Here is a 72,089-nt window from a genome sequence, read left to right as displayed (position 1 = left end):
TCCAGACTTTAAGATCGCCAGTTCCATCTCCTGTGAAGAAGAGACCACTAGGACCAATCTGTATGGCTCTCACTTCTTCCTTGGAGAAAATCCTGCCTCTGTCCTTAAAACTGAAAATCACACGAAATATTTGTCAAGCTGACAAAAATAATTATTATTCTCATATACAATGGAAAGATACTTACGATGGTAGGTCATAAGCATGGATGCTATTATCGTTGCATGAGCATAGTAAGACTGGTCTGCCTTGGTTATCGTACACCCCACGTAATGCAAGCACTCCCTACAACAATGTAGTATACAAAAATAATCAGTTGAAATACATCTACCATAAAATTCTACTAGCACTTAAAAGAGCATTACAGAAATGCTAACAAGTGAGTAGCACATCTTATAGTTGCATAGAATAAGGTTACATCAATACGGAGGCACAAGTCACATTTAAACACAGCTTATAGTGATAATGCAAGGATAAGCAACAAGTACATTTTCCTCTTTTGCAATTTTTAATTATACTCCTAGAGCTCTTAAATTTGTTAGGGCAAAGCAAATACAAAGCATTTTTTCTAACTAAAATTATAGTTGAACTTGTCTAAGAAACAAAACTAATCTAATATAGATCATGAAAATTACAAAGTGATCGGGGATATGAGATACAAGAAAAAATATATATAATGTGAATATTTTCATAAAGGCACCTGGGCAAGGTTTGAAGACCCAATAAATATTACATGCAATGAGCAATCTATATATCAAGCCGGATGTAGTGCTAAACATTAATGTGGATTTGTGAGCTCCTGTTCTCATATCCAAAATTCAGTTACTATTATTAAATCAAAATGAGGTCAACTAGGTACTCAGTTCAAAAATATGACCGGTAGTTGAGGAATCTAAGAATATGATGAAACAACTGGAATGCATCCATTTAATCTAATTAGATAGAAAGTAAATTAAAGGTTTATACAGCGGGATTCCTATGGGTCCTGCCACCTGCCTCCTATCTAAAGATATCGTCTTTTCTTTACAAGTTGCAGGAAATTTTGAACAATTCAATGTTACAACTAGCACGAGCGATGCAGTTTGGATTAATTAAAGGTATGTTTACCGGCTATTAGAATCAAATAATAGTGCACTGATGTAAAATTGAACTTTCAACTTTTGAGTGCCCATAGTTTCCTAAATCTTCTAATTTTAGCTTGTCACTAGTACGCAGCAATAAATGCTTGACCACACACCCAAGGAACTGTTGAATTCTCCACTCCTCACCCAAAATAGTTTCATGTCTATATTCTACAAAAACAGTAGACATAAACAGATTGAAAAAGGAAGCATATAGTTTTAAACAACACACTGAAATGCAAGAAGTGCAAGCTATTCAAAAAATATATGATATAGAAATATGCAGGACTTACATGTTCTTCTGTATGAGTATGTGTTACTTCTAGGACCTCAGTTTCTGTAGCACGCCAAGCCTGTAATCAAACAAGCATTCAAAATGAAAAACCAAAGTATGTGTAAAATTTACTTTGCCATGGAGATCTCTAACCTTTACTGTTTGGTCCAATGAACAAGAAAGCAGAAAATCTTCCCAACATAATAGTGATGTAACAACTGATTGGTGGCCTGTAAAGGTGTTCGTACACTGCAAAGTTGCAACGTCCCAAACCTGAAAGGAATCCGAGAAAATAAACCAGCGCACTCAGATGGAATAAAATTTGAAACAATGGAAACTAAATGTGTATTCAAATCCACGTTTGATCTCAAAGAATCTCTTCAATAGAAAATAAAACCATAGCAACAAAAGAGGAAAAAATAACTCCTGTTTCGATTAGATGTGCAATGTTTCATTTGGAGGACAGGAGATCAATATGAAATCTGTAAGTGCATTGAGCAGACAAGACTTACAGAGAATACTGACTATACTTACTCAACACAAGTTGATAAAGAAAGAAAGCAACCGCACACTGTCACCAAATTTCGAGAAGATCACGCTAAACCTCAAGATGCATGAACCAACAAGTACATAAATGATCCTCTTGTTGTGCACATCACGAGAAAGATTCACATGGAGAAAACTTCATACCAGAATCTGGCAAAGGCATAAACATTAGTCAAACTTCAAAGTTGTTCAGCAAATAGCATATTTGCTTTTGCTCACTTTATACAGTTTTAATAAACCTGATAGTTCCCACAATTCATAAAAGTAAAAGCAATCCAATTTCCTTCATAACAATAGCGTATCAGAACAATCCATATAATAGCACCAAGAATTGCATTCAAACTACCAAGAGAAAATACAAAAGACTGTGAAATGACTCCTTTCAATTTTTACACATCTTCTGCATATAGGAATCAACTTAAATTTTATGCTTATAAATTTAATGACCATATACTTGTCAAAACCTTGACTTTAGCAAAGAAAAAAGCTAGATAAATCATCATAAACTTCATTCTACTAAAGTCAATCATCCCCTGCCATTAAGCTATCCAAATCTCAGAACAGAAGGATGCAATCTGGAATTTGTTTTCCTCTTCAAATATTAAGTTTGTTCTTTCTTCTAGCTTATCCCCTGTTTATATACTTCCTCCTGTCTTTTCATAGTGCTCCTAAGCCCTAAATAATTTCTGTTCGAAGATATGATTCACAAAAAGTTGCAAGAGTTTGTGGCTAGGCAGCTAGCTACTCTCTAGCTTTCGGCTATTCATACTCTATTGGAAATGACGATCGAAGATGACTCGATAAATTGCCATTTAATGGAGATAGATGCACATCTCCAATTCCCCTTAATTGCATGGACTTTGTCCCACTTGTTGGAAAGAATATGTAATATAGGATTTTAGATATTAGAATCGGCCGTCTCAAAAAAATGATACGTATTACGATATTGACCGTCCGTATCAACATATATTTTAAAATATAAAAAAATAAATTTTTTTGAAACTAATAATAATAAAAAATATATATATTATTTATATATAAAATCTAAAAAATAAAAATATTATTTTCTATCACTTATGAACTCTTATATAAATATTTTTCTCTCTAACTCCTCATTAGCTCCCTCTCCTACTAACTCTTCCACTAACTCTCCCTCTAACTCTCTCTCCCACTCTCTATCCCATCTTCTCCCTATCTCTATTCTCACTCTCCCTCTCTGAAAAAACAAACTTAGATCCCAACGCCTTCTCTCTCCTACTCTCCTAAGTGATAATTCTCCGGCATAATTTCAGCTTCCATCAACATACGACGAACTTCTCCAACATTACGACGAACTTCTCCAACATAGATCCGGCTCGGTCAACCTCTTCTCTCTCTTCTCTCTCTTACTCTCTTTCTCCCTTTCTTTTTTGCTATCTTCCCTCTCTTTGTTTCTTTCTCTTAGCTAATCTAGACCAGGATCGGCCGGCAGGAACTGAAAACCCTTACTTTAAAATGTTTATGAGTTATAAATCATAATAACTTTCGTAATATCTGAAAGGTGCTCATAGACGCACTTTATACGACGTGTCAATGAGTTAGAACAAGAAAAGAAAAACCATACATTTAATAAATTTATAAGCATTCACAAAAAATTATATTTAACATATTCTTACTAGAGGAATTAAACAGACAAAAAAAAAAATGAAACAGGTACTGACTATTCTTAGCAAGCAATTGCACGCCATTTACACCATGCAAAAACTGAACAGATCAAGGAATTTTCAAAAGTATATTAACTTACCCTAATGGTACCATCCATCGAACCAGAGTAGAGCTTCATCGCGCCCACAATTAGTGAGACTACTGGTTTTAGATGGCCATCAAGGGTAACAGCTAATTCAAAGCTTTTCCCATCTGCATTTGATTTCCAAGCTGAAATACTTCCATCCTGCAGCAATAAGATTTAGAAAAACATTCATTTAGATTTATGTGATCGTCATATGGAAAAACTATGAAGTAGGGAAGCAGAAACATGCATCACAAAGACTGGCAAGAGATCATGTACTCAACATTATTATTGGTAAGGAAATAGAAGTAGATCACCTGGGCTCCAGCAAAAAGTGTCTCGTTGCCGATCATTAAAGCATAGACCTGCCCTTTGGGTCCTTCAAGGCTTAAATCTAAGCCTGTTTGCAAGTTCCATGCCTGCAAGAGTCAAATGATGAAGTTAATAATAACCAAGCACACCAAATGGAACATTCTTGATATAATAACAATGAAACAGACAAATTCAGGACAAAATTAAAGTTATACTAGTCGTACCTTAACAGCATTGGGGATTCCAACAAAAACCCATGGGCCCTCAGTGATGAGGCAACCTACTTCACCTTCCATAGTAATGACTTGGGCACACTATTATCAAACACATAATTGTTGATGAACAGGTCAAACACAAAAAATCAATTGACTAAAAGTCCATGATCAAACCAACCTGCCCTGTCCGACAGTCCCATACTTTCACTGTCTTATCTTTGCTTCCTGAGAACATCATATTCGACCATGACGGCAATGCAATTCCCGTAACAGCCTGCACAATAGCACTTTCTCATCAGATGCCAAAACAATATCATACCAAATAAAGAAACCAAGATTGAGGTCCTCAGTATCTACCTGGCTGTGACCCTCAAGACGGGCCAAAAGGGAGAAGCCGTCGCTTATACTGTAGACATGCAGATTCCCGCAGCTCTCCCCATCAGTGCAACTCCCAGCGATGAAGCCTCGACATACAATGTCATTAGGCTCGCAACTTTCTCTTCTCTTTCTCTTGTATCCGCCTTTGGGAGGAGAGTTGGGGTTCTTTGTGTTGTTTCTTGGGTTCTCCCCCTTAAACGATTCTTCTTTGGGAGCCGGAGAGGATTTCTTGGTTTCCGGGTTCCTCTTCCACACGTTCTTGCGCTTCCTAAAGGAAGGCGTTGCCGCAGACGCATCGGTGGGTGGTTCCCCGTGAAGGAAAGCGCATCCTCGGCGAGTGCAGCGGCCGGACTTCCAGTAATAGCAAACCCTGGAGGCGGTGGTGCCGTTTGGCCTACGGAACCACTTCTTGTTCGCCGATCTCGGAGGTTCTACCCAACAAAATCGAAGAGAAGGAAAATCAAAACAAGAAGAAAGCACAACGAAATCAAGATCGAACCCCTAGAATAGAAAGATTTGGAAACAAACCTGAGAGCGCTGCCGTCATCGTCATCGTCTCCGATTTCCTTCGTAATGTCCAACGTCTTCGGGTTTAAACTTTAAATAAGTAGTAATGATCGCCAAAAACCGCCTTCAAAATGTCGGTGTGGTGGCGCCGTGGCGGGTTTGAAAACTCGCCTAGTCCTCTAAATAATTTCAAAAGGCACCTATTCCGACGAAAAACACTTACTTGGCAGCAATTATATTAGTTTGATGAGTAGTTTGAAAAAATATTATAGTAGTAATAATTTTTGCATCAAAACATGGTGAAATTGAGTTATACTAAATGGTTGAACACTAAGGTGATCGCATAATGGTAAAATATTTTTGTATCCATAATTATTTTTAATATAGATACAAATTAAAATGCTAATTAATTACCATACCCACTAAATATAGACACGGATAATAATATGATATATCCGCATTTAATTTTTGATTCTATAAGAATTTATTATATTACTAAGATTTATACCATAATTAACTAATATACATAAAAATGTAGATTTAAGATAAGAGGTAGAAATAGACTTTTAAGTGTCACCTAACTATATTAAATCTTGTGCTAGATCTTGTCTCTCTTATCTCGAATTTGGTTATAGTTGAAATCAATACTCTTAAAGAGAAAATGGATGAGAGTTGGAATGTGGTTTCATTCCATTCTATTTTCTAATTCTTGGATCACAATTAATGACCCTTTAACTCCTACTTAACCTTAATTTTTTTGAACACAATTAAGTGATCTCCTCTTCATTTTGCAACGTTACCTCCTCTAGTTTCTAAGACAAAGATAGTTGAAACAAATCTTCTACTATCCAGCATTCATCTCCTCTTCTTCACATTCTTCTTCTTACTATCTTCCCAAGGAATTAGATATAACTTAGTGTGCTTTTAATATTCCTCTCTACCCAAACATTGTATTGGTGTTATATGTAAGACAAATAATAGATGATCTAAACATGCTTTAACACCTTAAATAGCATTTAGATCAATATGCGTATCGAAAGATTATCTTCTGCAGTCGTTGTTTAGGCTAAGCTTCAAGTATTCATTGCTCTTGAATTTTTTTTAGAACTTCTAAGCACTTCAAAAGAAAGACTGTCGCTTAATGGTGTATTTTTCTGAATGCGTTATATTGTGTGCTTAGGGACCTAAAAATTAGGTTAACTTAAATAAAGACTCTACCCATCACCAAGTCAGGTAAACTTTGTCAATGTTTGTCAGATAGTGGAATAATGGGCCACCTCTTTGACAAATTCAAATGGGAGGATAAGGGAAAAGGGTTGCCCAAGAAAATAGGGAAAAACTCCACTTGTCCCGTATATTCCATTATATAGCAAAATAAGAAACAAATTATATGAATATGAGGATGATCCTCTAAACAAAAAGTATTATCTTCCATGTATTACTGTGTATCATGTCTCTTAAATATTGGTCCTTATTGCTTAATGGATACCATATGTTTATTCTAGGCTCAAATTTTAGTTATATTTCTCAAACCAATAAATATAGGCATAAATGAAAACAAAGAAGTTAGTTTCATTATTTCTACAGGATTCTTGAACTTTAATAGTAGCATGTCTTTTTGTCAAAGAATCAGCTACCGTCAAATTACTATTGACGTTCAAGCTAACACATTCTCTTATGGCTAAATGCTTGATGTCGAAGTATTTACTTTCACTAGCACTTTCATTGTTTTTAGCCAAAAAAATAGTAGTAAAATTGTCGCAATATATTTTCAATGGACTAGAAGTAAAATCCATAATTCTAATCCCGAATATGAAACTCTTTAACCATACACGATGCAAGGTAGCCTAAAAACACGAAATGAACTCAACTTCCTAGTAGAAGTAGTTGTCAAAGTCTGCTTTACAATCCTCCAGGATATAACTCCATCTATCATAAAAAAAATATACCCCAATATTGATTTGCATGCATCAATATAGCCATCATAGTTTGAATCAGAGTAGCCAATTATTTTTAAATTATCAATCCATCTACACATAAAACACATAATCCTTGATCCCTTGAAGGTACCGTATCACTTTCTTTGCATTTCTCTAGTGGTCTATACCTAGATTATTATGATATCATCCTGACACTCCCATGAGAAGTACAACAGTAGGCCTTGTGTAGACATGAGCATACATCAAGCTTTCGATAGGAGAACCATATTAATTCTCTTTCAAGATTATTTTTCAGGCACTAGTCTAAATTGAACCCTTACCCTTCACAATGAGAGCTATACTTGGTGAACAATTTTTCCTTCAAAATCTCTCTAAAAGTTTATTGATATAAATTTCTTGAGACAGTTCTAAAATACCTTGAAATCCGTCTCCATGTATCTTAATACTAATGGCATAAGATGTCTCACCTATATCCTTCGTATCAAAATTTTTAGAGAGAAATTATTTCATCTTATGTAGTAAACCTTTATCATTGCTCGCAACATAATATCATATATGTATAAAACAAGAAAACGTATTTTAATCCCACTGAATGGTGTACTATTATATTCCTGGAAATTATGTGGTTTAACCACTTGTTCAAATTTTTTTGGAAACTCTTGAACTACCTAATTTATTAGAATGTTGTCAATTGCTGTGGAACTTCAACGATTTGTTGTTCCACACAGTTTGTACTTAATGGGTGTTGAAGGCTTTGACAGCTTAAATTTTTTATGATCTTCAATTATTTGAACTTCAAAGAAAATGACAATTCTACTTATAATACTCGTCATTAAATGCACGTGCCCCTCACGTGGGTAGAACCCATATGGTTTCACATAACTTGTTATTCTGTATTTCTACACAATATATCAAATAAAAACTCAACATTTTCATAAATAATACAAGCAAAAGAAGCCTAAAAATACCATATGCCATAACAAGCCTAAAAAAACATACTCATACACCTCATCAGAACAAAATACCACGTAAGGGCTACAATTTTTCTAACTTTATTTTACAATAACAAAATAAATAAAATAAATTATAGAACAAATCTTTGCTAGCTCCTCCACAAACTCGAGATCATCTACTAATTTGAAAATATTTTTACCAAAAGGTGGTAAGCATAAAGTCCAGCAAATATTTATTTTTATAGTTTAAAAATAGTGCAAATAAAAATGCAACAATATAGTGAATATGAATATGTTTATCATGACGACAATCAATACATTAGTGTCACATACTCATTATGTTCATCTAATGCAAATATAATCTATAATAAGACATATATTAATCTGTTTTATCATGTCCTCGAACTTATGCTCACACCAAGCTCTGCTCATAGACATGTCAACACTACACTACATTATATGCATAATTTTAGGCTATCAAGTTTTTTAATTTAAGCTCATGTAGAGTCACGCACGTATGCTACATCAACACTCACACTCAATTACACAAACACCCTTTGTAGCGATAGAATTATCTATCCATCACCTAGAGAATAATATAATCAATTGTCCGCCATTCCAGACTACGAATCTAAGTTTTAAACCCAACACATAAGTCAGTATCGCACTCAATTTGCCCTTTGAGCCCTTAGCTCCATATTACCTCACCACCATGTGGAAGATCATGAGTCATCGCTCATGAATACCTTACCCACATCATTAGGCACTAGGTCTACATCATCATATCCTTCTCTTTCTAACTTAAATACCCTAAATGATTTGACTTTCGTTGATCGAAATTAAATCACATATCATCTAGTGAAACGACTGCCTGATAATTTAGGATTAACATACTGGAACCTCGAGCGTGAGTTCTAATATGTAAGTATAATAATATCCACTGTCTTTAACCCTAACTTGAGAGGTATCGGGTACTACTGAGATGCAGAAGTCATTCCTTTTATGGTTGTACCCTCTCTTACCCGTTCCTTTCCCTCCCTATGCTAGCCTCCTTTGTTAGGCCAACGGTGAAGGAGGGGCAGGCCAAGCCCCCTTGCACATGCCACCGACAACGAGCACGATGGGCAGGCCTCGGGTAGTGGGCTATTGCCCTTTCCTTCTCTCTCTCCTTATTTCTTCCCATCCGCTCTCAATTCACTCCTCTAACCCTTCATTTTCTCATTCCACCACTCTCCCTTCTCACCATCTAACTATCATCGTGGTTGTCATTGTTGTAGTCGGAGCAGGTGAATTCATTATCATCGGTGAACCTTCCTCTCTCGCTCCTTCATTTTGATAGGTAGTCAGGTGTCTTTCCTTTCCCATTTGCCTACGGCGGTCCGATGACAGTTGGCTGCTGACGTGGGCCCTCTTCGCCCCTTGTGGGGATGGTGCCGAGCTTGGAAGGGGGAGGGGAGAGCCCCTCCCCTCTAGTGTAGTGTCCCAATCGATTAGGCTGGGGACTGTCGACTCGAGCTAGGTGGTGCCAGCCCGAGAGTGCTTGGCTTAGGCTGGGCTTAGTCTAGCCCGAGCGCGTCGAGTAGGGCTAGTCCTAGGCAGCCCGAGTGCGCCCAAACTCGAAGTGGGCCTTTAGTTGCAGGCTAGGCTTAGCCTAGCTTAATAGCTCGAGCCTTTTCTTTTTATTATTATTATTGGGCTAGGCTTGAGCCCAATTTTTTCGCTAGCTGAATCCACGCCCTTTGTAGGCATTTTGTTTTCTCATTATTGTTATTTTTATTTATTATTATTTGTCTCTCTATTTATTAAATATAAAAGTAAGTGATAACCTAGTGATTCTATCACAGAGCACCATGGGACCAGCGCTCACCTTAGAACCCGTCGTGATTAAAGTGGGACTGCTTATCACTAAGAAATTTTAGCGAATCTAAGCAAGTGGTCTATCAACCCTTGTATTTATCACTTGATGTGATGGGTGATAACATAAGCATCTATGACATGCTAATTCGTTTACTATAGTAAAACATGTTTGTTTAACATGTTGCCTAATATAACTTATATTATTTTTATTGCAACGTGCATTTATTCGCATGCTCAAAGACAATAGCCCTTCTTATAATTACATTATACTAGTATGTTTACCTTATTATGCCATTAGCACACGAGCACAACCATAAATGATCTTTTCGCCTCCACAATACCCGACACCTCCCTAGCTAGGGTTAAGGACGGGGGATATTTATATTATTACATAGTAGGGCCCATGCCTAAAGTCTTAGTCTATAAATCCTAGACAATCAAGTAACCATTTCACCAAATAATGGGCAATGTATTGCCGATTGATGAGAGTCACCCCTTTAGGATGTTTAAATTAGAGAGAAAATGTAGGATGATATAGACCTAGCGGTACCTGATGTCGTAGGGTAAGGGCATCCATGAGCGATGGTTTATGAATTTATGCATGATAGTGCGATGATATAGAGTTGCGAGCTCAAATGGTCGTATCGATGTGCATTACTAACTTATGTGATAGGTTTACAACTGGAGTTTCTAGTCTACCAGTAACGGATGATCGGTCATGCTGTTTGCCGACGAGCAAGTGATTCTATCGCTTTGGTCTACCCTCCCTTGGGGATCGTTGTGATTGTTAAGTATAGTGTTGGTTGCCGATGGCTTGTGTAGGCATGTCATGTATTAGTGATAGATAAAATAACTGTAGTTTTGTCGAGCCATGCTAGCCAATTACATGACATGCATGTTTCAGTTTACGTCATAATTAGTTGCATAATTGCACATACCTTTTTTAATGTTGGGTGTATTACTATCTATGATGTTTAACTAGTGATAATGTAACTTGCTGAGTATTAGGCTCATTCCATGCTAATTTATGATGCATATTGATTAGTATCTTGGCGGATGCTTAGCAGCAGTTTATCTTGTAGGGCGATAAGCCCCCTTCTTTTTATACTTTTTATACTTTTGTATAAAAGATTTATGTTGTCTCCTTGTTATCTTACTTTGAGCATATAATATTGTAAGGGTTTTCACCCGTTTGTTGTATATGGATGGATTTGTTATGGTTAGTAGGTTATTTTTTCTGTTTCTGTTTAATTTTTGGTCTCTTTGTTCTTGATGGTGCATTGTTGAATGCCTAAAACCCCATGTGATGCTCATAGGGATGGATAAACCCTCGTGAGAGTTGCATGGCGGAGCCAGGTTATTACAACATGGTATCAGAGCTAGGTCACCAAAAAGTCTAGCAAATCCATTTGAAATACTATACATGTGGAGAAAACATATCTAGCTGTCAATAACTATGCATTTTCTCCTAGGCAATAACTTAGGTTGTTGTTTCACAAAATCCAGGATACTACCTCATCAATGTCGTGCTGCCGATTTAGAGGGAGCATCAACTCCAATAGGGAACCCCAATGCACATGTTGCAGCAATCGGCATGTTTGCACGCCTAGTCCAACAATAGGAGAACTCATTGAGCAGGTCCCTCATGTACGTGTGACCTCCTCACAAATTGATAAGGTACCTAGCCACTTAGAGAGCAGTAGAGAAGGGACATTTCTAAATCAATTTATGCAACTGAAGCCCTATAGTTTTAGTGGCGCCACCAAGCCATTGGAGACCAGTAGATGGTTGATGGATGTCAAGAAGATTTTGGATACCCTAAAATGCCCTGACAAGCAGTGTGTCACGTTTCCTACCTTCCTTCTTCGTGGTGGTGCCGAGCGGTGGTGGTAGGCGACAAAGGCCTTCCATTGACACCTAGGTTGGACGCTATTACTTGGGCCTTGTTTTCAAAGGCCTTCAACCAAAAATATTTTCCTATAGCGGTAAGGAACAAGCTGTGAAAGGATTTCAATAATTTGAAGCAAGGAAATATGACTGCGACACAGTATAAGGCAACCTTTGATAATCTATCTCCTTTCGTTGCATATCTGGATCCTGATGATGAGGTCATGACTGACCATTTTTGGAAGGGCTTGGGACTCGGTATTAGAGAGTGATTATCTATTTTGGGACCCCTTTTCTACGCCACGACTGTGGAGTGGGCCTTAGTTGTTGAGGCAAATATTTCGAAGAAGAGGGCATTGAACTAGGATGGAGACAGATTGGGTCATCGTCAGGATCAAAAATGTGATGCCCACCGTCCTAGTTTGGGCTCGGGGTCGGGTGGCTCATCTTCATAGTTGAGAATAGCTTATCATTCGTATCAAGCAAGTAGTTCTACTTTGGGTCAGCTCCTTATACTGCTAGCTCTCATAGTTCAGGGGGCATTAGTCATGCCTTGTCTTAGACTATCATTGATGGCTCAATTAGGGCTTGACGACATCTGCTGGGTCCAGACACACACCTAGACTATTCGAGACTCGAGGGTGTTAAAACTGTGGCCAGGAGGGTCATATGTCCAAAGATTGCCCTCATACTCGTTGCTCGGCCCATTGCTTCCTATGTGGCCAGTAAGGTCACCTTCATAATCACTATCTAGCGGTACCCGATGACGTAGGATAAGAGTCCGTGAGCGATGGCTCATTAGTTTTCGCACGATAGCGCGATGATGTGGAGCCGCAGGCTTAGATAGTTGTATTAATGTGCAATAATAACTTATGTGACAGGCTTATGATTGGGGTTCCTAGTCTATAGTGGCGGACGATCGATCATGCTATTCACCGGGTGATGGTTAGACGATTCTATTGCTAGGGTCTACCCTCACTTGGGGCCTGTTGTGAATGTTGAGCATGTTGTTGGTGGCCGAGGGCCTATATGGAATGTGTGTCATATATAAGTGACAGATAGAATAGTTATAGTCTTACCGGATCATGCTAGCCAATTACATCACATGCATGTTTCAACTACATAGCTACACACATTTTTTAATGCTAGGTGTATTACTATCCATGATGCCTAGTGATAGTGTCATTTATTGAGTGTTAGACACATTCTGTGTTGATATATGATGTAGATTGATTAACACCCTAGCGGAATGCTTTGCAATAGTTTATCTTGTAGGGCAATAGGCCCTTTTCTTTTCATATTTTTTAAACTTTTGTATAAGGGGTTTATGTTGTCCCCGTATTGTATCTTACTCTGACCATGTACTCTTGTAAGGATTTTCAACTTTTTTGTATTTGGATGGCTTTGTTGTGGCCTATAGGCCCAATTTTTTTTACTTTTGTTTAATTTTTGGTCTCTTCATTCGATGTTGTGTTGTTAAGTGCCTAAATCCTCACGTAACACTCACAAGGAGAGGTAAACCCTCGTGCGAGTCACATGGCAGAGCCAAATTATTACATCAATCATATATCTATCATATGCATACTCATGCTAAAGATTATCTCAATATAAAGATATGATAATATAGTTTTCTTGAAACACCACCACCATATGCATATGCTAATCACGTGCCAGATACCCACGTGATACTCACATAACTCAATAATCAGTATTTCCACGGATTATAAATAATAAAAACTATTTTACTAAAGGAAATATAAATCCAACAAGAAAAGATTCTATTAGAATTCAAATATATTACTCTACCTTTCTTATTTACCTATCACCTCCCCATTTGAAATCCTATAAAACTCAGAAGAGTCGTGCCTTTTCCTCTATTGTGTTGAAAGGAAGCCTCGATGAGGAAGACCAAGGGGTTGTCGTGCACGATTTTTTTGTGTGGGTGTTATATTTCTCCAATCACTTTTATATCATCTACATACATACATCTAAGATTAGTCTAATCAAATAAATAATAAAATATGCCTAACTATAATTATTTTTATATAGGATCATAAAATTATGCTAGAGGTCAAAATATAATGCATATACATAATATATAATATATTATAGTATGAGAAAACTATCTAGGAGATAAGACTACTCACAGTTTGATTAGAAAACACAACACATCTGTCCCTCACGTTTGTCAACTAAATGTCAACTGTAATGTCCCCACCCGACATAGACACGTGCATGCCCACGCGTTCACACGGTATGCACGATCCACGTGACAGGTCGGGCGGGGCCTATAACGCACAGATACACTCTTACCACATATAATCACGATATCATCAAATAAAACATGCTAACGTATCAATGTTCATATAATTAATCACCAAATAAATCATATTATCAATCGATTAAACCTGTTAACATATAAATATCCAAGTCCACAATAATATACACTAGACCACTACATAATCTAGCAAAACATACATAGGCCACGATAAACCATTAAGATACAACTAAAATAATTAATACAAGAGAACATTATGATTTGACATGTATTATACAAATCATCGTCTAATACACGGAGTACAAATATTAAATACCGGTGCAACTCAATTTTTATATAAACTATCATCTATACTGTCTCGCATCTATAGCTCATCTCATCATCGCTCTAAAATATCTCTTCAAGATATCTCAACTCGCTATCACGTACTACATATCTGAGGGGGTTAGAAAAGAAAATAAAGAGAATTATGAGAAAAAAGCTTAGTGAATAGACTTTACCCCGAAGCAGTGATGCCAAACAGAAAGTAAATCATATACTAGATAATATGAATCACATCAGAGCATTATATCATGAATGAGTATATGAATGTGCCCTTAATAATACATAAATAAAAAGTATATAATAAGTCATAACTGATAAAAGTATATAATCTTTGACAATGAATAAACAAATCTCCATGTCATACTATCATCATAACTCTCTCTCAAATATGACACATGATGCATGTCGACCATAGTCATACTATGCTATCAAATGCAACCATATATAATGTATATTAACCACTCGATAATCAGATGATAATGAAATCATGTGTATTTCTCAACATCTCAGTCATCAATGTCATCTCTAAAAAATCATCATCATACTAAACCACTGTGCACAATCAACACCCAGTACCCGATCTTAACATATTGTCCGTATCTTAGTCATAATCATACCCTATCATACGCAAAAGGTATATCAAAATCCATCTAGATCGGGCACTCCACTAGTTAATAGAAATCACATGAGGGTAACTCACCACACACATGCCCTGGCGAACGGCACATGTCCGATTGTCTATGCGCACAAGACTCGACGACCTCAAACATGGGTCATGAGATATCACATATAAGCAACCATAATTATTAATCCAGGCACCATTAACTCTAGCGCATACTCGAGTACCCCCATACTTTTTTTATTAACTTTCCTATCAATGAGATTTATGCATTTCCTTACATATGATAGATTACGTGCATATATCTAGAAGTATAACAAGTCATGCATATCAGGATTTTAGGTGGTAAGGAAGTCAAGAGGAAAATAATGCAATGCAGTTTCTAACCATATCCCTGCTAGTCTATCACATGCATACTCATACTAAAGATCATCTCGATATAAAGTCATAACAATATAATAATCTTCGATCATCTCTATATGTCATCAGCATACTCATATACCAGATCAGCCTAATCAAATACATGATAAAATATGCTCAATTGAAATTATCTCTAAATAAAGTCATATAATCATGTAGGATGCCAAAATATGTATATATATAATTATATAATATATTCTAATTTGATAACGACGTCTAGGGGATATGATGCGAACCGGGTCAGATCGGATCACATCAAAGGGAGATTAGGTCAATGGATTGAGTCTAAATATCTTATTTGGTTATTAATTTAGTTAGAGTATTAGTAAGTTAGGATTTTATTTAATTAGCTAAATCTAACTCTTTGCAGTTTTGGAAAAATATTCACAGAATATTCCATAGATATCTGAATAATATCAAACTAGTTGGATAAGATCGCCAACCTCCAGATCTACAATTTTGATATTTATGACTTTTTTAGATTTGGAATCAATCTATGAAGAAATAAAAGTTTAATCCGAGAAGATAAGGAAGACTGGATTAATTGATTTGTTAGGGATTGTTAGAATTATTTGGAGTATTTTTATGTTAATTAAGGAGTTCTAAGGGTGAGCCTCTATATATATATGGAGGAAACCCTAGTTGGGATAGTTGGGATATCATTTTATTATTGGAATTGACTTTAGCCTTATCTCCTTCTCTCTTTGTCTCTAGCCATTGGCGCCTTTTCCCACCTCCCTTCTTCCACCGCCCAAGTCTTTGGTCGGCTTCTTCCAGCCTCTAACCTTCCTCTTCCACAACAACTTCTCCTCTTTCACACTACAAACTAACTCTAGCATCCATATAGCCATTGGAGGGCTACCAAGCTAGGATCTAAGTTTTGGAACCGTTGCGGATCAGATCAGACTGGTACGCAACAGGATAAGACTATTCACATCTGATTAGAAGATCTGAATCACGTAACCCTCACATCCGTCAATCAAACATCAACTCATCGACATGGTCCACGAGGTCTCACATAAGGGGGTTCGATATCTGAAAATATTTAAGTAGCATAAAGTTAGTCGTTTATCTAATTAGAATTAATTCAAGTAAAATATAAAGATTTATTAGGTTTAGAATCACTTTTTTTTATTTTTGATTACATAACTAGATCTATATTATAGATACGATTCAAATACTATAATTATACTATTATCATAAAATGCTAGTTATAACATAAGGAGAAATGTTTGTTTCTTTTTATTTAAAATATTCTAAATATATAATTATAAAGTAAAAGATAAATAATTATAAATAAGATATAAGTATAGATAAAATCTATTTTATAATTTTTACTCTATCTTGATTAATCAGAAACTATATAGTATTCACTTAAGTATGCAAAATAATAAATAAATAAATAAATAAGACTAGTATCTTATTATACACACAATAGTATACAATAATTGTTAAAATTACATAAAATGCATATACTATGAATATTAGTACATAAATCTAATATAAATAAATAAATAAATATAAGTATCACCTATATTTATGCGTAATAGTTATAACATAATTAATAATTAATAATACTAATTATAATTAATAATCATCATGTTGAAGAACATATATTTTTATGAAAATAATTAATGCCTAAATAATTTATTTGCATTAATTAAGAAGGCAATACCTAACTAAATAAATAAACAAACATAAATAAAATAAATAATAAAAGCAATGTCACTGCCTTCTATAGTGTTGGGCCGAGCCCAGCACTGTTGCAGAAACAAAAGAAGAAAGGAAGAAGAAGAAGAAGAAGAAGAAGAAGAAGAAGAAGAAGAAGAAGAGAAGAGAAGAGGAAGAGAAAGATAGGAGGGGACTGGGCTAGCGGGGAGGGGACTTAGCCTCTACTAGCCAGCCAACGGTCGGCCTCTCCCCGGCGGCTCAGTTCTGGTGAACCTAAGATAGTGAGAGAGAGAGAGAGAGAAAGAGAAGGGAGGAGAGGAGAGAGAGGAAAAGATGCTCACCTTGGCCATCGTGGCAATGGCGGCAATGACGATAACAGAGAGAGAGAGGAGAGTGAGAGAGAGACCGAAAAAGAGAGAGAGAGGAAAGAGAAGAAAAATAAAGAGAGAGAGAGGCGGTGGGGGTTGTTTGCGGCGACTGCAGGCCCCGCAGCACCTAGCTAGCTCGACCGGGTTGGTTGGCCCGGCGATTGGGTGGGTGTGGCACGCCCAAAGCCAGCCACGGCAAGTGAGAAAATTTCTCACCTATTGGGCTTAGCTTGGGCACGAGGCCAGCCACAATGTGGTCGGTAGCGTCGTGCCTAAAAAGTTTTTTTTTTAAGATAGGTTATTACATCAACTCATCACTATCAAGGTCGCTTAGGTCTTAAATAAGGAGTTCAAGATCTGAAAGTATTTAGTAGTATGAAATTAGCCATTTGTCCAATTAGAATCCATTCGAGTAAATAGATGATGGTTTGTTAGGTCTAGAATTACTCTTATTAGTTTTATTAAATAACTAGATTTACATTATAGATATAATGCAGAATAATCCTTGAATATTTAATCATAAGTAATTATTATAATAATATATGTTAGACATTAAAATTACATAACCATGAGCATGAATAAAAATATACATGAATTTCATTATAATTGATAAAACTATAAGTATTAATCTATTAATATATATATATATATATGAAAATGCTTGTAAGTATAGTTAATTACTAATTGTACTAATTATATTTAGCTAATAATTATATTAGTGAGTGCATAATCTTAAAATAATTAGCAGCTCAAACAATTTAGTTTCAATTAACTAGTTAACATAAAATGAATAATTAACAAAAGAGAAATAAAAGGAAAAAATAAAATAAATTGGAAACTCTACGAAAGTGCTAGGCCGAGCCCAGCATATTGTAGAGAGGAGGAGGAGGGGGGACCGAGGAAGAAGAAGAAGAAGAAGAAGAAGAAGAAGAAGAAGAATAAGAAGGGAAAGAAGAAGAATAAGAAGGGAAAGAAGAAAAAAAAGGAGAATAAGGAGGGAGGGGGAGCTGGGATGATGGGGGGGGGGGCTTTATCGCTACTGGCAAGCTAGTGGCCGGCCTCTCGCTGATGGCTCAATTCTGACAAACCTAAGCTGAAGGGAAAAGTGGAGAGAGAGCAAAGAGAAAAGAAAAAGGAGGAGAGGGAAAGCCTTATAGGCAATAGCAACTCAACGGTGATGACGGCAAAAACAGTTCGAGGTGGTCGACAGTAGTAGTCCGAGAGAGATAAGAGAGAGATTAAAATGGAGAAAGAGAAAGAGAAAGAGCAAGAGAGAGATTATGGAGAGAGAGAAGAATTTAGAGAGATAATGAGACGGTGGGAGTTGCGGCGCCGACAGCGGCAGGGCGGTGGGATCCTTAAGGCCAGCTGGCCCATATAAGAGGCACGAGGGCTGCCACGCGACATGCTCAGTGTTTCTTTAAGGATTGTTACACAAGTCTTGCTCTTGTGCTTCAATAAAAATTACACATTGTTTTAACCTATTCTTTTGAGAAGGTGATACACTTAGTTAGAGTCTTTTATTATTGTATTAGTTATTTATTTTTATTAAAATAAATTTTCTGTAATTCGCGTTCGAACGCGGTTGGGGGTGTGTTCGAACGCCTTTGCGAATGTCTGCATCAGGTTTGCAAAAATAGAGAACGTGAAATGCGCGTTAGAACGCGGTCGGGCGCGTTCGAACGTCTACATCATGTTCGCATTGACAAAGAACATCTTTTGTGCGTTCAAACACGATCGACGGGAGTCCACTAGAATTAGGGTTAATAATTATTATTTTGGCTTGTTGGCTAACTTCTAAAGGTGTGGATGGCAGCCAAAATTAGAATGCTATTGAAATATTGGTTTGTTACCTCTCTATCTTCTCTCTAGTCTTTCTATGCTAATCTCTGTCCTCCCTTTTCACCAACCTACCACCTCTATCGTTAGCAAGGTCTCTCCTAATTTCTAATCTCCCTCATCTGTCGAGTCCTCCCTCTTCCTTGGGATCTCGACTAGTTCTTCCCCTTTGTCTTTATCCCTTAAACAACATCAATCATCCACTCTCATCTCCATTATCATCCATAATCCTAACATCTACTCCACCCATCACTACCACCATCAACTGCACTATATCGTATTTCGTCTCAGTTGTAGTTCGAATCTGCGAAGGGTGTAAATACAAAAAATGTAGATCAGAGAGTTATGGATCGATTTTACTTTATTTCATAATTTTCTGATTACGGGAGAATATTTGGTGAATATTTTCTCTCAGTTATGTGGACTACTTCCTACAATAAATTTAGATCTTAAGAAAATCGTTCAATAGCCTATCAGGCGGAGAGATCTTTTCAAACATTATTTATCTCTTGTGATAAGTAGCACTATCTCCCATATGCAACTTCTTAATAAGGAAAAGCATTTATTATTCGTGTCAAAATGAGACTGAAAAGACATGTACTTTCAAACATTTTTCTTATATTCTATATAATTAACCTTTATAGAGAAACACCTTGTGGTGGTAAGGCAATGGTAAATAATTTATAAAATAGTAAATTTAGGTGATTTTACAATAAAAACATAAAACCGGTAAATTTGCTATATCAAACCTATCTTAGATTTATCAGACAAAATGTTCTAAATGTAATGATATATTAAATAAAAATAAAGGATAAAATGATATTTAGTTGTAATAGTTGGGATAAGGGGAAAAATGATCAACTTATTACCCTTTCCTTGGTTTTATATTGATAGATATTGTATTTGTATTTTTTTTGAGAAAGGTGGAAAATCCCATTTGGTTAAAACTTAAATATAAACTGTAATATCATTTTACAACTATTATATTATCTTCTTATAGTTATTTGTAAAATTTCTAGCTCAAAATTAATTCACTATAATTTAGATAACACGAAGCCATCACAAATAGCATCACAGATGAATATTACAATATAAAACATTTTTTTCCCGACGAACATATTCTAATATATTACTAAGTATAATATATTAGGTAAAATATTTGAGAGGGGTCAATTTGATCTTTTTCCTAAAATGGGATAACTTAGACTTTGTCCCAATTTTTTTTTCTCCTCGACCAAACACCTGAGATAAGAAAAGAAAGGATAAATTAGCACATATTTCATAGGCTATTTACAGAAAAAAGCTCTTAGAATTTAGTAGTTGTAAGATTAAGCTTTTAAAACTGAATGACTTTATTCTTTATACTAAATTAAAAATGATCATAAGGCGGGCTGATCTAGCCCATTACCGCCCATCAGCCAGGCTAGTCGGGCTTAATGAAATTCTCTATGCATATGTAAGTTCTGGTTAGTTTGATAATGCGCAGAAGCTCTTCGACGAAATGTCTACTAGAAGTACGGTTGCATGGAATATATTTATCAAGGGCTATGCTCAGATTGGCGATAGTGAGTTGTGTTTAGGGTTGTTCAAGGGGATGTGGATTTTGGGTTTTGAAGGGGATAATGCAACATAAGTAATCATCATGAATACCTGCTCATAGTTGTTGGACCCATACATTGACTATGATCCATGCAATACTAATTCAAAGAAGGCACAATGCTGTTGTTGAGGTCAATAATGCTTTGCTCAGCTTTTTTAATACTAAATTTGGCTTCCATAGATGATGCATTGAGGATCTTTCAGTCCATGAAGACTTGATCTCAAGTCTCATGGAATGTGATAATCGATGCTAACATAGTTTTGGCGACGTGAGACCAACAACATCATCTCGTGGAGATCAATGATCACCGAGTTTGTGAAATTTAGGGCCGTCAGAAAAGCTCACCGGCTCGTGAGCTCGGCTCGTTTAGAGCTCGATTCGAGCTGTAAATGAGCCGAGCTAGAGTCAGCTTGCTCGAGCTCAGCTCGAATAGGCTCAATATATAATATATGAGATGATATTATATATATAGACCAAAATAAATATATAAATATTAGATAGCATAGTTGGTTAAAATAAATTTTATTACTCAGCAGTTTGGGTTCGAATTCTATCTACTAAATACTATTTTGAGCCTTATCGAGCTAAAGACGAGCCGAGCCAAGCCAAACCTTTTCAGCTTGAGCCAAGATTTTCTTCCTCTCGAGCCGAGCTGAGTTGGGCCCAGCTCGCTCAAGCTCGACTCGTTTACATCCCTAGTGGGAATAGAAGTGGAGAGGAGCCCTTGCATTCTTCTTCCTAGATATGGCAAAGAAGAAACACCAAAACCTCCAAATACACGTGTAAACCGCGTCGGTAAATTCCCCCACGCAGTGCATCATATGACTTGTCAGTAATAGGATTTCACAAGGCATATAACAGCACAAGTTCATACCATAAATAAACTCAACCATAAGAGTCCAGATATAAGTTCCACATGCCACAACAAGCCTTCAAGATACACATCCAAAATATAACGCTAAAGTCTAATATACAATGTCAATATAAGATACACTCTACCATTAACCTTGGGCTGAGTGAGTAGGGGCATTGCCTAGTCAGAACCCGACTACTCATCATAGATGGAAGTGGTGCATTGTCTGTGAGTGTATAAGGCATGTCATAGTTATCATGATCGTTACATTCTATATTTACAACAAATATTTATGCAAGAGTTTATCATACATGATACATGTAGAGTATCGTTGCACTAATGCATATGCTAGCATTCTTATAATATCATGATGAGTAAACTATCAATAACTGCACATATCAAGATACATCATAGTACACTAGATGCATGTACTAATACCAACATTCCTACAGTATCATGGAAGGTATAATAATTGTAACTACATTATTCTAGACTTGTATCAACTCTACTTGCCTGGGGGTCTCCACAGTAATCTAAATCTTCTCAGCTAGCTGACTGCTCCAGAATCCCAAAATCCTCCTCACGTAGTGTCAATCCTAATAATTCACGCAAGTAAGGTCATACGCAAGATTAGCAAATTAATAGAATAAATTTACTTATTAGAGAATTTATGTTTAGGTGTATACATGAGTCAAGGTTCCCCTAGGGTGAGTTCTATGTTATCCTAAAATTCACATGATAATAAATTATTATTACGGGTGTGGTTAGGCTAATTAATCAAGTGAAATAGAGGAATGAGGCTATAGGGTATAAATAGCCCCAAATGGACTAGACTAGGGGTATTGGGTTAGGCTCAAGCCTACCTAATAGGCAAGGGGGCCTTGGTGGGCTGCAGTCCAACTGCAACCCACAAGGTTGCATGAGGTGGGGTAGGGGTCTAACCACAGCCCACCAAGGCTAGCTGTGGGTGCAGTTCAGCACAGCCCACTAAGGGGATAGGTGGGGGTTTGTTTAACCCCTACCCTCCCACACCATCTCCTTCCGAGGGAAGGAGATAGAGGGAGGGGAGAAAAGGCCCACGAGGTAGCGATGCTAGTGGCGCAGCCTCAAGGCCGGCGGTGTAGCACGAGGTCAGCGGCACAACCATGAGGCCAGCGGCGCAGCACGAGGCCGGCGGCGCAGCACGAGGCCGACGGGTAAGTGAAAGGGAGGAAAAAGGAAAGAGGGGAGGAGGGCTCGACGGCGATGGGGTGCGCTCGATGGCCGGCGGCCATGGAGGTCCTTCCTCCCTTCACCAAGGGCCCGAAGCTCGACTAGAGAGCCCCCCTTCCACCGGGGCTCTCGGACCTGGGGCTAGACGCGGAGTTATCGGCCGCCGGGGACTCCAACGATGGTGAGGGTGGGGGGGTTAAACTACTAATTTACAAGGGGGTTTAGGGGCTAACCGCGATTCGTGCGCTTGGCTTCGTCGGCTCCGGCGTCAGCGTCGGCAACTCGCCTGAGAGAGAGAGAGGAGGGAAAGAGAAGTGGCGAGGTGGAGAAGAAATAGGGGAGGCTGGGAATGTTGCGTGCACAGCAAGAGAAGAGGAAGAAGAAGAAAGGGAGAAGGGGAGGACGGGGTGGCAAGGTGTTGGGACGCACGTATGCGCTCAGCGCGTGCGCGGGTCCCCCCCTTTTTTTTTTTTAAATTTGGGGTGTTACAAAAGAACTGTGTCAGGCCCAATGATTTTACTTTGGTGTGGATGTGGTGCTTCATGCTTGTGCTAGTCTGGTGACATCCAAAGCTCAAACAAAGTGTTTGACAACATCAGTATGAAAGATATAGTGTCTTGGAACTCAATGCTATTTGGGTTTGCTCACTAGGATGGGCAACAAAAGCTTTGGGTTTGTTCAAAGACGTTGTCTCGCAATGTCAAGCCTGATGAGGTTACCTTCTTGGGGGGGCTATGCGGACCATTGGCAATTCGAGCACGGATTGGTTCATATAATTACCTCTATATCTAATTTTGTTATTTTAAAGAACTAAAGTTTTATTTTTTCCTTCAAATGACCCCATATTTTATTCCAGTGGGTTAATACCAATTTAAGAAAGATTAATTTGACTTACCAAATATGTTATATGGTTGGTGATCCTATTCCTTGCTCTAGTCCCTTTTTATTTTTTCAGTGGTAAAATGCAGCTCGACTTCCTCTATTTTCAGCTTCGTGCAATTTACCCCTAAGATCCCGGCACCGAACCGCCATGGCCTCGCGTAAGGCTTTCTCCCGATGCTCTCCTTCTCCCACCTCCCTCTCCTTCTGACTCCTTCTCCTCTTCTTCCTCAGTGCTCTTAGAGCAGCAAGAAAAGTTGCGGCGCGTCGTGGATGAATGGCGATACCGAGCGCACGACCTCCTCTCCGGTCTCCACGGCGATCCCTTCACCTCTCCCTCTTCCTCCTCCTCATCCACAACCTCGAGTTCCGATCCGGTTCGTCTCCACGTGGAGCCCATCGAGCACTGTGATCTCTCCTCCCTCCTCGACTCCGACAACGTCGCCGTCTCCAAGTTCCTCATGGTCCTGTCTCACGACTGCCTGGAGATTTCCCGCCTCTCCCAATTCGTATGACCCCTCCCCTTCTCAATTCCCTATTCAAATCGTTTTTGAGATTGGTTAATTTCTCATAAAAATCTCTCCTTTAGTCCGCAGAATGCTTAATTTGGTACCATAACCTCACCTCGGGGCCTCATAATCATAATTTAATACCAATTCCCTATTCGCATTGTTGTCAGAATGCTTAATTTGATATCAAAATCTATCCTTTAGGCCTCAAAGAATTTGTATCGGCAGCTTCTCTTGTTTGGGCACCGCTCAAGCCCACAAGAAGTGCTTCTGGAAGGTGAGCCACAGAAGGCATTTGGCCGGGCATTGCCCTTGTTTGTGCAACTCTATGAGACAGTGAACGGGATGACAGCAGTCCTGGGTAATTTGCTCCAGCAGCTCAATGCTATCTACTCGCTTCATGATAAGAATGTCCGGCCGTTGAACTCATTTAAGAGTTCTAACTTGAGAACGGTCTTTGAATCATTTGGTAATGGGTTGGCAATGTTTCTTGTCTTGGATGAGATCTTGAAGCAAAATGGCAACATAAAGAACTACTTATCTCTCTTCGTGAGGTAATGTCATCCTTTAATTTGTTATTGCAACATATGATGAATTCTTGAATTTGCTTACTATGTGTGTTCTATTCTAAAGATTGAAAAAACTTCATAATGGTGCAGACCTGTCCAATTACATTTTGGTTCTACCAAACGACTGCTGTTTCTTAATTCTTACATCATGTTTCTGTCCATAATATTGTGTTCTAAACAAGGAGAAGATAAATTATTTACTACTTTGGTAGGTTGCCTCTTATGCAAGTTGATCATCAAAGCATCAATCCCTCTAGATTTTCAAATCAAGTAGGTTATATTTTCTTGTTTTGATGTCCCTAGTTTAACTAGAAGCTTGTATCGATTTGTTAGCATCAAGGTTCTAAAACTCAGTATTGGAATCCGCTGTTAGAAAAAACGATATGTATTAGCTGTATCAATTTTATTGGCCGCTCATATCAGACCAAATTATTTTTAATTATGTAAAAATCTAAATATTTAAAAATGCAGGAAAATTTAGAAAAAATAATAGAAAAAAATAGTTACATATGAAATCTAAAAACTAAACAAAAAAATTCACTCAAAACTATAATATATTTTGACATAAACTTGACAAATTATACTCATAAATTACTACTGCGGAACAATAGTGAAGAGAGAAATTGTCTGTAGCAGTAAGAAAAAAAGAGTGGGTAGAAAGAGAAGAAAAATAAGAAAAAAATTATTTATTTGAGTTCACCAGAATGCAGAGTAGCTAGAGGAGCTCATTGGATCGGCCATCGAATGACCTTAGTGAAGTGTGAGAGGTAGGAGAAGGTGTTTGAGAGATAGAGGGTAAAAATTTAAAATTTAAAAAGAAGACAGCTGAAGACATCTGAAGACATCAATTACTAATGTCTTTTAGGTTAAGATACATCTTTGATTTGACATAAATCTTAAAACAAATTATTTTCGGCCGATTTGATTAATTCAACCGATATGGTCGAGACCGCCAAAACTAGCCAATCCCAGATCGACATGAGTCTCTAGACTAATTTCGGGTCAGGATCGGCCAATTTTAACCATGGGTACCGTTTGCTTTAATTTTAGGTTCTTCAATTTCTGTTGATAGTAGAGGCTTGTAGGGGATTTTATGAGGGTTTCTTGTAAGAAATTCTGATAAAAACCAACACAAGCATATATAATCTAACACACCATGTCAAATGTAGATTGTAGAATAGTTGACTTGAGTATACCTACAGTTATCTAAGGCCAGTTCTAGTCCAACACAAATCAACTTTTCATTATTCATTTCTAGATTTACTATGCCTTAGAAACTCTAAGATCTGCTATATTTCTTAAGCACAAAATTATGCTACTTTAGATGAATTTTGTGTTATTGTTTCATTTAAATTTTTAGGTAGTTACCTGGTAGAACTTCAGTTAGATTTTATATGCTTCAATGTAAATTGGAATGAGAGTGAATCTAATGGCTTTGCCCTCTTGCCCATGCACACAGACACTAAATCCGGGCTCCACCACTTCTTAGTACTTAACTATATAAGTATATATAATGATTTGAAGTATTAACTGATACTAATACATATCTGTATTGACCATTACCAATCTGAAATAGGAATTGTCACATGGTTTCCTGTGGTTTCAGCCTACTTTCATCATATTGGTCCACTGTTTGTATCGTCTAATATATATTGGTTGTATCGGTTGCTATATTCGTCATATTGGCTGTAGACACAAAATTTTGATTTTTTTTTATGCAGTCTAGATATGGGTCAGATCACAAGTTGGATTTGACGTGAATCCTACTTGTGACATCAACTATTGATGTTTTTTAACACTTCCTACACTAATGCAAAAGTGGTTATTAGACTTCCCTGTAGGTGGTTTCTAGCTACTGTTGTTGCAGAAATAACCATGTTGATGTGCATTAGGATCCATTAGAAATTCAATATTGTTCTTAGTACTTTCACACTTTGTATAATGTTGCTACTATCTTGTGTGAATAATCTAAATTTTCTTATCCTTATTCTAATTTGCCTGAACTTCTTTTATAGTTTTTTCCTATGTCCATACGATTTTCTGGAATTGAAGTAATTAAAAAATAGTTTGAAATTGAAATGACCTATAGAGTGGTTGAAACAACTGATGTGGCTGATACGTGATATTAAAAATTATATTTCTTTTGTGCATTCTGAGTTAGTCGTGCTTGATTTTCATCTACCAGAACATTTGTTCTTATTTTGTTAACTTTCTACAAGCCGGCTTTGCAATTTTATTTGTTTGTTTTTGCTATCTTTTAGGATGCTGACTAAAGTGAAAAGAGAAGTCGACATGTTTGGTATAACATTTGATGACCTGGATTTCCTTGATCGAATTGTTGTCAAATTGGATAAGCTTTTTGTGGTTGGATTTTTCCAAGTAGGTGTTTTTACATCATCTTCTAAAATTCTCTTTTCTTGTTTATTGCAGTAATGTATTTAATAACAAACTTGGAAGACTGACACCATCTATTGTTTCTTAGCGACTGATGCAAACAGAATCGCCATGGCATGTGCAATTGAGTCTGATAAGATGTAATAAGAAATTTCTTGATGCATGTTCTTCTTGCTTCCACGACACTTTCTCAGAAATTCTACGACGTCTTGGTAAGCGATATATGTTCTTTACTGAATTGAAAACTTGTTTCGATCTTCCTCACTAGTTATCTATTTCTCATTTCTATACATCTTGTAAGCATTGATATACACTCTTTTTCATCCTTTAGATTCTTGGAAGGAGCTGCCTGCTGATCGAAGGAAGATATTGGATTATGTGGCTTTGTTTTTGTTTTCCACACATGCCTCTGGGTAGTTCCTTTCCGAATAATCTTTTGTTATAGTTGATGAAACACCCAAACATCCAAATACACGTGTAAACCGCGTGGGTAAATCCTCCCACGCGGTACATCACATGACCTGTCAGTACAAGGATTTCACAAGGCACACAACCACACAATTTCACCATAAATAACTCAACTAAAGGAGTCCGGATACAAGTTCCACAGGCCACAACAAGCCTTCCAAATATACATCCAAAATACTATGTTAAAGTCCAAAAATACGACGTCATCATCATACCCTCGCAGGGGCTTAAAACAACTAACATAAGTACTAAAAAGAAAGAAAACGGCTACTTCTCGCTATCCGCACCTGCGTCCCCTAGCTCTGAAATAATACGCCACGAGGGGTGAGCTTACAGCCCAGCGAGTAGGATTCATACAATCTAAAATAATGACATCACAGGTGTATATCCAATGTATGCCTAAATTTGCTAACGATAACGACATGCTTATTTAAAATGACTTACCCCAATTAACTAAGTCAATGCAGTTGATAAAGATTACCAATCACTATCTTGGAACATGCTAGTTTACCAAACATATTATGATCAGTTCACACAGATATAAAGTTTGAGACAATCTCTTATTCGTACACATCTCAATCATAGGTTTACATGCTATGCATAGCAATAAAATAGCAGTTTAGTCATCTCATGTCTACCAAAACAATAATCATACTTATCATCGCTCACCGAGCTATTCACCACACAGGTAAATACTCCTACGAAACAATCATCCATCATCACATACATCGAGGGGGATATATACACATCTAGCGGTAATGTCACCTACACGTGTATGGCGACACTACATGTGACCGGTTGTCTCGTGGCCATCGACTCGGGACCCCGGCCGTAAGCCCATATCTCACTCTCTCTAAATCATCACCGCCCCGGCGGAGAATCAGAGCCCTCGGCTCATCAACGACGCCCTAACCCCGCGTCGTCTGTACCGCTAGAGTTATATCCCCGCCTCACAATCATATTCTTCTATCATTATAATCTAGTCCTGACTATGCAGTATAACTACCTGAATGCCACACAGGCTTCCCGACCTCAGGTGTAGGCTGCTAATAGTATAGACATATATGATATAACCCTGGGCTGAGTGAGTAGGGGTACTGCCTAGTCAGAATTCGACTACTAATGATAGGTGGAAGTGGTGCAGTGTTTATGCGTGTATAAAGCATGTTATAGTCATCATGATCATTACAGTCCATATCCACAAAGAATCATACATCTATGCAACGGTATACCATACAGACACATGTAAAGCATTATCATACACATTATCTTTCTCATGATACTATCTTTGAACAGATTATAAATAACTACATATGCAAAAGATATAACAGGGAGTACCAACTGCATGCATTAATACTGACATTTCCTACTGTATCATGTTATTCTAGATTTGTATAACTCTACTCGCCTGGGAGGTCTCCACGGTAAGGTAAAACTCGTCGCCTAGTCCGGATCCCAAAATCTTCCTCACGCGGTGTCAATCCTATTAATTCACGCAAGTAAAGTCATTAGCGAACTAATAGAATTAACTATCTTATTAGCACATTTATGTTTGGTACGAGTCAAGGGTATCCTAGGAATCTTATATTATCCCAAAATTAAGGATCGGGCTAATCAAATTAGGTGAAAATGGTAAACGAGTTATAGGGTCCAAATGGACCCAAACGGGCTAGGCTAGAGGCAATAGGTAGACTCAAACCTAACCTAATAGGCAAAAAGGGCCAAGGTGGGCCGCAATTGACCGCAGCCCACAAGTTTGGCCGAAGTGGGCTGGGTCCAACCACACCCCACCAAAGGCTTGGTTGGTGGGTGGCGGCCTGCGGCCACCCACCCAACCAAGCCTCCAGTGGGCCGGGGGGCCGGACCGCAGCCCCACCACCAGTGGGCTCCGGGTGGGCCGCGTCGACCGCAGCCCACCCAGGACTCCGGTGGGGGCCGCGGTATGACCGCAGCCCACCAAGGGGGAGGAAGGGCACGGGGTTTAACAAACCCCCTCCCCCCCACCTACCCTCCCTCGGTATTCCCCAACCGAGGGAGGAGACGGCGGGAGGTGGAGAGGCCGATGGGGCGGCGGCGCGCGGCACGAGGCGGCGGCGCAGCTGCGGGAGATGGCGGCGGCACGGCACGGGCGGCGCGCGCGGGGGGGACAAGCGGCGCAGTCACAGAGCGCAGCGGCGGCACGGCACGAGGCGGCGGCGGCAAGGGTCCAGCACAGCACGAGGCCGAGGAGGGGAAGGAGAAAGGGAAGAAAAGAAGGAGGTTTACCGGAGGGGGGGGGGGGAGTCGGCGGCTGTCGGCGACCACGAGGGAGGGAGAGAGAAGAAGAAGAGAGGCTGCGGTGAGGGAAAGAAGGGATAAGGGAGATGGGGGAATGGTGGCGTGCACGGCAAGGAAGGGAAGAGAAGAAGAAAAGGAAAGAGGGAGGGTGGCAGGCCGACGCACGTGCTCGGACGTGCGTCGGTCAGGGGAAATTTTTTTTTTTTATTTTTTTTTATTTTAAATTGGGGTGTTACAGTTGATGTCTCCAACCATGTAACCTATATTTTTGTTGATAGAACTAGACTTTCAAGTTATTGCTTTTCTGAAATCAATTAAATGATGCTTTGAGTTATTAATTTATAAAGTTTCTTAAGGTCAACAACTGAATAATTAGGTTGCATAAGATAGGGCAAAGGAACTGTAATATTTCCCACTACCATGTAGAACTTTTCATTCACTATTTTATTGAAATGATTGGAGAATATGTGAATTATCCAGATTTTGAGTAATTAAATGCCATATATAGAGGTTTACCGTTACTTGTCAATGGTTAATACTAAATATAACTACTTATAAGTGAAAAGAAAGTGGCGAAGGGTAGAAAACCTGTTTATTTAGTATGTCCTTTAAGAAGTCAACAATAGAAGCTACTAATGGTGTCCTATGTCATGATGATTTAAATGAATTAATACTATTTGTTTTTGATTATTGTATGCTTAATTTCTTATTTAAGGATCATGTAAAGATGAGACCATCACTCTTGATTACTAATGACGTTTATGCTTTTGTTTTTGTTGTTTATTATGGTATTACAACGCATTTAATGGCCTCTGCTGAGCATCCTGGTCCATGGTGGTTTCCTTGTAGTTTGATCCTTGTTCAGTCATGCAGGTCTCGTTTTGATATATTTTTTGATATCATTCAAAAAACATATTCCTATTGGCAGCTACGTGTTTTTACCATACTTAGCCATTTCGGTCATTTATAAACTGTCGAAATCCAGTTGTTCAATATTGCTTAATATGGAATTGCCAAATTTAGTAAGTTTGAACTCACTTCATTAAGTTGTAGCAGTGATAGCTGTGCCAGTGGTACGTGCCGTGCCGTGCCACCATCGACATGGGGCGTGCCGAGTGGCACGCCCCCTCCCCGCCGTGCTAGTGGCACGCCCCCTCCCCCCCCGTGCTAGTGGCACGCCCCCTATAATATTTTTAATAAATTTTTTAGGATATTTAGAGATGTTTTTGGGCCTTTGGTATGTCAATCTTTGATTTTTTTTGTCTAAATATATGTATTAAAATTTAAAATCTACATTATAATGTTTTATCTTTAGATTATTTTTATAAATAACCTATTTTATTAAAGATAAAATAACAGTTGAATATAAATATTATTCAACACATAATATGATTAAATACATTTATTAAAATTAATATTAATGATTAAACACTCCATAATATGATTGAATACTTCATAATATAATTGAACACATAATAACATTCAATACATAATTGATAATAGTTTAATAATTAAAACTAATATCTAGTTGAACGTAGAATAACGAGGAGGATTAAAGACTTCATTTGCTAGCACAAGAATAACATGGGAATGTTGCGTTAAATACTGTCGATATTTTTCAAAACTTATCCACTGATAATATTGCTTATTATAACGTCTCACATATTTCTTCATAGAAATAAGAATTTTGTAATTCTTTGATGATATGATATGGATATTGAATATACACGGGAACGACTAGCACAGGCACAGGCAAACCATAAGCATATGCAGATTGTGGATATAGAGTATAATAAGGGTATTGTGGCTCTGGTGGGTGTGATTGGTATGGTGGTAATGATGATGAACTCATATCATCCTGTGGGCGCACCTTTCCTGATGTCCTGCTACCTATAGACTCAAGTCTTTCCCTCATCTGACTATAATCATATTGAACTTGAGATGGTCCCTTTTCTTTCTTCTGTCTTTGATAAATTCAGCTTTGTGGTTGTTTAGGTTTAGCAAATAAATTGTCATTTTAATTTTAAAAAATGACAAATAAGTTGTCATTTCAAAAATGACAAATAACAAAAGTTAATTGATGGAAGTAAGAAAAAGTAAAAAAAATGGGTTCTGCATGTCATATTATGTTTGTTAAGAAAATAAGTAAAATTGATTTGATAAAAATTGATGGAAATAGAAAAATTTAAAAAAAAAGTCTCTAAATTGGCACATGACCGGCACGAGGCTATGTCGGACGGCACGGATCGGCATGGCACGCCTGCTGGTCGGCACGCCCCCGTGCTGGTCGGCACGGCTCGGCACGGGGGTGTGCCACTGGCACACCCCGTGCCAAGTGCCGTGCCTCTACTGGCACGGCCATCCTTGAGTTGTAGTGAGTGATCCTCTCCTATAGGGACAATTATAAATTCAATGACTGTTTAAAAGTTCCATATGTGGCAGCTCGGATTTGAATTTCTTGGGAAGTCTCTATTTTGTGACTTTTATGACTATAACGAGAATCTTCAAGAAAGGGCCAACATGAATCCTGGTAATCAAAATTTATAAATCTATCATAGTGCCATGTCCTTTAGGGGAATTTTAGTAACAAAGACTGTCATGCCGATTGATAAGCAATGTGATAGTCGACAAATTTCATGCCATGGATTTGGTGATATGTTTCAAGAGTGTATAGTCAACACCCAACCCATCACATTCTCCCTATGATACTCTAGAATGGTCTGTCTATAGTAGACAGTTGTTTAATAAGTATTTTAAAATGGCAATCCACTTGGCAGATTGTCCCTTCTTCTCATTTTGCTAGTTTATCCCAGAGATGTTTTCATTTATAAAGATGATTTCACCAGGTAGAAGACTAATTGTTTCTGTACCTTTTTCTCTCATGTTGGCTTTCAGGTGAAGTTCCTGAAAAGAGAATTGGGAAGTTGCTCATAGAAATGTTTCATTTGGTTCCTTTAATCTATGTTGAAGGAGGGAAGAGAATTATATTATCTGATGTAGTAAAAAGTCAGTGCCATCAGGCATTATCCTCCTGGCCTCCTTTGGCAGCAGACTCTAAAGAGTTTGGTGTTATGAAGAGCACTTATCTTATGCGGTTAAGTGATTTGCATTCAAGGTAAGCTTCCAAGCCCCATTTCTTTTTCCATGCAATATACTAGAACAACATTTGCAAGTAAAATCTTGTTTAGTAATGAGTTACTTGATATTCTGCTAAGGTCACCAATTCTACTAGACTTTGGACTTCATATAAGAGATACAAATGAAACAACATGTGCCATATATGGCATCATCAATCACCATCATCAACTCCATCAGTGACAACCGATCATCATAATTAACACCATGTGCCATATATAACCCATGTTGCCCTAAATTGTTTCCTTTTACAAGTTATATTTTTAAGAGGATCCCTTGGTGGATCTATTTAAAGGAGTGGATCAACCATTCTTTAAGTTGAACTGCTTGAAGCGGATCTGATTTACTAAAAGGATCCACTTGATTTATTGATTTATCATCCTCTCCAATCGTCTACCTTACACAAACCAGAGGTGTTGATGCCGATGGGGATCTTCCTCTTCATGCTATTCGAAGGTGCTGAGGGGTGAGTCTAGCAGTTATTTTGGTGGTGGCGCGCACATAAGAGACAATCCCAACTGTAGATTCTCTCTAATGTTTCTCTAGAAAGAAATAGAAGGCAGGATTGTTGGTACTCTTTCAGCACTTGTGCCAACTAGCATGACTATCCATGAATACAGATTTAGAATGTATTCATGTGTCAGGAAAGATATAGTAGTAATGTTCATTGATAGCTGTAATCACATATGGTTTGTGATTTTCTTTTATATCAACTCCTTACTCTTATTAATTAACTTGTTTCACGAAAATAAGTTTGTTAGAGACAACACTACGTGATATGGGATATTACTCTTGTGGAGTTCTAGATTTCCAACTATAATATTTTGGAGAAGATGAATCTTGTAAAGCTCCATATTAGTTTAATCTTTTATATTTCCTTCTAATGATGCAATATAGTGTATTGAAAGGAAGCCACGGGTGGCGAGCAGTCACCTTATCGCTTAGTGCCTAAGAAGAAGGCGGGTGCTAAGGCGGTCTAGCATTATTAATATATAAAAAATAAAAAATAATTATATATAATATATATTACATATTAATCTAGCGTATATAAATTTTTTAATAGTAATTTACAACCATAATAACAAAAAATCACAAATTAACTATATATATATGGAGCATGACAACTTATCTCACAATTTTTTTTCTCTACATTGGAAACCTACAATGCTTTGAAAAGAGAAGTGGTAGATTTCTGAAGTAGAGAGAGAAAAAGAGAAATGGGTTCTTACGATAGAAAGAGACTCCTATCTACATTGGGAACCCACAATGCTTTGAAAAGATAAAAGCAGTGAGAGAGAAAATGAGAAATGAGTTCCTAGGATAGAAAGAGAGAAAAGAGGAGAAAAAAGAGAAGTAGAAGTGAAGAAGAAGAAGAGGAGGAGGAGGAATGGCGGCCTGCCCTCCATTAGCAAGTTGCCTAGATGCGCTGCCCTGCCATGGTGGCCGCCGCCTTGGCCGCCTTTAAAAACCATGATGCAATACACTAGGTCTTATTCAGTATGCTCTGTGCTACACATAGAAGAAGTAGGTTACAAATTGCTGAGTAACAATACTTCCAAAAATTTGTACAAGTGCCTAAGAGCAGGTAAGGGGAATAATTATTAAGCTCCTGATATACAAGATCAGGAGAAGAGGGAGGGAAGGAGGTAGAGAGAGAGTCAGGTGTTTTGGCCAATCCAACTGTAACCAATCCAAAACTAGCCTGCTGACTGGTGTTGAGGCCAATCTATTTCATTCGATCCGCATTAGGATTGGTTGATACTCAGATCCATGGTCTTTTGAACTACTTATTTTGTTAACTGTTTATGATTTATCAGTAGACTTCACCCTAATGTTGTAAGAACATATGACTTCTAATTAGATAGAATCATAGAACACAATAATGTATACTGTTTTTGGTTTGTGAAATTTATATGGATTCTACTTCAAATAGATGGTCTATGGTGCATGGACATGCCTTCCTTTTGATGGGGTTGATTCTCATTTGTGTGGTTACTTTGAAAAATTGGCTAGTGCATTAAGCCATTAACATTTCTGGACTATTTCATTTGTAGTTTGAACTGACTGGTCTCTTGATCCTTTTTCTTCTAATAGTCAAATATTCAAAACAAAATAAGTAAGCTTTGCTGCTTTAGGTACAGATGGATTTAACTCTAGTGATGTTATTAGATCAACCTTTCTTTAATCTGCATAGGGATTGGCAAGCAATCAAAGATTCACTATCTTGTTGGGCAGTCTCTTTTCAGTCAAATGTTCATCCTTCGGTAACTAACTTCTATCTGTGGAAATTAGTGCTGGATCATCAGGCCATACTAGAAATTTGACCTTTTCTTTTTTATGTTTTCAGTCTGAGATGCTGAGCGAAGAATGGGTTCGTCTTCTCATGAAACAAATTTTACAGGTGTGATTTTAAAATGTTTCTTGTGCATAGTAATCATTTGGAAGGTTAACTATGTAAATTATAAGAGTCATCTCGAAAAGATTGTGTCACTGCTCGAAATAGAAATTATGACCGACCATGTATCCCGATAGGCTTGAGATACATGAAGCCTTATCAGTAATTATTTAATTCTATAATATAATGAAACTCAAAATTTATTTAATGACTCCAATTCAAAAACCTTTAAAGACGTAAAATACTTCAATTAATCAATGTCCTCTAAATATTTCTAATGCAACATTTAACTTTTTAATCTAAAACTAAAACCTACAAATATAACTAAAAATGTAAAGGCCAAAATATAAAAAGGGTTTGATGAGCTAACAACTTTAGCTCAGTGAGTGAATCTACCCAAAAGCTAGAGAATCATTCTTTATCTAATATGAGATATTAATCAAAGTTCAATAATTAAATAATAGCGAATAAGCTCATAATATGAATGATAAGTATAAGGTACAAAGATGCAATTGATAAGCTAATATCATGCTCTATTTCATTATTCAAACCTCATTCTCAATAATATCAATTGTCTCAGTTTGGGACTGGACCCTTAGATCCACACCAACTAAAAGTCATCTCGAGATGACGTTCGAATCTTTTCCTCATAGCTGATCCGATTAGGGCCACTAAAAAGTGTCACTTTGTGATAAACACAATCTGTCTTTTCCACTTACCATAAAGAAATTAGAGTCACCTTAGAGAGATTTCTGATCTAGCTTGAGATTATTTTCTGACCACACTAGAGTCACCTGAACTGATCATATACTGATTAGAAATATGTTTGTTTTTTGGACTGTTCTTTAATTGTACTAGAGTCACTTAAACGAATTATATACTAATCAAGAATAGGTTTATCCCTTGAACTTTAAGGTAGACTTGAGTCACCATAAGGAGATGCATAAAGAATAACTAGTCTGTATCTATTCTCAAAGTCCTATTAATCTGTAGCCAATATTTTACTATTTGCAGGAAGAATTATAATGCACAAAAAAAAAATCATTTTTAATGAAATAAAATATCATACAAAGTAGAGTATGACACGAAATACAACATAAATAAAAAGATGATGATGCACGGAGTATAATACGACACGAATAATAATACAAAGGAATTATAATATGAAATACGAGACAATAATTATATGAGTAAATTTACTCACCTAAGCTCCATGTGGAGTAGCTCAACTCAATAACTAAGTAAAAACTCTTCACATATGATTATTTGGTGTTATTCGTAAGAATATAACAAAAGTAAATTTAGATGAGAACCTCCTCATCTCGGTGCTATAGCATTGCCATAGTACTTGCATGCTTTATATCCGCCAAAAACTTTCTTTTAAGTCTTTTTTTCCTCTAAGCCTCCCTTTTTATTGATCAAAGATATAAGAGTCCTACTAAGATAGGGATTCTGATCTATTTTCTTAAAAATCTACCTAGTAAAATAATATTAATTTGATTTAATCCAAATCCTAAAATAGAAAGGATAAAATTAAATCCATAATTATCTCTAATTACTTATTTATTTATTTTTACAATTCTGGGTTGTTACATTGTGTAATGCTTTTGGGTTCTGTATGGTTTAGAAATAGGTCTAGAATATCTTACTTCAGTATAGTATTTTCTCCAAAATATACACCTTGGAATAACCTTATAATAGTTATTACTATAACATTTTGTTATTCAACAATGGAAGTTGGAAAAGCCTACCTTTTCCTATCAGCTATATTATCTGCACAGACAACCTAATTTTGTCTTTTAGTACCTAAATTGTTTAAATCAGAAATGTTGACATGGATGAGTTTCTTGAATGGTTTCTCTTTCACAAAATATCTCTTTTCGAGTTCATTGATGCATCTTCAAACACCTGTTTCAGTTTCTTTTCCCTTTTCTATTGATAAAGCTGTTACACTTTAAATTGCTATTGAATGCAAACTTTGATGCTATGCCAATATTTATGCTTGTCTGTTCTCCATTGCAGGGAGTATTGTTGGCTAATAGATTGCATATGCTTGTCATCTCAATGCTTGACTTACATGCATTGCTTGAGGTACTTGCTATGAAACTCTAGCTTATTTCGTATTACTTTGATTCATTTTCTCAACATGAATTATTTGTCCACGCTAATTTATCTTTTTATGCAAAACTTTTGACTTGCTTTGCAAAAGTCTTACTCTTACCTTAGCCTCTAAAGTCATAGTTTAGCTTTAGCTATCTTCATAATAGCCTCTAAAGTCTATTAGCTTAGGTATGTCAGAAAGTCCACATTGTATTGCAATGTCGTGTATCCTATTAGGTCTACCATCATTGTTATTTGCCTTCGCTTGGAACAATGTGACTTTGCTGAAACCTTCCATTACCAGAATCGCTACCACAAATCTTTCTCCTTTTCTATTGAGTTTTAAGTTCTAGGTTGTGGTGCGGAAATATAATAAATTGTCTTTTAAAGAATTTGATGACTAAACAGCACATTTTATATTTTTATGTGCATTTAAGTGCAACATAGTTGTCTTTGTTTTGTTTTTTATTTCTATGGTCTGCTGGTGTTCTTTTCATCACCACTACTTTATTTGAATGTTTACTGCCATGTTAATCTCTAATATCATAAATATCTAATGAACAATTTGTTGCCATGCGAATCTATTCTAAGCCATTACTTCTGATGGTACTCTTTAGGTTCCTCTAAGGAGGGAGAAAATGAAGTCTCTTTGTCATATGATAATTTCATTGAAGGTAAGTACAACCTTTTCTGTTTGATATTGATATAACTATTTGGTTCTTATAACCCTTTTGGCATAGGTTATTGGAGATATAGTCCACATAAAAGGGCCTAACATCATGCGGAGCCTTCCTCATGTATTGAACATTATTCAGAAAGATATTGAACAGTTTATAATACCTTTAAAGGTTTGTCACCTAACTAACTCATACAATTTGCTTGTTTAAAGATATTGAACATTATATTTTAGTTACACTACTAAGCTCTGCTGCTATTTTGAACTCTTTGTACAGGGTAAGATAGAGTCTGAAATAGCTAAGGGGAGTCAAACAAGCAAGATGGGATTTTTGAGTTCTCTAACTCGTGGTATGACATCTAATTCTTCTTCCTATTATGTGGCATCATAATCCAGATGTTTATGGAAGCAAATAATACTCCTGAACGAAACAAGAAAAATGCTATTTATCCACCATTGTCTGTTTTACTTGCATAGTGCGAAAAGGCAGTGATTTGGCCAAATAAAAGCTTCCTTTACCCTGATGAAGTGTACTGCCAAATGGTTTACCCAACGGTCATCTTGAGATAGAAAGCAACAAATAGCAGAAGCAATGTTCTAAGGGTAGTACGTCAAGAAATCATACGCAGTAGTAATGGTGCAATAAGCATAATAGAATGCCATCAACAATCGAACAATGTACATCAACAATAATTCATCATCGTAACGGAAGTTACTGAAATGCAACAAATTAACATAAGATGACAAATTGCATTACAAATAATGTGAACTAGGGAGTTGAATTACTACTAACAAAACTGTTGCTAACTACAGTGCAACTCTCAAGCTTGTTAGTAAATCCTGAAATGACTAACACCATCTTTGGAACCAACTCTAGATGGGTTTTATTTGGATAAAATAATGAATTCAATTGATTTCATTTTGAAATGAATTCTTTTGTTCAGATTTCATTTTCATTATACTTACTGCAACCCATGCAACTCAACTAGAATCATTTGAATCTCATAATGTAATAGTTTCGAATTGTGAACTTGGAAAAAATAGAATTTTAAAGATTTGGAGTATCCAAACATGGTATTAGAACTATAAATGAGCTTAATGCTTTATCCTCACATAAAAATTGTTCTTTGCTAAGACCTTGCATATTGTATCCCCGATGCAAGTAGGTGGGAGCCTCAGGCACTCAGATGTCATAACACCTATACGCAAATGTTAGAAATAGTCATATCTAAGTATTATTACTATCATGACTCAAAATTAAAATCATGATTATGCCATACCCCTGAATACACTTGAGATACAACAAGTCCATAGTAACAATAATTTTTATATGAATATCTAACTTCAAATAAAAATATACTCCAATAATAATAAAATAACCAAATATCACCTCTAATGAGTCTCCAATCAAATTAAAATAATAGATAGTTTAGAATATAATGACTAATACAATTGAAAAATAAAAGGGGCAAATCCTAAGTGGAGATAGGATCTCGATGCATCTTACTTATTTATCACGCTGATCAATATTTGAAATTTTGGGAGAGGGATCCCATGAACCAACAATTATAGCTCAGTGAGTAGAATTTATTCAAAAGCCAAATAAATATGAAATTCATAGATATTACTTAAAAATAAATCTTCAAATTCAACGATATAAAATAATAATTTCATTAAACATGCTTATAACAATAATAATAATAACTACACAAATAATAATAATGTAAGTCATATCCCATGACATGCTTTGTTTCACTATATTAAATTTTCTCATTATTAATAATACCACATATCTCAATTGGGTCATGCCCTATGAATCCACATCAATTAGAAGTTACATTGAGATGATGCTTGAAACTTTTCCTTATACCTGATCTAGTTAATATCATCAAGAGGTATCACTATATGATAAATGCATACTATATTTTTTCCTAAGGGTTGCTAAGAGTTGTTATTATGTGATAAACTTATCCTGCCTCTTCTATTAATCGTTGAGAGATTAAAATCACTGTATAAAGTCTTTCGATCTAACATGAGCTGTTTCTTAACCTTGCTAGAGTTATCTAAGAAAATCATCGGAGTGATTTATAATAGGACTGTCCTTTGGGTTTTCAGGTAGACTTAAGTCACCATGGAAAGTCGCAAAACTATCTATGCCGGGGCTATTATCTAAGTCATACAAATCATCAAATATGGTTTTCCACTAATATCCATGGTCAATAGAATTGCACGAAGTATAGGAATGCACTAAGTTATATATTTTGTGCACAAAAACATGATTTAATTTGCATACAGAAATATAATATTTAATTTGCACATAGAAATATGATATTTAATTTACACATAAAAATATATGTAATTATGTAAAAAGCATCAAGTACAAGACAAATAAAAAGGTGAGTGAATCTACACATTTAAGTCTAACTGAATCGACTGAAATCTCTAGTCCACATGTTAGGTATTTTAATTTAATTATTATCATGATTTTCTGAAGTAAAAATCTAATTTAATTAGTAAATGATCGCAAATTAGCCAAGGACTTAGGCTGAGCTACAGCTACTACCCACTCAAACCAAATAAATGGAATGGGTCCATGGCCTAAAACCTATTAACTCACGGACTGGGCTGTGGCTAGTTCACAGCCTAGAAAACTCATTAAATGGGTTGGGCTAAAGGCCTAATCCTGCTAAACTCATTGATTCAGGTTGGATCTTGAATTCAAAATCCAACCTAATCCGAATCCAATTTAAAAGGGGAGTAAACTTGGTTGAGCTTGAGCTCACCTTCCTTAATGGAAACTCAGACAAGATAGGGAAAAGAGGAGGCTAACGATGATCATCGCTGTTGGCAATCCACCAATAGCACTGAAGGTCCACACCACCCTTGTGACCATGCTAAGCACGTCGACTGCACAAGGTGGAGGAAAGTTGTTGACAACAACTGACGACCCTATTCTATGGTCAACGGCCATGGAGCTGGCTTCTACATTTATTTGAGGCACGAGAGTTCAAACGAAAAACACCTACGGCATGAGGCCAATGGTGCAAAGCTGTCAATACCGATGAGGTAGCGATTGGAAGCTGCTGGCCGGCTTATTACGTCGATGAAACCAAAATGCCCAAAAATGAAAGTACATAGTAACCACTCTGTTAAATCCAAATTAGATAAGAGGGGTGGGAGAGGATTAACCGGTGAGTCGCGTGATGGTCTTCGATTGCTCCGGCGGTGCTCCGGTGGTTTGATCCCACGACAAAGGCTTCGACGATAAGAAAGGAAGAAGAAGAAGAAGATAGAGGAGGAAAGAAGGGCTGGGTTGTGTGAAGGAAGAGGAATCTAGGTTTTTGTTATATAGGTAAGGATTTGATAAATTGGACTCAAAAATTAATGTCTCAGTCTGATATTACGCGACCACCCACCTCTCGCCGTGTAATGGGCGAGGGGAGTGGGAGGTGGGTCTCGTGTAGTGCACGTGACTTTTTTTTTCTTTTAGTTATTACAGCTATCACAATAATCAACTTATCTTTTCATTCGTTGAAAAAATTCTACAAGGAGATTTTGGGTCGAGATGGAGAGAGTATGATTTACAAAATGGAATTTAAAGTATTTGAGATAATTTCTCAATTCTCATGCGTATATGTTTATGATAATAAAGGGTCATGATGCAAAAGTGAGTCATGGGAAAGGAAAAGAAAAAAGAATGGATTATATCAGGTGTGTAGATTAATATCAAACTTGCGACCTAGCCTATAGCTTTTTGCATATCAGTAGCTATTGGCAAGGTTCTAAAAATCGGTATCGAGATTGGGATCGGTCATGTGAAAAAATGATACGTATCGACTGTATTGGCTGCCTGCATTGGATTATACTATTTTTTAATTATGTAAAATTTTAAATATTATGTAAAAATATAAAAAAATTTCTAAAAATTTAGAGAAGTGATAAGAAAATAAGAAAATAATAATTATTTACATAGGAAGCCTAAAAATTAAAAAATACATTAATTTACTTAACATTTTGATGAATACAGAGTTGGTTCTCTCTTCTCTTTCCCTCTCTCATTTTTCACTCTTTCTATTACCCCTAAGGCAAAATTCTAATTCTAATTTTAATTTACAAGGCACATTTTATTTTTCAAATTTTATTTTTTTATTTCTTTTCTCCCTTCTCTTTCTTTCTCTTTCGTCCCTCTCTCTCAATTTGTTACTCCCTCCCAACCTCTTCTTCCCTCTCTCTCGCTCCACTCTCTCGTCTTTCTAACTCTCTATTACTGTATTTGATTTTCTACTATAGTAACTGAGATTAAATGAAACACCCAAACCTCCAAATACACGTGTAAACCGCGTGGGTAAATCCTCCCACGCGGTACATCACATGACCTGTCAGTACAAGGATTTCACAAGGCACACAACCACACAATTTCACCATAAATAACTCAACTAAAGGAGTCCGGATACAAGTTCCACAGGCCACAACAAGCCTTCCAAATATACATCCAAAATATTATGTTAAAGTCCAAAAATACAACGTTATCATCATACCCTCGCAGGGGCTTAATACAACTAACATAAGTACTAAAAAGAAAGAAAACGGCTACTTCTCGCTATCCGCACCTGCGTCCCCTAGCTCTACGAAATAATACGCCACGAGGGGTGAGCTTACGGCCCGCCGAGTAGGATTCATACAATCTAAAATAATGACATCACGGGTGTATATCCAATGTATGCCTAAATTTGCTAACGATAACGACATGCTTATTTAAAATGACTTACCCCAATTAACTAAGTCAATGCGGTGATAAAGATTACCAATCACTATCTTGGAACATGCTAGTTTACCAAACATATTATGATCGGTTCACACGAGATATAAAGTTTGAGACAATCTCTTATTCGTACACATCTCAATCATAGGTTTACATGCTATGCATAGCAATAAAATAGCGGTTTAGTCATCTCATGTCTACCAAAACAATAATCATACTTATCATCGCTCACCGAGCTATTCACCACAGGGTAAATACTCCTACGAAACAATCATCCATCATCACATACATCGAGGGGGATATATACACATCTAGCGGTAATGTCACCTACACGTGTATGGCGACACTACATGTGACCAGGTTGTACGTGGCCATCGGACTCGGGACCCCCGGTCGTAAGCCCATATCTCACTCTCTCTAAATCATCACCGCCTCGGCGGAGAATCGAGCCCTCGGCTCATCAACGACGCCTAACCCAACCTGCGTCGTCGGGCACAGCTAGAGTTATATCCCCGCCTCACAATCATATTCTTCTATCATTATAATCTAGTCCCGACTATGCGGTATAACTACCGAATGCCACACGAGGCTTCCCGACCTCGGGTGTAGGCCGCTAATAGTATAGACATATATGATATAACCCCGGGCCGAGTGAGTAGGGTACCGCCTAGTCGAGTCGACTACTAATGATAGGTGGAAGTGGTGCGGTGTTTATGCGTGTATAAAGCATGTTATAGTCATCATGATCATTACGGTCCATATCCACGGCAATCATACATCTATGCAACGGTATACCATACGGGACACATGTAAAGCATTATCATACACATTATCTTTCTCATGATACTATACTTGAACAGATTATAAATAACTACATATGCAAAAGATATAACGAGGGAGTACCAAGCTTTGCATGCATTAATACCGACATTTCCTCTTGTATCATGTTATTCTAGATTTGTATAACTCTACTCGCCTGGGAGGTCTCCACGGTAAGGTAAAACTCGTCAGCTAGTCCGGGATCCCAAAATCTTCCTCACGCGGTGTCAATCCTATTAATTCACGCAAGTAAAGTCATTAGCGAACTAATATAATTAACTATCTTATTAGCACATTTATGTTTGGTACGAGTCAAGGGTATCCTAGGAATCTTATATTATCCCAAAATTAAGGATCAGGCTAATCAAATTAGGTGAAAATGGTAAACGAGTTATAGGGTCCAAATGGACCCAAATGGGCTAGGCTAGAGGCAATAGGTAGACTCAAACCTAACCTAATAGGCAAAGGGCCAAGGTGGGCCGCAATTGACCGCAGCCCACAAGTTTGGCCGAAGTGGGCTGGGTCCAACCACACTGCCCACCAAAGCAGTTGGGTGGTGGGCGGCCCGCAGCCCACCCAACCCAAGCCCTGGTGGGTCTCGGACCGCAGCCCACCAAGGGGGCTCGGTGGGCTGAGTCTGACCGCAGCCCACCAAGGGCTCGGTGGGCTGTGTCTGACCGCAGCCCACCCAAGGGCTCGGTGGGCTGCGTCTGACCGCAGCCCACCCAGGGATCAGTGGGCTGCGGTATGACCGCAGCCCACCAAGGGGGGAAGGGCACGGGGTTTAACAAAACCCCCCTCCCACCCACCTACCCCCCCCGGTATTCCCCCAACCGAGGGAGGAGACGGCGGGAGGTGGAGAGGCGATGGGGCTGCGGCGGCGCAAGCGGCGAGGGCGGCGCGCAGCGCGGAGACAGCACGGCACGGCACGAGGCGGCGGCGCAGCGCGGGGACAGTGGGCGGCCGCAGCCAGAGAAGGCGGCGGCAAGGGGTCGACAAAGACGAGGCCGAGGAGGGGAAGGAGAAAGGGAAGAAAAGAAGGAGGTTTCTGGGAGGTGGGGAGTCGGCGAGTCGGCGGCTGTCGGCGGCTACGAGGGAGGGAGAGAGAAGAAGAAGAGAGGCTGCGGTGAGGGAAGGAAGGGATAAGGGAGATGGGGGAATGGTGGCGTGCACGGCAAGGAAGGGAAGAGAAGAAGAAAAGGAAAGAGGGAGGGTGGCAGGCCGACGCACGTGCTCGGTACGTGCGTCGGTCAGGGGAAATTTTTTTTATTTTTTTTTTTTAAATTGGGGTGTTACATTAAAAGAGAGAGTAGAGAGAAATGATAGAGATGGGGGCAATGGAGAGACCAAAAATGAAAAAAAATTAGGGAGAAGAGAAAGGAAATAAAAGAAGAGAGGGAGCGCGGTTGGGTTACTCGGGTATGGAGTATTGGCTGATCGCCATGGATCGAAATTGGCCAAATCTTGGAACCATGCCCTAATCACTGCTATTGACAGCAGCTTTCATGTGAGGGAAAAATAAAATTAGGTAACATGGACTATCAAGTGCATTTTATTTCTAAGAAGAAATTAAAGCACATACATTGGTTCTCATAATAACACTCTAGTTGGTCAACCGTTGATGGAGGCAAGGTTAAAAAATTCGGGATAGGGTTTGGGATCAGTATCGGCCTTTTGGAAAAATGATATGTATCGGCAGTATCGGTCGCTTGGATTGGATCGGACTTTTTAATTACATAAAATTCTAAATATTATTTAAAAATGTAGGAAAACCACTAAAAATTAGAAATTTCTTTACGAAAATAAGAAAATAAAGAAAGAAAAATGATGGTGCAATGAAAATTGAAAAAAAGAAGAGATTAGAAAGAATGTGAGTGGAAGAAAATTAAATAAAAAAAAGAAAAACCATGGTGCAGTGAAGAAGAAGAAGAAGAAGAAAAAAGAAAAAAAATGGAGAGTGAAAGAAATGAAAAAAAAACAGAGAGAGAAATAAGGAAATGAATTAAAAATTTATATGCCAGAGTTCGTTGGAGTTAGCTCTACGTTGTCGAAGTTTGTCCGAGCTAGGTATCTCCATAAGAGAAATAATGGTTATATGGTAAGGAGAGAAAATGAGAGAGAGAGAGAGAGAGAGAGAGAGAGAGAGTTCGGATTGGGCCTAGATTGGGATCGGTTTGGTCGATCCTGGTCCTTATCGGGATCGGCCGATCCGGCGACCCATGGATGGAGGTGGTCTAATGTATCTAACGTAGTAAAAAACTCCGGCAATGGAAAACATTGATAGGAAAAGGAAAAATGCTAATAGAAGAAAGGAGAAAAATAACCATTGTGTGATTGAACATACATGCATGCAAACAACAGGATGAGTGGCCACTTGTTCCCTATTTTTATTTTTTTTATACTAATTTATTTCCTGTTTGCATGGGCCTTCATCCATAGAAAGGAGGCTTTTTAGTTTTATTGATTAATTGAAGAGAATTGTTGCACAATTGGGCAAATCATATCTCTCTATTTCATCTTCATCTACTTTTCAGCTTGAAACAGGAAGTAAATTGTTCTTCTGCTTGCCCTTCATACTCCATGAATCATGATAACTACCACCTTTTCTCTTCTTTATAGTGATTATCATACGTTTGGCTCCTCTTTATTTAGTTCATCATTATCTCTTATCTTGATTTAGTGATCCTTTGTTGAAATTTCCTTGTTTACTCTCTCTCTACATGGATATCCCATTCCATGATTTTCCTAATATGCCATGTTGATAGAATACACTACATGTGATAACTGATAAGCAGGTTATTTGGTCTAATTTATTGATGTTTCAAATTCTTATTTTTTTCAAAATCATTTTACTTGTAGTCATTGAAATAAGATTTCGAATTTTCATTGACACCACTGGTGTATATTAGAGTCCATATGTTGTATGTTTTTATGGTGTACAGTATCAAATAATCGGAAGTTGAGAATGTCTATTTGAGATTAAAGTACGCTGGAGCACAACTATACCTGTAGAATGCTGAATTAAAATTAAGTTTGCCTAAATCATTTACTAGTACACGTCAGACCCAGATATTTCTTATGTAGCCTTCCATCATTTTCGGGGAATAACATGCTTTTCTAAAGGTTTTCTATATATTAATCATCCTTAACTGTGTTGCTTTATCTATTTTTTTCAATCACACTAAAATTGGTCTATTTTGTGGTTACAGGTGGTAAGGAGGTGGACACGAAACTTACTGATTCACTTACATTGGTAAATGAAATCTAAACCAATTATTTTAAGAGATAAAAAGTCTGAGTTACCCTAGGCATAAAGAAAAAAACACTTTTCCTTTCTCTTTGTACTCTATGTTGATGTGCATAGACTAGGTTTTGCATTGTTTGGGTTTTTTCTACATTTTGTAGTGTTAAATTTCTTAGACCTTGCTGAGCTGTTTGTGCATTTTTCTCAGTACTTTATGGGTATGTGCATACATATTATCCATTTTTTGATATTTTCTTATTAGCGACTCTTTTTATCTTGTATAATAAAGGGTGATCTCAAAATTCATTTACCCTTATACATAATCAGTTGATATATCAAATTTGTTGACATGAATTGATATATCAAGTTTGGGTTTGTACCTGAACTTCTAAACCTGTCTAACATTAAATTAAGTCTCTAGTGACATGCAAAATTGAAAGCATTACTACTTTGCCTGATGTGTGTGATACAAAGTTCATGACGCAGGTTTTGAGAATGTGTGATTGCCATTCTCTGACCGGTACTGCCCAACAAGAAAATGAACAGGTAATGTGTTCCACAATCGGCAGAGTAGGGGAACATATGAGTGCAATTTTTTTATTCTCGATCATGATATCATTCCTCTGGTTTCAACAAAGTCCATGAGAAATGACCTTTGCTATATAATAAAGAATTCTGAGAGATTCGCGTTAGAGCAATGCTATGCTCTTGTGCATTTCTCCAAGATCACTTTTGCTGTCAGTGATTGTGAAATGGCGAAGAACATGAGAATTGAGGAGTTTCTCTTGTTTGTAGAGCTTTGGGCCTATAATTAAATGCATCCAATCTAGACATGTCTGATAATATGGTAACTGGAATTAGGGTGAGCAAAGGACATGATCCACTTGCTGAGAATCCCCTGATAGAAACTAAGAACCTTTATCCATCCTTTCTTGATAACATCCATAGTCCAGATATGCCTGTCCATTTAACCTTGAGTATAATACACATAGGAAGACTGATACTTAAATAATGTAGGTGTAGCTCTATCAGATGTCTTGTCGGATATGATGCTTGTCAAATAACTGAACTTACATTTCCATGCTTCATTGATGTATTTTAGTGTTTACTATAAAAAAAAAAATTGTATATACCTCTAGAATACTTAGTGGATAATATGAGATAGGGGGTCATGAACATTTATGATATTCATTTATGTGAGAGACTATTACTTTCTAGTATGCATATATTAAAATGTTCTACACATGATAAATGTTGACCTCAAAATGATTTTTAATGATACATGATACGCTGGATTTGAATTCATGCCATAATGCCCCATTACATGATAATTTGAAGATTCTGAATTGAAACTCTACCCTTCAGGGATTACTTATTTCATTTTCCTCCAAATTTACCCAAACTGTTAGCCTTTTACTTTTCTCTACACTTTGTTTGAGTAGTTAAGAGCTTTGAGTGATTACAAAGCTCATATTAACTCAATAATTTAAGAACTTCATTTTGTTGGCAAAGTGGTATTCTGAATGCTCCATCATTTTGTTGCCAATATGGCATCAGCGCTAAAGAAGCCAACATGGGGACAACATGCCAATTCTTCATTTGGCCAATGTTTTACAACATTGGGGTGACACGACAATTGTTGATATGTACATTTCCTTGTCCCATGAAAAATAGATCCAGGTGTGCTAACTTATCTAGATTGGATGTTGGACTTAAGATTGATTTAAAGCTGACATAAGAATCTGCTGTGAAGAGCTAAAGATATGGAGAAACATAAAAGTTTCAAATAATGAAGATGTCTTTAAGATTTTGAAGAGACGATCTATAAAATATTTTCAGACTAAAGAATCGTTAATTGGTCTAGTGGGTCATAATTGGGTCATCTCTAATTAGAAATTAGTTTGAGTCAATTTTTTGCTTAGCAATATCTTAGGTTTATAGGAACAAATTTTATGATGATTGTATTGCATACTTGTATTATTATTCTTTGAAAGGATTAATATGGGTTATACATTTCCTTGTCCCATGAAAAATAGATCCAGGTTGCTAACCTATCTAGATTGGATGTTGGACTTAAGATTGATTTTAAGCTGATGTGTGAATCTGCTGTGAAGAGCTGAAGACATGGAGAAACATAAAAGTTTCAAATAATGAAGGCGTTTTTAAAATTTCGAAGAGACGATCTATAAATTATTTACAGATGAAAGAATCGTTAATTGGTCTAGTGGTTCATAATTGGGTCATCTCTAGTTCAAAATTAGTGTATTTGAGTCAATTTTTGCTTAATAATATCTTAGGTTTATTGGAACAATTTTTATGATGATTGTATTGTATACTTGTATTATTGTTCTTTGAAAGATTAATATGGTATATGAGTTCCATTTTTTCTACAAGGGAAAGCATGGCATCAAGTTTGTTTCTTATCCAGCTTATTGAATTGTTCAGGTTCTTATATCTTTGCAACTACTTGAAGGGGGTGGTAATTATAAGAGACAACTCATCTTCTCAATCACCATGGATATTCTTCAAAGCATTGTAAGTAATTAGATGTTTGTTAGCTTGTTCTACTGTGTATTTTAATTGCTATTTGAATTTTGAAATCATAATATGAAGTGATCTTTCTAGATAACACTGAAGATACTGCATTTGGTATTTTTCTGTTGCCTTCATGCTGTTGGATAATCAGGTTTTATGTTATGGTACATCATTTGGAGAATGTTGGATGTTTTACATAAACAATGAATGTACCAGATATATTAGGAAGCCTCAGTTTCATGAAATAAAGGAAATTTAAAAGCTACTGGATAGTGCATATGTACTATTGGGGTATATATGCAAAGGATAAAAATATTATAAATCTTATATATAATTTACCCATCTAGTGTTTTGAATGTTTTGTAAAAGCAAACTATTACATTAATAAAAGTTGCAATATGATATATAGAAAATAATTTTCATTATATCTTATCCATGAAGGGATGCTACTTTTTAATCATATGATTACTTAATAAATATTTCAAGTATGATAAGTTGCATCAACAAAATTATTATGATGCACTATCTTAATATTAAAATATATTGCTCTCATATGCAAATGAGGGCAAATATGCACATGTGATGTATATGCGGTTGTTGTCGGTCAATTTGTGGGCACATTAGTCTTTCTAGGGGAGGCAATTAGGGGGTGGCCATCGGGTCATGTTAGGCGGGTCCAGGTCGGGTCAACTTTGCCCTAACACGAATACGAGTTGATTATTAAACGAGTTATATTTGATAGACATGAACACGATCCGTTTATTAAACGGGTAACATGGCATGACTTGTGTAACCCAAATATACTCTGTCATAACAATAAACTAAAAATAACATAGGAAAAGTGACTAAATATACTCTGTCATAAGCTTTGACATAAACTAAAAATAACCTAGGAAAAGAAATTAAATATATTCTATCATAAGCTCTGTCATAGGAAGCTTTTAGAGTACCTAGCAAATATGATACCAAATGATGAGACTCAATTAATTATTTTGATCCTAATACTTCTTGATAGAATATACTCTAATACATGGATGGCCATGCCGGTCACCATCGGCACGGCACATCGCTAGTTCTGCTTACAAAAAATAACCCACTTGGAGCTCTCAATTTCATGGTGCGGCTCAATGTAGCAGCCGCACTGTCCTATCTATTTAAAGTTTGAGAATAGGTCGAGGGCATTGCGCTCCCGATGCCTCTAATCATTAGCTTTACCCGATAGGACTCGCACGCTGGCTCTAGCTATCCTAAGGAAAACTTCAGTGGAAACCTTCAGAGGAAATCAGCTATTAGATTGTTCGATTAGTCTTTCGCCTTTATACCCAAGTCAGATGAACAATTTGCACGTCAGTATTACTTTAGATCTCCACTAGAGCTCGCTCAAGCATAGTTCATTATTTTTCATGTCCCGATCGGCACGATCTACTGATATTTAGCCTTTCATTGCACGGTTTGTCCCTCCCCCACAACTTTCCCCCTTCCTTGTCTTGACGGTGAGGCTACGAAACCCTTTTCTCTCCGCACTTATCTTTGCCTTGTAGGGGTCTCAAAAGGCTTTGGCCCTGCCTTTGCCTTGTAGGGGTCTTAAGGCAGCAGAAGTGGCGTGCGGATGCTCGGGTGCCTGCTCTCGGACTACACTTAGGCCTTCTGGCCCTGCCTTGTCCCAAGGTAGCAAGCAGCGTGCATACGCTCGGGTGCTTGCTCTCGGGCTACACTTAGGCCTTCTGGCCCTGCCTTGTCCCAAAGCAACAAGCAACGTGCACATGCTCGGATGCCTGCTCTCAGACTATACTTAGGCCTTTTTGCCCTGCCTTGCACCAAGACAGAAAGCATCATGCACATGCTCGGGTGCCCAAGTGGCACCAGCAGCATGCCTGCTTTTGACTGCACTTGGGCCTTCTGGCCTTGGCCCTACCTTTGCCTTGTAAGAGGCCCAAGGCAGCAACAACGGCGCGCGGACGCTCGGGTGCCCTAGCAGCACCAGCAGTGTGCCCACTCTTGGACTACACTTAGGTCTTCTGGTCCTGCCTTGTAAGGGCCAAGGGGGTAGCATGCACATCCTCAGGTGTCCCCGCAACCTGCTCTTAGACTACACCACTTAAAAAGGCCCAAGGCTGCTCGCACTCTCGAGTCCAACTATGAGCACACCGACCACCCACTCCAATTCAAAGACCCAGTGGTAGCGGCAAAATAGTCTATTCCGTAAACACGAGGCTTCTCGCACGCTCCGCGCACCTGTTGTCTTACTGACGAACCCGCATGAAGTTTGGACATATGCCCTAAAGGTCCTAACTCGTCTCGCTAGATGTCCTAAAGTCCTATCTCAGTCCCGTTAGATGTCCCAAAGTACTAAACCACCCGGTGCCGGACTGCGACTGTCAGGGATGTCCTTGGCACTCACGGAACTCTCGCTGATAGCATAGGCACAAGTGTCTCACTTAGTACCCATAGATGCCTCCGCCGCACAATAAGACCGTCGTATGCACAACAAGCTTCCTACCACCTCTTGCATAGGCTTGCGCTGGAAAAATGCTGACTCAATGGCTTTTGCATTGCCCCTTTGCCCCTCCTCGAACGAAAGTACATGCCATCAGCTGTTCATCTAGCCCTCCATCGACCGTCACTGCCCCTGCCATGGGCCCGTGCAACAAAATACTAAGCTGTGGGCAATATTTTAGCATGCCCCCTATCACGACCCGAAATAGGAATCATGACCGGCCATACATCTCAATATGCTTGAGATACACGAAGCCTTATTAATACTTTCTACGTGTATGATGGCAAAATAAATAAGTAAAATGAAGATCTGCTTTATTAAATTTAAAACTAATCTCAATAAAGCATAAAACAATGTTATTGTTTTTGAGTCTCTAAACGAAATAAATAAATCTTCTAATCTAAAGCATAATATCCAAAAGAGTGGAAAAGTAAATAGGTGAATCCTAAGTGAAGGTGGAGTCCGGGTACATCTCGCTTAGTCGCCCCGTTGACTATTATCTGAGATAGATAAATAAATACAAAAAAGAATCCATGAGCCAACAACTATAGCTCAGTGAGTGGAATCCACTCGAAAACCAAATAAATTTTAAATTATATTAATGCTGAATAAAATTAAACTAAAATCAACAATATTCATAATAATTTGCAATAGACATGCTCTTTAAATAATAACAATGATAACAATAGAGAGTCACAACTTGTAACCTTGCACAGTTTCAACATATTAACATCTTTTCAATATTTATACTGTTATATGTCTCAATGGGTCTATACCTTGTGGATCCACATCAACTATAAGTCACCTCGAGAAGACGCTCGAGACTTTTCTTCATAGCTGATTCGGTTAGGGTCATCAGATGGTATCACCATGTGATCAACACACTCTGTCTTTTCCTCTAACCGTTGAGAAAAGTTAGAGTCACCTAGGAAATTTCTCATTCATTCTAGGACTGTTCCCTAACCCTGCCAGAGTCACCTAAGAAAGTCACCGCAGTGATCTGATTTAGGACTTCCCCTTGGACTTCCAGATAGACTTGAGTCACTACGAAAAATCGCAAGCGATTTATACCGGGACTGTTCTCTAAGTCGTACAAATACTAGTCTTATTTTTCTTTTCACTAAATTTAATATTTGCACAAAGTATGGTGATGCACTGAATATAATGATTAAATGCACACAGAAAATGTAACAATTAAATGTTTGCACGAAAGGATGAAATAAATAAATTTGCACACAAAAAATTTACATAGTCTGATAAAGGTACGAAATATAATAAAATAAATATGTGAGTGAACCCACTCACCTGAGTCTAGGCAAGACAATCGAAATCATCTTCTAGTAAGCCTTTTGAATTTTGATATTGTCAATGGTAGTGGAGCGATAAGAACACTCATTTCTTCTACATTTAGGGGAGAAGAAGCCAAGATTTGGGGAACTGTGAAGCAAAAGGTAAGACGGCTTGTATGGTTATTTTGGGGGTGGAGACATGGAGGGAGGGGAAGGGAGGAAGAAGAAAATGTTAGGCATGGGTTCTAGTTTCGGCCAATCCTGCATTTTCTTCTTCCTCCCGAAATGGATCGATATTGGTCTTAGCCGATCTTGATCCTAACCGAAACTAGCTTGTTTGTTGGTTTCGGCTGGGGTATCGGCCATATAGGTAGATCTTGACCCGAAACTAGCTGGGAGGGTTGGATCAGGGTCAGGTCCGACCCGAGTCCCTCCCACTCTCCTAGCCTTTTAGCTCTTATTTCTCTCTTTCTCTCACCTCTTCCATATATCTACCATCGACTACCGAGTAGATCTCCGACGATCTCGACCTCCGGTGATGTTCTTCGACCAAGATCTGATGACTTCAGGTGAGTTTTTTTTTCCAATTAAGGGATGTGACATTAAAAGGAAGAGAGAGGAAAAGAGGAAGAGAGAGGATGCGACATTAAGAGGGAAAGGGAAAGGGAGAGAGAGAGAGGGGGAAGTGAAGGGAGGGAAGAAATGGAGAGAAAAATAAAAAATATAGAAATATTCTTTCCGGCATAAAGAATTTGAGAGAGAGGAAAAGAGAGAGAAAATCAAGAAAAAAATTTGAGAGAGAGAGAGGGTATTATTTTTTAAGTTTTTAGGCTTCATATGTGAGTAATCTTTATTTTTTATTTTCTTATCATTTTTTTCTAATGTTTTAAATTTTTTTTTTGCATTGTAAAATAATATTTAGAATTTTATGTTATTAAAAAATTGTTCAATCTGATATTAGTAGCTAATACAGTCGATACGTATCATTTTTCTGAACGGCCTATCCCGATTCTAATCCCGATACTAAGTTTCAGAACTTTGATGTTAAAGCTACTTTTATCAATTTTTACTTGGTTTCACAATTATTCACGCTTTCATTTATGTTTCCACATTGAGGAATTGATTGGGACAAATGAAAATATAGCAGTCATTCTTTGATTTTGGGCTATGTCTTGTAAGATGTCAAAAATATATTTTCCCTGTTTTGAACAATCATACATATTAATATGCTCCGGCATAGATTAAATATGTACTTGAATAAAAGTTAATCATAATTTTGATTTCTTTTTACGAGAGTTTCTATGGACCTCTATGATTTTCATTTTGCAACCATTATGGTAAACGACACAACTGTGAGCCGTGCTCACACATTTTTGAACGTATTTGGGAGTTTGAGAGAAAGGGAAAGAAAGGCTCTAGAATAAGAGAAGGGGAGGAGAGGAGACTGCTCACTGTGCCTTGGAGCCTTTACGAGACTACTCACTATGTTGCGAAGCCTCCACAAGACTACTCATCTTGCCGCAGGGCCTCCACAATGGATGACCTCTCCTCATCAAGCTACTGCCGTTGCCATCACTTTTCATCACCAACTGCTCTCTGCTTGTGTCTTAGCAACAGATAGAGAAGATGACGAGCAAAATGGGTTGAAAACAAACAGATGTGCAAAGCTGATTAAGTGGCTATCGATGAGAAGAGAGTGACAATGATTGGCAATAATGAGGAGAGAGTGGTAACCATGAGAAGAGAGGAGGGGTGATACCATTAATCACCTTTAGGATCACTACAAGGCAATGGACCTCTGCTAGGAGACGTGTTGTGCGACATCTCTCGTCCCATGTGCTGGTTGGCACTCCTTATGTAGGTCGGCATGACAATCCCTGATAATATTCCAATTTTGTGGAGCATTATCTTCATTAATTGTGCTCTAACCAGCCATAAATTTGATGGGAAAAGCCTTGGATGGCAGATTACTGTATGCATGGGATTTATAATTTAATGTCTTCTAACTTGTTATTGTTGTAAAGCTTGATATGTTAATATGCATAAGCCAATCAATCCGTTACAGATAAAGAATGTTTATTGAGTTGAGTGTAGGAAAATTCATAATTGAATGGAACATAATATCAAATGTAATTCCTCATTGCAAGTTTGAAATCTATTAGTATGGCTCTGCAATTATATTTTAGCTTCATCTACTTTTCTATTTCATGCTTCTTTTAGTATACCATTACATTTTATGTTTATTCTTGGTTTCAAAAATCTAATTGAATTTTCATCTTATGTTCAGGGTGCTTTGGATATTGACTTCTTGAGGATCAGGAAGTTCACATCGAAGCTAGAGACTGTTGCAGAATTCCAGAGCATCATTGAGGGAAAAACAAATTGTAGCTTCTTGTATTGGAGAAAAGAGATGATCGGGACTTGGTTGTCAATGATGTATGCAGATGCGAACATATTATCTTGGCTACAGTAAGTAATACCTTGAGATGATTATTTAATTAGGGATATAGAGAAATGAGAATTTTATTCATAAAGTTAAATTAGGAAGATCAATATGGAAAATGTGGATGTGAATGATGTTATAACCCGAATTCGGAATCATGGCTGACCATGTAAAGCTTGAGACACATGAAGCTTTAATAACAACTATCCAAGTTTTGTTATGAACCGAGTAAATGTCCGCTACCCGATTAAGATCGAATGCAGGAAAGCAGCTCGCGCAGTCGGAGAAAAATAATCATCAAATATTCTATCATATATAGAAAGTTACGAAACCAGGGGTGGTCGATCTGTAACTTTCTACGTTTTTAGTATTTACGCCCTTTGCAGATTTCGACTACAATTGGGACAAAACTACGCAAAAGTGGGGGTGATGGTGAGGGTGACGGGTGATGGTGATGATACAGAGAGGGATGATAATAGTGATGGGATGGATGGATCGTGGTGTTAAGGGGATAAGGATGAGGAGGGAGAAGTGATTGAGATCCTAAGGAGGAGGGAGAACTCGACATACGAGCGAGATTAGAGGATCACCGGTGTTAAGATGGCGCACGACTAAGGCTTGAACGAAGAGGAAGGAAGATTAGAGTAGAAAGGAAGGGAAGGAATAGAAATCAATATTCATTTATCAATAATCATTTTGGTTGCCATCCACACCTTAAGAGGCTAACCCAACAAGTTAAAAATGACAAATAATAACCCTAGAAAGAATGAATTCTCATCGATCGCGTTCGAACGGGGTTGAACGCGTTTGAACGCGGAATTTGCGTTCTTTGCCGATGCGAACGTATGCAGGCGTTCGTACGCGGGTATTCGAATGGGGTCAAGTGCGTTCAAACGCATAAATTACGTTCTCTCTCGATACAAACACTTGTAGGCATTCGCAAGGGGCGTTCGAACATGACCCTCCCGCATTCGAATGCGATAAACAGAATCCTTATTTCTTGAAGAAAACAACTAAAACAATAATAAGAGTACACTCCCATAGGGTGTATCCATGCTCGAGGTGACTCAGTGGGTTCCGAATCACATCAAGTTTACAATATAAAAGAACCCAAAACAACTAATAACTCTAATTTAAAAACTCACAAGGAAATAAAGATACTTGAGTTGTACCACCAATATCTTCCAAATAAAACTAAGGTAGCGAATAGTTTTTCGATTAGAAATAGAAATAACTAGTCCAACTAGAAGGTAAAAGACCAAATCTTAAGTGGAGATAGAATCTTGGTGCACCATACTCATTTGTCATACTGACCAACTTCTAAAATGTTAAAGTTTTATAAGCCAACAACTATAGTTTAGTACATGAATTCACTTGAAAGCCAATAAAATCTATAATGTGGAGCATGATTTTAGAATTCAAGGCTAAGCAATTCGTAATAAACAAGTAATACTGAACATGCTCATAATAATAATAATAAGGCACAAATGATGATAATGTGAATAATAACTGATAACATGCTTAAGATTTTATTATGCAAAACTTTTTAATATCAAATAAATGTCATATTTCTCATTTGATTATGTGCCTATAGAACCACATCAACTAAAAATCATCTAGAGTTGTCATTATGTGATAAACACATCTTTTGTTTTTCTCTAAGGGTTTTTAGACGGTGTTACTATATGATAAATGCACTATCTCTTCCACTAACCATTAAGAGAGATTAGAGTCACAAAGAGTAATATTTCACAAAAATAATGTGATAGACATTGCATGAAGATAACATGATGATAATACATGAAGATAACATGATAGCATAATAGTACAAAATATGAGGCAAATAAAACGTGAGTGAATCCACTCACCTGAGATTAAAATGGAATAACTAAAATCTCTAATCCAGGTGCAAGAAAAATTGCCACCTTTAATAATAAAACTACTTTAATTTAACCATAAGTATGATTTCTGAAATTAAAATTACTTTGATCACTAAATTGGCTAGATCAAGCCCAAGGAGTTGGGATGGATTGTGATTGACCCACAGTCTAATCACCACGCTGTCCGGTGGCCAGAAGGCTGTGAAGGACCAAACCAAAAGGTAAAGGGAATCGAGGAAAGAAAGAAGAAGAGGGTAGTTCGTCAGGCGGAGCAGTTGAAAATGACAACCCTTCCCTCCATGGCAGCCGGATAGGGGAGGTGATGGTAGTCGCCTTGGTTATAAATTAGATTAGGAAAGATGATGAATAATTTAGATTGTGATTTGGTGTAATCTCCTTGTTTTTTATATAGGGTTGAAGGAAATCCCAGAAATAATAAAATATTTCTTGGAAAATTGAATAAAATATTATTTTGGTAGAACAATCCATCAGTATCTCTTCACTCTCCTCTCTCCTCTTGTGTTGGATTCCATGTTTAGGTGGGTTTCCTTTTTTGGTCACAAGCCAGGTGAGCTTAATTCTCTTTCCTTTGGAGCTTGGTGAGTTATCTCGTCTCTCTGATCTGTCTAGTCATGGTAGTATGGAAAAAATTGTTGGATGCAGAACAAGATCTTCATTGAAGCCCTACTTTTTCTCTCCTCGTGCATGGATCAAAATAGCTCCTTATTTTTCCTGTATTAGCATGTTTTCTTATCCTATGCCACATCATATGGTCAGCATGATAAAAGAATTATTGTAGCATGCTTAGATTGTTGGTGAAGGTTTTACTCTTACTCTGTCCCTACAATAGATTGGGTAACACCTTATTTTGTGGCAAATTGGAAGCAATTTTGCTTAATATAAAGATAATGAGAAAAAAATATGGTGCCTATCTTCATGAAGAATGATACTACCTAGACAAAAAGGATTCATGTAGCTGACCTCAATCAATAGGGATATGAGGCTCAAGGATTGTTGTTGTTTTTTTTTCTTTTTTAAATTGTAAGCTAGGCTAATATATTCATTATCCATAATTACTTCCAAATATAAATGGGAATGCCATCTGGCCACAAATTTGTCCTGTTTTCATCTTTATGAAAAATATCTGAGGAAATCTTACTCAGTTTTACCCTGATCTAGACTATTTCTTTTATTCTGTTTCATATGACAGCCATGTATAACTGAGAGAATGACCTGAGATAAATGAAGTCTTTTTGTTCAAACATTTCATTTCAAGATTCCCAAATGAGATTGTAAAATAACCATCAAACATAAATTGAAATTGTCTCACATCAAAAGAAGTTGGAATGATGACCCTTAATTGCAAACCATGAATTAAAAAAAATATAAAACTAAACTAAATAGATTGAGTCCACACCTTCAGACCTTAGGATAGGGAACCCTGACAGTTGTCCCGGTCATAGTTTGATCAACTCTGTTCCCACTCTAGAATTCAAAGGAGTTTTATAGGCTAGCAAATAAATGTTCAGTGGGTAGACCCACTATAATTAGGTATATTTAAAATTGAAAATCATAGTTAAGTTATACTTCTTAAACATATACTTGAAACAACATATTTTACTTGGATTCTATTCTAAATGCGACAACATGATACGAACTAGCTTTCGGCAATCTATGTAGTGACATGTAATCTTGAAATAGCATCATGGTGTCAATTTGCATGGATATCCACCATAACTTGTTTCCAGAATGTTTAATACAATATCCCGGAGTCATCAGCAGAAACTTGTTAGTCTTGTGACAATGTTTTATTTTTCTTTTATTGGTACTTGTGGGTTCACATCAACTATAGGACACCCATTGGATGGCACCTTGGTCTTCTTCTATAGTTCTCTTTGAATTTTGAGTTTCTAGATTTGATCTTCTAAAAGTAAATCAAGGGATTGCATCATACATTAGCCAACTGATATACCTGACAGTTGTCAGTATCACAGCATATTAATACAGTTGAGGTTTTACCTACGTTCCTCATGCATCTTATGATGTGTTATGGCTTCTAATTCATCTGTGCAGTATATTACATCATTTTGGGTTGCCAGGTACATTCTCGATGCATTTTCTGATGGGCTTTGGTTTCTGAAACTTGGCCATGTAGGCAAATTTACCCTTCAGTCTTATGAAGAAGAAATTGAGGATACTTTGAAAAGTGTAAGGCACCGTAATATTTTATTGCGTCATGCCTATTAGAATTCACAACTTCTACTTTCCATTTCTAGTCTGTTTGAGGTTGTCCTTTGGTTGCTATCAGTGGATTCATCGTAAGGTTTTTGATTGTTTTCCTTTAAACAGGAAATTATTGCTCCTCTCTGTAGAGATATTGAAACTGATCTTCGTCTTCATGTTCATTCCACCCACTTGAAGGGATCTGTATCTGTGAACCCAACAAAGGTGATTGAGTTATATGCTGTGAAATTACATTTAGGCTATTCATTTTGAGCTGTGAATAATTGCTAGCTTTGTTGGTATGTCTCGTCAGACTGGTGTTCAGAATCTTTCTTGGTACTTAAGGATGAAGATGTTGCGACTTCCTTTCAAGATAATTGATCTTAACATGCTTGTGGAGAGCTATTTAAATGCTGCATTTTACAGTCATTCACTACTGACTACTTATGATGTGAAGGTATGAATTTTTTATGAAAGATCCTTGTACATTCAAATTTCGTTTATTTGCTCATACGAATTAAAAATATTTTGCCTTTTATTCTGCATTTTGCAATTTCAGATTTATTCTGTGATGCGACAACTAGGAGAACTGAAGTATGGCCTAGAGCTCGATGATTTTCATCTTACTGAATTTTTTATAGATCAAGATTTTGATGTCTTCAGAATTGTTCGGAAACTGAACATATTTGTAGAGGACTACTCATATAACATAGTTAAACAGGTTTGTGACTTTATCTTTATTGATGTAGGACTGCTGGTAAGAAAGTAATGCATGATTGGACCAATTCTTCTTAGCAATGTGGATAAAACTTTTTTGATTCATCAATCATGATAAACATCAATACATTACCATATATTGAACTTTCTGGGTGTTTACTCTACAGCTGTTATATTCTATCTGCACTGCATCCACCAGCTTAGTTAGTTCTACAAATGATGGCTATTGTGCTCCAGTTGTCAATATGACTCATATGGTATTTGCACAATTGCACCATTATTATTTACTTGGCTATCATTGTGTCCTCTGGTAAACCAACATTTATGTTCCCAACACTGGCATTGCAGTTGACTTCTTTATTTTCATTTTAGAAGGCTGCAAGGACTAGAGGAGATTTGACTCACTTAAATTGAAGTTATAACTTGTAAGGGATTAGACAGAGCTTGACTAACCATTGTTGCAATCCCTAAGTTTTTTCTTCAGGGCAAAAGTGGTTGGTAAACTTTGAGGACTTGTTAAGATGCACCTCTCTGTAAGATGGTGAAGCAAATCAACAAAAAAATACTAGTCATGCATTATAAACGCAAACAAATTTACATAATTAAAAAGATACACATTATATAATGTGAAGTCAAACAATAATAAAATTGGATATATTCATTTGCATACATTTAGAAATATACAAGTAAGTCAATGTCAGAATATTTTCACCTATCACAGGGAGAAACTTCTCCACTAGGTAGTTTTGTGACTGAACTCTAGGATAAAGTAAGAAATACCTTTTTGATGATTTTGATATATCAAACAGGTACATAGATTAGAAGGTGCCCCAAGTTGATAGGACCAAAGAAAGACTTATTTATAGGAAAGATATGACAATCTTTGCTTTGATGAAGGACATGACTCAAAGTGGAGTTGAATACTAGAAAGGTTTATGGCAAAGATAATTGGACAATAGTATGATTGCTGTGAAAATTTTCAAATCATCACCATCATCATCCAATCTATTCCTTCATAACACGGGGTTTACCTGGCATCAGCCTGTATAATTGGTGGCAAATTCTTCGCAAAAGAAGAATTAGACCGAGGGAATTGCCATAAAACCTGTAATGTACTAATGTTGGTTGAGTAATCTACTTCTTTGGCTCTTGGTTTCAGTTTAGCTTTGGCTAAGCTATGAGCAAGCTCTCCAATAATTGCAACAACCTAGACAAAAGAGAAAGATTGACAACTTTGGTTAGCAGATTTGTCTTCTTTTCTACTGGACAATTAAAATGAAGAGGTGTTTTAGAAATTTACAAACATGTAAGAAATTACATGATAACTGGTTTTTTTGTATGACTAGGTCAATGACATTTCTTGTAGAACTCTTTTTATGAGCAATTTAGCAGTCATAGGTACATTTCATCATTGCTTCCACAATTGACAGTTCTCACAATTCACAAGGTTCGTCTTTTCCAGAAATGGTGATCCTTGTATCTCTGTCAGGCTTACCGGTTGTCCTGCATATTCAATCCATTGTTCTTCTGTCTAAGGAAAAGGCAAATTGAAAATGCTGTATATGCTCAAGCTGGCTTGGTTGGCGCAGGAAGGGATCCCTCGGTTGCTGTCATGGTCCCTAGTCTCTGATTCAGCAGCCTCCTCGATGAATTGATGAACCATAATTGGACGATAGACTTTATGAAATCAGATGATTGTCAAAGCTGGTTGCAGGGCAGTATATTGGCAAGGAATCCCCTTTGTGCTACTTCAGTGTCTCATCATTCTGTGCTGTAGCACTACTGGGGTGGAAAAGAAAACATAGTAGGATGTTTTGATTGTTCAAAGTCAAAATTGAGTATACAATGGTTTCCTGAAGCTAAGCTATGGACTAGATTAAGTTGCATCACATTGTCATCATGTTTTAATGCTTTGTTAAATAATTATTTTTCTTAGTATTGCTCATTAGATCCAACTTTCAAGATATTTTTTTTTTCTTCACAATGTCAATAATTCCTTTACATTATCAAGTTGTTATTGTTTATTACTTTATTTAGCTACAATCAGTTCAAAAAGAAGGTCCAACTTGTTTTGCAAAGGAGCATTCCATTTGGTACTTATTATCTCATTGTTAATTCTTGCAGATGTTCATTGAGAGTGACCCTAATAATCAAAAGAGGAAGAACTTGAGAGTCATCCATGTTGAACACGTTGCATCTTCACTTGCCATGTATGGTTTAAGATCAGTATCTGCAGCTTCAGATTCTGTTTTGAAGTTCTTAACTGAGATGTTTACAGATTTAAGTGAGTTGCTTAAAGATGATATCGAAATTGAACTATTGAAAGACTCCTATTCTAAGGTACATGCTGTTTTCTTATACTTCATCTTTTATATGATTAATATCTTGCATAAAACATTTGATCCTTCCACCTCTTTTTCACATTAATGTTCTTTGTTTATCTTGTATAATTCCAGTTGTAGGAATTGGTAATGTCTCCTCCAGTTGTTGGGTCTACCCATGCATTATTATCATAGTGATATAGGACTATAGGTAATAAAACATTTAAAACTCATGTACAATCTTGCCAACATTTACACCTTTCGGTCCTGCTTTAGAAAATAGCTGAATGGCTATCTTACAAGACACCTTGAAGATTACTCACTTGCAGTCTTTAATAAGAGATAATTTTGGGTGCTTTTCTGGCTCATAAAGAATTTCTTTTACATGGTCTCTTAAGCTGGGTTCTGAATATCTCGAGTAATGTGGTCATTTATTATTTATTAATAGTCCCAGGAAAAGCCAGTGCCATTATGGTGAAGACCTGTCAGGTCTCTTTCCTTTTTTGCCACTTGGAGAAGGATAAATTAGGCTCTGCCTCTTTCTGCAATCCATTGTAGCAACGGTAGATCAATGCTCTTGCTGTCACACCCCCATCTTGGGCTGTATTGAACCTGACTGTATTGGTTTGTGGAACACATAAGCTTTTTATCACATTAGACTTAACCAGATCATGAATTCAGTAAGGTCAATATGGACATAAATAATATTTTAGGAACGTAAATATCATAACAACTCAAATGATATATTGACTGTAAACCCAAACGTAGACTTCCTAGACCTATTCTATTCAAGTCACCAAGTCACCGGTTCTAAATCTACAGATTACACTCATCTTTCCTAAATTTTTTAATTTTTTTTTCTTACTTCTGTCTCTCACTTCTCTTCCCCTCTCTTTCTCCCTCTCTTCCTCTCTCTCACTCTTACCATCGCAAGCATGGAACTTTTCTTTTTTTTTCTCCATTTCTTCTCTCCCCCTTTTCTTTCCCTCCGTCTCTTTCTATTACTCCCACTCTTGTCTCTCTATCTCACTCTGTTACTGTAGCAGATTTTCTGCTGCAATAATAGAGACAGAGAAAAAGAGAGAGGAGGAAAGAAACATAGGAAGAAAGAGAGAAGAAAGAAAATAAAAAACAAAAAAATTACTCATTTGAGGTCGTCAGAGGTTGAGGTCATCAGATCTTGGTCGGTGCTTGGGTGCCGATTGGTTGGGTGGGAGAGTTGAGAACAAGAGAGAGAAGAGAGAGAGAGTAGATGACTCGACTAGTTTTGGCCTTGGACCAGAATCGGCCATAGCCGATCGTGATTTGTCTTGGGTATTTTCCTTGAGCTGATTTGGTTACAGTGTGTTTGGTTGATGCAAAGTAGAAAAATAAAGTGCACTGGCCGGGACGACATGATATGGCACATGACGCAAAAGTAAAGGCTTTTGCGTATATCACCTACCCCAAACAAGAGAGGGAGAGAAAAAGAGGGAGAGACTGCTCGCCACTCATCGTCACCGTTCGCTGTTTGCCGTCACTGCTACTGTTGACCTTGGCTCGCATGCCCTAGCTGTGAGGAGGAAAAAAACAATGGAAGCAAGTCGAATTAAAAGGATCCACTTTGCGGATCTAAATTAAGTTGTGGATTAGGCGGCGACAAGCAGCAATGGCGACAACGACGATGAGCGGCAAGGACAATAATGTCAATGAGCAGCGAGGGCAAATAACAATGGCTAAGTGGATCACAGCTAGGAGGCGATAAGAGCCGGGTACAAGTCTCGATAGATTGGCCATGTCAACCAAACAACAATCCTTGGTAGGAAATTAGTTTCTCTATTTTCCTAAAACCAGTTTTTCTAAAGGGGGAGAGCGATACTGTCCACCATTCTATATACTGCATATCATCATTAATTACCATGATTACCCACTTTCTTAAAACACTTACAACTTAATGTTAATAACCCATAATTACTTACTAGAAGTGATTTTACTAGAAGCTTTCACCACTTTTTTTCTCTTCATTTATCAGCCAAACACACCCTTAAGGTCACCTAGCACACTAAGCTTTTCCTCAAATTATTGAGAAACTACAGACCACAAAGATTCCCTGAATCTATTTTTGAGCTTGTTTGAGGAATCTACATGGGTGATTTAGTTACCTTGATCTCCAACCATTTCAAATGAGGGACTATCTCAATGTGCTCCTCTAGTTGTAGTGTAACACAACATTCTATTGCAACAAAATTACCAATTCAGTGGTTTGCTAGAGTCGTGTCACATACTCTGGGCTTCTATACGGTTTCACACATGCTTCCACTAAACTAAGTTTGTCAAATGATAACATTATTATATTTGAAGACTGCAAATAATTTGAGACTAATATTTGTCCCATCTTGTTTTAGCAGTTGGCATTATCCGAGGGTGCAAATTTTTTGACTCTCTTTGGTTGTCGTGCATCTTCATCATTAACATTGGAATAATTCGAGACTAATATCTCCCATCTTGTTTTAGCATCTGGCATTATCTATGGGTGCAAAATTTTGACTTTCTATTAAGTGGATTTGGTTGCTGCTATATTGCATAAACTTACTGTCTTGCATTCTGGTTGCTGAAATACAACAACAAGAACTTAATATTCCACTCTTTATATAGTTTACTCTTTGGTTGTCATTCATCTTCCTCAATATTGGATTTCCATGTTAAATATGATTGGACCCTAAATTTATCCATCTATTGTATCCATTTCTCTGGTTTCTTGCAGAATAACAAAGGAGCACTAAATACACGTCCTTTTAGACAAGGAGAGCTCAAATTTGCTCTAGGGAAATTTGCTGTTGGAGGCCATGGGGTGACCTTTCCTCAACAAGTACAATCTGTCATCACTAGAATAGGTAATGCTTTAGGACTGATGAGGATTCTTCTGGCTGGTTGTTCCCGTTATTCCTGCAGCATTTCATGGTAAATTATTTATCAAACTTTATCTGGATAATCATTTCATGATATGATACATTTTATTCTCATATATAAGAGCTTTCTTGAACTTTAGGTATGCAAAAAGATCCAATTGTGATTTGAGCTTCTGGGAGAATTGCAAGAAGCTAAGTTTTATTGATGAGATTGTTGCAGCAGGAAGAATTATGGATACAGCCATCACCAAAAAATACCAATTGGATGATGGCGTCAGATCTTTTTCTGTTTTCATAGCCATGTTTAAAGAGGTAATAGTTTTGTTATGCATTACTTGGTCTAACGCCAATTTTTTCTTAGTTTTTCTACTTGTAAATCTTCCTCAGGAATTGAGTAAATTCATACTTCACTGTAAAATAGTTCAAAGTAGTACCTCTCTTTTCATGGTAGTGGTAATCAAATATATTATGCCACATCTCAAAGAGGAATTCAGTGTGATCATCTTTTCTCATTCTATGTGGGTGTGTAAGAAGAAAGGAAAAAAAGAGTAGTAGTGGCTGCATCTTGAAAAATTGCCATTCACAGGATTTAGGGATTGGCAAGAAAGAGGAAAAGTTCTAGGGCCAACTTCAAGATTGTTAGACCTTGAACTGACGCAAAACCCTTAAGCTTAAGTTTTGACATGAGTTTAAGGGTGGCAGGTCAGTTTTTAATTATTGAACCATATATGAAAATCTTTAAGTCTAACAAGTTATGGGGCGAGTTTCAAGCTGCTTCCGGTCTGAAACCGATTTGGAAGGCCCACCCAACCACCCACTCAGACTCTTTATCTTGTCTGAAAACCGTTGTTTTCTTCTCTCCTATATCCATCCCTCTCTCCCTCTCATCCCCTTGTACCACTTTTCACTAATCTCCAACATCCTCTGCTTCTTTGTTGTGCCTGCTCTATCTCCTCTTGGTTGTACTGTGCCAAGGCTATGTTTATCGTGTTAACAAGCTATTGACATGAGATGTGCCACCCAACAAGGTGCTTGCGGTAGTTAAAACCTCAATCATCAAGAGGTGCACGAGTTTCATCATTAGAATCTTCTAGCTTGTAGGTGCGCAATAAGTTCCCTGTGTATCATCTCTTCTAATCTCTCTGTCATTTTATTATTTTTCTTATCTTAATGGAAGGATGGCTATGTCATAGGCATGGCCCGTGCTGATCACCGGCCGGCACAGCACAACACTTGTAGGTCGTGTCATAAGAGAGGGAGAGAAAAAGATGAGGGCGACTATTCATCTTCACTCTTCGACCTCATTATCGCCGCTCGTCGCCAACCTCGTCGTCGCCTACCGTTTGTGTGCTGAAGCTCATCGATGAAGGCAACGCTCATATTTGACAAAAAGCTCGTTAGTGAGCGGATCGCTGTTAGGACCGTGCGGCACCCCTCGTGCCACATGTCGGTACATCGCTAGTAAAGTAAGTGCCGACCAATAAGGGCAAACCTGTATCCTTAACCACCTTACTGGTAAACTTGAGTAAATAACTTAAAACATTAGAACATGTAAATCTTATGACAAGTAACATATAATCAGTTATAATAACCATTCTTGCATACTTTCCTTCGGTTCTTCTATGATAGAGGTAAATAAATGTGACTATATGCTCTTATTAACCTACTTACATGAAACCTTTGCTTTATGAGTACCTCTAAAGTTCATAATAACACGACTAGAGTAAGACTAACAACTATCTTAGATTGTTTCAACTCTACCTTTCATGAACATAAAAGGTTAATTAATGCTTAGCTAAATACAGCCAAGAATTTTACTTTACTCATGTAAATATAACTAATAACTCGACTATGTACCTTCCAAGAGCATGTATGTAATAAGAGTTTATTCAACCTATCCAGTCAATGCACTACTTATACAAGAAACTATGTATAACAACATCTATAATTAAATATTAGAAAATTTAGATTATCTACTACTCAATTCTTTTTGTATAATCTTAATGATGTCTAAAAGTTATAATTACAAACACAAGCGTTTATACACTTGTAAAACAACTAATCCTTATAACTAAGATTTCTAACCTTAAGGAATTTGCAATGTAACTTCCCTTGTTGCTTTATTCTTTTCTACTACCATAAAGAAAACATGAATTTCTGCATAGTTATATTTTCTACTACATAAAGAATATATGAATTTCTGTATAATTATAATTTTTACTACATAAAGATACATGAATTTTGACATAGTTCTATTTTCTACTACATAAAGAATACATTCATTTTTATATAGTTATATTTCTATTGAATTTCAAAATACTTAGTCAATATGGATAGTACTCCTTAAATACAACTCGTGAATCAATATAAATATACTCATCTATCTAGATATTAAAATATTAATACTATGCTTAAATTGTCATTTAACTACTCATATAAAATTCCTACCTTTGTATATGAAACCCCCAAAATAAGCTCCAACTCTTTGCTTCTCTTTTGTTCTTCCTTTTCTTCATCCTCTTTTCCTTTCTCCATGAAGATGACTGCCATTCATGGGTATTCTCATAAATTTGGTTAGTGTGTGATTAGGTTAGACACTGTCTCAGGTTTTTGTTTTTGTAACTTAATTCATATAGTTTAATAAATCATAGTATAGGGTCAAAGGCAGTAAGTGAAAATAAGACGGTTGTCATTTTAAAATTATAGGCAAAAAAAGGTTGGATTATAGATAGCTCAAGGATGGGGTGTTAATCACAGATTGGGTGTTGTTTGAAACTTCTCTAATTTGAGCTGTAATGTACTAAATGCTCTGTATCAGGCTGGTAGAGTTCTCCTTGCATCATAAACCAAGATGAAATTTAGTGTGTATTATTCTTCATTCATATCTTTTGGGCTGAGCAATGCTAAGAAGATCAATGACCCTCTTCCACTGCCATGCCGAGCTGTTAGGCCATGCTGATGGCATGAATAGTGTGTAGTATGTCAATGCATAACATGCGGACTACTCACAAGCACATGCCTGTGCATCTGCCATTTGGCAGGATGATTCATGGAGCATATCATTTGCTTTTTTTCTGGAAGATGATATCTAATACTTTAATTAGCAAGCTTATCACTTGATTGCATACATGATGAATAATGTCTTTTGACATGTATCCCATATATTGTTCAATTGTTTCTTTTCATATTTTTCTGTAATTATTGGAGGATTACATATTTACATGGTCAATCTGCCTTGCACTAATTCTCTTCTGTATTTTTTACTAGCTACTGCATGATTGCTTGATTGCATATTTGAATTATCAGTCAGCCTTAATACTAATTTCTCCTATTTCTTTCTCTCCTTGTAGAAGCTTCAGTCTATCAAATTTGGTCAATTTAAGGATTTCTTCCATATAGTACCATCCATTATTGCTCACATTGTAGACTCAAGACTTCTCGAGAAGGATAAATTATTACGAAGGGACCATGAGCTGGGAAGCATGGTTAATTTATATGATGGTTTCGTCATGGGAATTGTGTTTGTTCTCAAGGTACTTTCTGATTAACTGGATTTCTCTATTATCATTGCTTTGTATAGTTAGGCCTTTTAACAAGCAGTTTATATCTAGTATTTCAGTCTTTTAAAGTTTAACCACGGTATTTTCTCTTTTTGCAATGCTATTTATGTATTGTAGGTTCTAGGCCAAGAGAAGTCGTTTGATGAGCTGCATTGGTTTGCTTCTATAAAGAAGAAACTTGAGGAGGAAATCCCTGTGCCAGAAGACAGTAGCAAGTTATTAGAGAAGAGGACGAGCAGCAGTGGTCTTGCTGGTCTAAAGCTTTGGCAACAAACTCCATCAACTTCAACGGAAGTTCAAAAGGTATTATAACATCGTTTCTTTTGCATGCTTTTCAAAGTGTTTAACTTGTCAACATCTTTTATTTTTTTTCCCCACTTAATCAACAGGGATTAGAGAAGAGCAAGAGATATGAGAATGAGCTCGAGATCATAGAATGTGGCCTAAAGATTGCTAGGACAATAATGTCATGACATGAAATATAACTAGCTTGTTTTGTTGATTCCTTTGTTTATGCTTTTTATTTTTTAAATTATGTGTTCGAGTGTGTCCTGCAAGGAGGTGAAATTTTCAGCATGTCAACAACCCCATTTTTATTTTTATTTTTTTTCAATTATTTGATTTATTATGCTGTAGATCTGAGTACTTTCCTGACATAATCGTTTAGCCTCGTGAGAACTAAGAAGAGAATGCATGGATATTGGTAAACTATGAGTGACTGTTTACAGCCAACTCATTCTTTACTTGTGGAATAACGGTGGAACATGCATAACTATTTTAAATTTTAATACTAGAAGAAGAGAGTTAATACTAATATAAGCTATTCTAATATTTAGTTCAATTCTAGTATGAGGAGTAATACTTATATTTTATGTGACATGAAATTGATATTAAAGTATTGAAGAATAATAAAATTATACTAGGAATTAGTGATGTTTTAAACGAAATGACAAAAATACTTTTTTGAATATATGTTAAAGTTGTATTTTCTAAAATAATATTATTTTTTATTAAAACTGCATACTTAAATTACTCTATATGCTCATACTATGAAGAAATAATTATGCACTATGGGTAATGTAGGGTTATAAGTCTGCACTACAGAAAAATAATTTCGCACATTTTATATAAAATAATTATGCACTAGATAAAAAGGCATTGTCGGATAATGTGGGGTTGTAATTTGTAATAAAATAACAATGCACTAGAAGATACAAAAGAGGAACTATGAGCAAATAGCGGGTTATAAGTTCGCACTTTACGTTAAATAACTATGCACTAGAAGAAATAAATAGACATTATGGGTTAATATAGTATTATAAGCCTGCACTATAGTATAACGTGAGGTTATAAGGCCGCTCTACAGTGTAATGCGAGATTATAAACCCACATTCTATATTAAATAATCATACATTAGAAGAAATTAAGTATTATATGTTAATACAGTGTTACAAGCTTGCACTGTGATGTTATGTGAGGTTGTAAGTTTGCACTGTGGTGTAATGTAATGTTATAAATTTGCACTCTATATAAAATAATTATACACTAAAAAAAATAGGCACTATGGGATAATATAGGATTGTAAGCTTGCACTACGGTCTAATGTAGGATTGTAAGCTTGCACTGCGATCTAATGCGGGTTTATAAGCGCGCACTGCGGTCTAATGCGGGATTGTAAATATGCACTACGGTACAATGTGTGGTTAAAAGGTCGCATTACGAGAAAAGTGTGCAAGTTTAATATTTTTTATTTTTAATTTTACAAAATTTAATAGTTTGAAAAAAAAGATAAAATTTCAATTGTAGTGAGATGACTAATATTTCAAAGATGAGAAAAATGAGAGAAAATTTAAATTGTAGCTAAGATGATTGATATTTAATATATAATAGAAGAGATAGTGGAGAGAGAGAATCAACTGTAGCTGAGGTAATGTATAATTAAATGTTGTCTAATCTAAAAATAAAATAGTAATTATAAATTATTATTAAATTAGTTTTTAAAAGTTGTTTGGAATAAAATAAAGAGAATTATAACACTCGCCACCAAACATGTACCTCTCACGTGGGCAGAACCCACGTGATTACCACGTGACCTGGTCTATGTCTCAACACAATATACAAACAAAAAGTCCACATTTCTACAATTAATACAGACAAGAAGCCCATAATACTAAGGCCACAACAAGTCTAAAATACATATCCATAACAAAAAATATGATAAAGCCTATGTAGAAGCTACAAACTATTTAGCTTAATTTACATGAATAAACTAAGAATAAGAATTAGAAAGAGAAGACTCAAGCTACTCTTCGCGAGGTCCGCTACGAACTCTAGCTCATCCACTAATATAAAAATATTTTTCAAAGAAAGTGGTGAGCATAAAACTCAAGTTTCTACTTCTATAGTCTAAAAGTAGTGCGATGAATGATGCAACACTAAGTAAATATGAATATGTGCATCATGATCCAATCAATACATCAGCAATCAATAACCTACCATGCAATCAATCCGGACTATTAAGTCCTCAAACTCAAGCTCATAATATGCATTATCTCAGGCTACCAAGTCT

The 72,089-nt window shown here is 37.0% G+C and overlaps 2 protein-coding genes across 4 annotated transcripts in view; one reads left to right on the top strand and one right to left on the bottom strand.

The window, feature by feature from the left end:
• LOC140788483 (zinc finger CCCH domain-containing protein 17-like) overlaps window positions 1-5,165 on the bottom strand; it is a 5,338-nt gene extending 173 nt beyond the window's left edge. Inside the window, exons 1-10 of the mRNA XM_073137742.1 lie at window positions 5,141-5,165; window positions 4,592-5,043; window positions 4,413-4,508; window positions 4,244-4,333; window positions 4,025-4,126; window positions 3,723-3,869; window positions 1,547-1,666; window positions 1,413-1,472; window positions 186-283; window positions 1-110 (exon numbers count right to left, since the gene is read on the bottom strand). The exon at window positions 1-110 is cut by the window's left edge and continues 173 nt beyond it. Coding sequence (XP_072993843.1) covers window positions 1-110; window positions 186-283; window positions 1,413-1,472; window positions 1,547-1,666; window positions 3,723-3,869; window positions 4,025-4,126; window positions 4,244-4,333; window positions 4,413-4,508; window positions 4,592-5,043; window positions 5,141-5,165 — 1,300 coding nt within the window. The remainder of the gene's footprint in view (window positions 111-185; window positions 284-1,412; window positions 1,473-1,546; window positions 1,667-3,722; window positions 3,870-4,024; window positions 4,127-4,243; window positions 4,334-4,412; window positions 4,509-4,591; window positions 5,044-5,140) is intronic.
• Window positions 5,166-23,859: 18,694 nt separating this feature from the next.
• LOC140789094 (uncharacterized) lies at window positions 23,860-70,155 on the top strand. Of its 3 annotated transcripts, XM_073138697.1 has the most exons (26): window positions 23,860-23,980; window positions 24,054-24,328; window positions 24,533-24,882; window positions 27,159-27,276; window positions 27,380-27,503; window positions 27,623-27,704; window positions 32,933-33,151; window positions 35,366-35,435; window positions 35,519-35,572; window positions 37,589-37,657; window positions 38,284-38,340; window positions 38,407-38,514; window positions 38,620-38,692; window positions 47,133-47,176; window positions 49,613-49,702; window positions 55,776-55,957; window positions 59,911-60,019; window positions 60,161-60,259; window positions 60,348-60,491; window positions 60,594-60,755; window positions 62,876-63,091; window positions 65,816-66,012; window positions 66,101-66,272; window positions 69,311-69,493; window positions 69,638-69,823; window positions 69,910-70,155. In XM_073138697.1, exons 1-26 carry the CDS (start codon window positions 23,971-23,973, stop codon window positions 69,991-69,993), a joined length of 3,477 nt encoding a protein of 1,158 aa, XP_072994798.1. In that variant the 5' UTR covers window positions 23,860-23,970; the 3' UTR covers window positions 69,994-70,155. The 3 variants fall into 3 exon arrangements, with proteins under 3 accessions (XP_072994798.1, XP_072994799.1, XP_072994801.1); XM_073138698.1 differs by lacking the exon at window positions 60,594-60,755; XM_073138700.1 differs by lacking the exons at window positions 69,311-69,493; window positions 69,638-69,823; window positions 69,910-70,155 and having other exon boundaries at window positions 65,816-65,945; window positions 66,101-66,265.
• The last annotated feature ends 1,934 nt before the right edge of the window (window positions 70,156-72,089 follow it).

Source organism: Typha latifolia, chromosome 5, assembly GCF_019914945.1.
Source record: "Typha latifolia isolate L0001 chromosome 5, TyphaL0001v2, whole genome shotgun sequence".
Taxonomy (NCBI): Eukaryota; Viridiplantae; Streptophyta; class Magnoliopsida; order Poales; family Typhaceae; genus Typha; species Typha latifolia.
The sequence above is the reverse complement of the archived record's forward strand: the minus strand, read 5'-3'. Positions and strand labels throughout refer to the sequence as shown.

Bases quoted from the DNA above. Each gene is read 5' to 3' on its own strand.
- LOC140789094 (XM_073138697.1), top strand. The intron at 27,504-27,622 runs GTAAGCGATATA...TTCATCCTTTAG, and splicing joins AGAAATTCTACGACGTCTTG to ATTCTTGGAAGGAGCTGCCT. The intron at 38,341-38,406 runs GTAAGTACAACC...CTTTTGGCATAG, and splicing joins ATATGATAATTTCATTGAAG to GTTATTGGAGATATAGTCCA.